Here is a 68,846-nt window from a genome sequence, read left to right as displayed (position 1 = left end):
ATCTGTGTTTGCTCAGGAAGCACCAAGAACCCACCCACCTAAAAATAATACCGTGACTAACCCGGCTGCCCCTATCGCGAGGCCATCTCTCAGCCCCTCGGATATTTTTCTAGCAGCAAAGGAGGGGCCGGAGCGGGGCTGCGGTATTATCTGGTTTCCTTGTCAGACCTCTGGGAGAAGCAGGCGTGGATTTGGGTTGTGGGCAGGAAAGCAAGACAGCGCTGGCACCAAGACCCAGGCAGGGGCCCCATCCTGCGGCGATGCTGCAGAGCCCTTGGAGGAGCCCAGCACGGGAAACGACATCCTACCTCCGGTCATTCTGGCTGAGAAAACCTTCGTTCATCTTCTCCACCACGTTGGCCAGCATCGAGCTGGCATCATTAGCAAAGTCCAGGTCCCGGATCTCAGACACGGGCACAGAGACAATGGCGAAAGCTTCTTTGTCTTCTTTGGTGGGGCACGTGCCCAGCTGGGGAGCAATGGGAAAGCATCATCTCACAGACAGGGCAATGCCAAGTGTGTCCCCACCATCTGCCACCAACCCGGGTGAAGTCAATGACCCACTTCATCCTGACTCGAACAGGTTGCCCAGGGAAGCTGTGGCTGCCCCATCCCTGGAGGTGTTCAAGGCCAGGTTGGATGGGACTTGGAGCCCCTGATCCAGTGGGAGGTGTCCCTGCCCATGACAGGGGGTGGAACTGGATGATCTTTAAGGTCCCTTCCAACCCAAATTATTCTATGATTCTATGACTGGAAGGACTAGGATAGGCTCTAGGTTACTGGGATGGGCTCTGGGCTGGTGTCCAGCCACCTCCTTGGACCACCAGGGTATTTCAGCCCCTGGGTACTGGGTGGAAAGAGCATCCCAAGACCTATTGGGGCACAAGGAATAAATCCACGTACAGAAGAAGGGAGCAGTGCCATACCATGAGGCGAATGGGCCTCTCCTCATCGATGTCAATGGGCACGTTGGTGCTCTGGATCCAGGTGTTGGTGCAGAGGTGGCGCAGCCTCACATAGGAGTTCCTGCAAACGGCACAATGTCCTGGTGAGAGAGCTTCACAAGGAAACATCAGCACCGACCACTGGCAGAAGCTGCCCAGGGACGTGGTGCAGTCCCCATCCCTGGAGGTGTTTAAAAGACAGGCAGATGAAGTGCTTAGGGATATGGTTTAGTGGTGGACAGGTATGGTTGGGCTTGATGATCTCAAAGGTCCTTTCCAACCTAGTGATTCTTCCAGCATCCAGCAAAACCCCTGTAAGAACAGACTTGCCAAAATTTCACTCCACGCAATTAAGCTTCCCTTCTTTATTTCAGTCTCTCCGTGGCAGCACGTCCTTACGTACCGTGGGACGAAGGAGTCCGTCTTCTGCAGTGTGGTAGGGTCCAGCTCGAAGAGGGAGGCGATGTCATTGCCGTGGGGCACAGCCACGAGCCGGTATTTGATCTTCTCGCCCGTGTTCCTGCGACTGGCGCGGCTGCTGCCCCCCTGCGCCAGGGAAAAACGCCTTTGAGCCCAGCGTGCGGTGGTTGCCCCGCCGAGCCCAGCCTCCCCGCGCACGTGGCATCGGAGGAGACACACAGCGGCTATGCTCAGAGCAGAAGCTTTTGCTCGGACACCAGGCTGAGCCTCAGAGCGCGGAGACGCACGAGGGGCTGCAAGAGCACAAGCGCGGTGTGATGCACCTGAGCTACGAGGCCACCCCTTCTCCAAATCTCACCGAACAGCAAAGAGAAGAACCCCCTGAAAGTTCAAATCTCTTTTCTAACAGCACTTCCCCACGGCCTGGGGATCCAACATGCACTGGGACCCCTCCAACAGATTCCAGCAGGGTCCTCTTGCAAGCAGGACATAGGGATGCTACTCTACATGGATGCGGGATGCAGGGATGCTCTGCCGGGCAGCGGGACAGCCTCCGGCCGCAGCCTGGGCGCCAAGTGGGATCCGGCAGCACGGCACGGGCACTGTCCCCGCGGTGGGCTCTGTTTCGGGTTATTTCCCTGCTTTCAGGCAGAATCTAAGAGACGGCGTGATTTCAGGCAGCGGCAGCAGCATTTCTGCTAGCGAGGCTGCACACAGCTCACCGTGGGCGCTGCTTTGGGCTCAGCCACGTCTCCTTTATAACTTGGGTTTTCCTGAAAAGTTAAAGAGGGAGATGAAAGACAGCTATCAGTCCTCCCACTCGGTCCCTCCAAAACCCTGAGTCTGGGGTGTTATCGCTATTCCTGCCTTCCTCGATCACTTCACAGGGAGAGGAATCCTGCCCGGATGGGGCTGGAGGACATGGTCCGTCCCCAGGGCACAGCGCTCTATCCCTGAGGAGCGGGATGGGGTGAGCCCTGGTGAGGAAACCCAAGGCTTTTCGTTACAGCAAGATGAGCTCTTGCTGTAAATCCCTCGAGGCCCCAGGTTGAGGTCTCAGCAATGGAAGCCGCGCAGCAGCAACCCAGGATAGGGAACATCTAGGATCTTCTTTCCTCTGCAGAAGGTGTCACCTGAGCATCTTTTGGTTCAAAGCAGCCATTTCAGAGTCCCAGTATTTGCTATGTTCCATCCTACCAGTGATAGAAGGAGCCCTGGGAACTACCTTTAGTTGTCTTCTCCAGCTAGAGAGCACCTTTGGCACACGGTACACCCAGATCCCCCCGGTACTCCCCTGCTTCCCTGGCAGCACGGTGTAACTCCATCATTCCCTTGGTCCCAGCAGCTCATTTGTGTCATGTAAACCACATTATCTAAGTGCTGCAATCTCTTTGTGCCTCTAGCAGGAGGCCTTGAGCTGGCCTTAAATGGGAGGGAAGAAAAAAGCTTGGCAAATGATGTTTCCAGGCACAGATTTTGCCCACGCTTTCCCTGGGCAGGGACAGCGCTGGATGTTGCTGTGGAGCAGAGGATAAGGATGGGCAAAACCTGATGGGGAAGAGTTAAACGCAGCAGGATGAATTATCTCTGGCTTCCATCGAATCTGGAGGTTGTGTCGGTTCAGCTTCTTGGCCCAGAGCGAGCAAATAGAGGAAAGTCCCGGCCACCCCTTCCTGCCCTCTCCGGGCCAGGAGAAGAAGGAGCTGGGAACAGCACTTTCGGCAAGCGATACCCTGCACTGTGGGGTGGGGGAATCCAGGGGGAAAAGCTGAGCCCTCCAAACAGGTAAGTGATGATGATGCTCACAGAATCAGTGCCAAAGCCTTCTGGGAGCAAGAAGGAGCCGCCAGGACATCTCTGATAGCAAACTGGAGCGGGGCCAGAGGCCATCCTGAGCATCACTGCTCTGCCTAAGAGTAGGTTGGCACTGGGGTGCAGGGGACGGTACCAGCCTCCTGAGGACAGGGTGGGTTTCTGCATCTCCCGGCTCGCCTGCTTACCTCCGCTGCCAGGTAGTTGCCCGTGGCGAGGTGCTTGAAGCGGTACAAGCCATTCCAGTGCCCAGCTCCCCCTCGGCACGGGTCATGGTGAACAACCTGGGAGAAGAAAAAGAGAGATCAGCCAGTGGCGTATGGAGCTGTGAGGAACCGGGATGCCAGTCCTGGCTCTGAGCCCTCGCTGACTGAGAGGACTGGAGTACCTCTCATCCGAGGACAGGCTGAAAGAGTTGGGGTTGTTCAGCCTGGAGAAAAGAAGGTGCCAAGGAGACCTTATAGCGACCTTCCAGTACCTGAAGGGGCTACAAGAAAGCTGGGGAGGGGCTGTTCATAAAGGCTGTGGGGATAGGATGAGCGGGAATGGGTATAAACTGGAGAGGGGCAGAGTTAGACTGTACATTAGGAGGAATTTCTTCCCTATGAGAGTGAGGAGACACTGGCCCAGGTTGCCCAGAGCAGTGGTGGCTGCCCCATCCCTGGAGGTGTTCCAGGCCAGGTTGGATGGGGCTCAGAGCCCCTGATCCAGTGGGAGGTGTCCCTGCCCACGGCAAGGGGTGGAACTGGATGATTTTTAAGGTCCCTTCCAACCCAAACTATTCCATGATTCCATGACTCAGCAGCCACGGTTCCCAGAACTCTCACAGAGCTCGAGTCTCGCACTGGCTTTAAGCAGGGCTGCCAGGCTACCGGAGGTGGAAATGTGTAGGAAAAAAATACTGCTTCTAGCAACCACCCCCGGTAAAAGTGCAGAAAGGTACCCTGAAAGTCCTTGGACACACGCTCCATCCCCTCCTTGCTCACCTCCACTTCCCACAGGGCGTTGGAGCTGGTGGCTGAGGTGGCCGACAGCCTCAGAGTGGTGCGCAGGAAGACGTGCAGCTTGCCTTTGTACTCATCACAGGTGAGAAACTTCTCCTGCTCAGCGTGGAAGAGCCTCACCACATCCCCCTGGACCATGATACAGTGATGAGACCCAGGGATGTGGCTCTCCTCTAAGCCAACGTAGCTCCTTCTGTGACCCCCCCCAACCCTGCAAAGGGGATGAGAATGCCCCTGTACCCGGGCATCATCAGTTCTTCTAGTCCTACCTACCTGAGTTGTGCTGAAACCCACCTCAGGTGCATAAATGCTCCTTCAAACGCAGCGGAGGGCACCTTGGAGGCACCTTGCACTTACTCATGCAACCCCCTTCTCTCTGCTTCCCTTTCCCTGAGCTGTAAGATGGGTGCAAACCCATCACTTTACACCCCTGGAGCAGGCAAAGGCTCTGCTCACCAATATGTTTAAGGCATTAACGCCCCAGGGAGGAGGATGCAGTGGATGCTGGAAGCCAAGGATAAGCGTGGCGCCTGGGGACAAGGGTCTGTAAGATCCTAACAATCAATATCCATCCAGCTGCTTCCTGGAGGACCTCAGCCCTGAACAATAGCTCTGCAGGGAAAGTTCCTTTCCCAGGCAACAGCCTGCCCTGCTGCACAGCTAAACCGCTGAAAATTGTCCTCGCAGCAAGAAGCTGCTGCTGGCACTACGTGTGCCTTGTATTCTCCTTGAGAGACAACTTAATACAATAAGGTGGAAGGTAATTTCATGCCCCTCTAGATACCTGCTGCTAGGAGATACTAAAATATCCAATTCTAGCTTGCTGTTAAGTTCTCCAAGTCATGAATTCTAGAAATTAAGGTCCTCAAGGCAAGATCTCTTTCCTCTGCCCTTGTCACAAAGCCAAATGGCTGCTCACATGTCCTGCCCTGCCCAAGGAACCAGGGCTGGATCTCCAGAGCCCACCACGTCCTGGGCTGCTGGCAGCAGCCAAACCTCCTTCCTTACCCCTTTCAGCACTTCTTCCATGTGGTCACAGAATTGCATGAAAAGATTGATTTTCCAGCTGGTGTTACAATTGACCGAGTTCACCTAAGGAGCGAAAGAGGAAGGTCAAGATCCTTGAGACGAGGGGGGAAAAAAAGGAAGAAAAAGGGGAAAAAAAAGAAACAGGCAAGCACCAAAAGTCAGATGTCATATATGCAGCCCAGCCCCGGCCCTACCTCCTTGCAGCCGGCGTTGTCAGCAAGCTCGTAGTTGCTGGCGTGCAGCGGCTGCCCTGCATTGACAGGGTTCAGGATGACTTTGTCTCCCACAACTACCTGGGGAGCAAAATGGGAAAGAAGGGAGCAAGGATGAGCCAGGCGGGGAGGTGAGCTTTCTGCACAGTTTAACACGTGGGGACTTTTTTTAGCCCTGCGCTCACATTATCCCCGTTGCTCCTCAGCTTCCAGAAGGGCTGGATGAAGAGCCAGGATCCTTCATTGCCCGTGGCATCCAGCGTCACCCGCATGGCATTCTTCTCGAGCAGAGCTGGCAGCCGCTTGTTCACCGTCAGGTACTTGTTGCTTTTCATGTGGAGGAGCTGGAAAGGTGAATGCCAGGGTGAGGTGTGGGGTACAGCCCCCTGAGGTCCTCAGGGCTGGTCGCATCCAGAAGTGAGTCTGCCTGACTCCTATGGGCTGGATCTTCGGATCTACCTCCAAAACCCATCAGGGGAGAGGGAGGGGAAGTGCCCATACCTGTATGACACTGCCGTATTTCACCACGTCGCCATGTACCTTCTTGTTCTCCGTCTCGTTCTGCTTCTGCTCCATCTGAGCTGCATGCTGAACACCAAAAGGAGAAAAACTGAGTGTAACGCACTCTTCTCACACCCTGGAGCAAGTCCCAAAGGGGTCACCTGCACCCTCAGCTATGGGGAGGGTGGGACAGGCTCCAGCATCCCTCTGTCCCATAGCCAATGTGGTCCAGAGCCATAATATGACCCTCAGCATCCAAGACCTCAGCCCAGGACCCTGGTGTGGCCCCGAGCAGCTGTAGAGAGCCCATACGAGCTTTAAATAGAGGACTTAAAAATTAGGACGGGGACAAAACAGCACTGAAATTCCCTTCAGAAGCCCAGAAGGTCTTACGGGGAGCACTAAAAGGATGGGCAACGCACCCATCTCAGCCCCACCGCAGCAGGGCTGTGGGGACAGGGGCTTCCCAGCAGCACCGACTCCGAAAAGTAAAAAGCTCCGTGCTGGCAGTGCCATGCTTGGAGATGGCTGCAGGTCCAAACCTGCTGCAGTGCACGCGGCAGGATGCATCCCTGCTGGCCAAGATGCCCCAAGAATGGATTGCTCAGCACTGCTTGCAGCCCCTCTCTCTGAAACCACAGATATTTTCCACGCAGTGGCTCCGGCAGTCAGGTGAGCGATGCTGACGGACATGGAGCAAAGCAGGAACTTGCTCCCTCAGTCTGGGATCAGTCTGGGAATGGTGAGGGTGCTGACAACCCCGGCGCCAGCCTGGGCAAAGCTGAGGCAGCACCAGCTCAGTGCTTTCCCGCAGCCAGGAAAGAGCGGTGAGAGGTGAAACTGGGAGAGCATCTACCCTTTGCCATCCTGCTTTCCCCTCCTTTCACTTAACAGGTGAAGGAACTGGGAAAACCAGCGGGAATACTGGCTCCACACCCTGCAGGAGGATGGGGACAGGTGGTCCATGAGTGCCCGAGCCGGCAATGCCAGGGAATTGGCTGTGCCTGATCTGCAATGTGGCAGCTCAATCCCTTCACTCTTTTGTATGTTGCCACCACTTTAGCAAACCTTTAGCTCCGTTCCCGAGCAGCCCTGGGTTCCTCCTGGGGGTTGGGAGCCCCACAGTGGTGGCTGCTGCCATCAGGAAAATAAAGGTGCTGCCAAGAAATCCCACATGGATTCAGAGCTGGGAGTTTAATAACAACTCCATGGAGCAACACAGCTCTAGGGAAAGACCCAGCACTGCGGCATGTCCTAAATCTGCATCCAGATCTGAGCACCTCCCTTGCCGAAAGCTAGTGAGGCTCGGAATGGGAATCATCTGCCCACGGGGGCTGATGTTCCCAGCACATCCCTAGGATGTCTGTCCGCAAGCCACAGCAGATGGGGTGTCAGGGATGCACGTGGGGCTGAGAAGCCTCAGAGGGCACAGGAAGGGTGGGGAGACATCAGCAGAGCAGGAGGAAAGTCTCCATGCCATGTCTGCACCCACAATTAGTCAGCTGAGAAACCACCGAGCCTTAAATCCACTTAAAAATTAACAGCACAAGAGCTCAAACTTGCAAAGGTAACAGCGGGCATGGTGGACGGCTGGGCAGGGATTCTCTGCTCGAGAGCCAGGCTGCTTCTGCTTTACGAAATTATCTCCGTGGGTTGGAAGATGTTTTCAGCCTGCGGGAGACACTGATATATCACAGCCTGGAGCCCAGCACCCTGCCAGACATCCAGGGGCTCTGCAGTAGCACGGGCAGTGCTTTGCAAAGAGCTCCCTCCCTGCCCAGGCTCTCCCCCAAAGCACTCGGCTCTGGATGCACGAGAGCGTTTGCCAAAAGGGCAACACCGGCAGCAGCGGAAAGGAGCAAGGAAACGACACAGAATCTCTTTAAGACAAATCTTAACCAAGGTGCAATCAATCAGGCTCAGAAATGAGCCTCTCCGTCCAGTCGTGGCCAGCACAGCTGTCAATGGTACAAGTTACAGCTTAACTGGAGCAGGAAAATAGCGTTTCTATCAGCCAGCGATCACGTACGGCTGGAGAGGGCAGGAGACACCGACCCTGTCCCAGCACCTCCAGATCAAGCCAGGACACCCTGTCCGGACACTGCATCACACCTTGCTCCCCAAAGGCAAAAATGGGGGACCTGTGAGGTTGGGCTTGAAGCCTGATGAGATGATTTAATGAATCTCTCCTGAGCTTCGGTTTTATGAATCATCCTCAGGGCCTCGCCAGCTGTCTGAGGCGATTATGCAATGTTTAACATGGGCTTTTTCCAAACCTCATGGAAGTCAACAGGAGCCTTTCTCTTCCACAGCCCTTTGGAGCAGGTCCTGTGCTCAGAGCACCCCTCCCTGCTCTGCCACAGAACCAGAGAATGGGTTGGGTTCAAAGGGACCTCAAAGCCCATCCAGTGCCACCCCCTGCGATGGGCAGAGACACCTCCCACTGGATCAGGGGCTCCAAGCCCCATCCAACCTGGCCTGGAACCCCTCCAGGGATGGGGCAGCCACCACTGCTCTGGGCAACCTGGGCCGGGGCCTCCCCACCCTCACAGCAAAACATTTCTTCCTAAGATCTCATCTCAATCTCTCCTCTTTCAGCTGAAAACCATTCCCCCTTGTCCTCTCCCTGCACTCCCTGATCCAGAGCCCCTCCCCAGCTTTCCTGGAGCCCCTTTCAGCACTGGAAGCTGCTCTGAGGTCTCCCCAGAGCCTTCTCTTTCTGAATTGAATTTCTGAAGAATTCCAACTCTCTCAACCTGTCCTCATATGGGAGGTGTTCCAGCCCTTGGATCATCCATGGGCTCCTCTGCACAAGGAGCATCAGAAGGGCTGAGACAGTAGAGTCTGGGCACAGTGGTGAGGACGGACAGGCAAGTGGACATCACCTCTCATCCCAAAAGCAGCCTGGCATGCCTCCCTCCCACTCCCTGTCTGCTCTGTCCTCTGGATCCTTCCCTGCAGGTTTTCCTTGGGACACCTCCCTTGCACTGGGAGGACCAAAATCATCTCTGGTTCCTTGACTGCTGCTATGTTCACCCGGCAGTCACGGCATGGACCAAGCCTGGCCAAGCCACACTGCCTAGGGCTCCCTGCTGTGTCAAGGCTGACCATGAGCCAGTGGTGGCCCAGGGGGCCAAGAAGGCCAATGGCATCTTGGCTTGGATCAGACACGGTGTGACCAGCAGGGCCAGGGAGGGGATTCTCCCTCTGTACTCAGCACTGGTGAGGCCCCACCTTGAGTACTGTGTTCAGTTCTGGGCCCCTCACCACAAGAAGGATGTTGAGGCTCTGGAGTGTGTCCAGAGAAGAGCAACGAAGCTGGTGAGGGGCTGGAGAACGTCTGACGAGGAGCGGCTGAGAGAGCCTTGAGAAGAGGAGGCTGAGGGGAGACCTTATTGCTCTCTACAACTGCCTGAAAGGAGGTTGTGCAGAGGAGGGAGCTGGGCTCTTCTCCCCAGTGACAGGGGACAGGACAAGGGGGAATGGTCTGAAGCTCCACCAGGGGAGGTTCAGGTTGGATATCAGAAAAAAATTCTTCACAGAAAGAGTCATTGGGCACTGGAACAGCTGCCCAGGGAGGGGGTCGAGTCGCCTTCCCTGGAGGTGTTTAAGGAACGGGTGGATGAAGTGCTGAGGGACATGGTTTAGGGAGTGTTAGGAATGGTTGGACTCGATGATCCAGTGGGTCCTTTCCAACCTGGTGATTCTATGATTCTATGGCCACACGTGCAGGTATGGCATGAAAGCTCCCTCAGGAGCCAGTGGCAGGATCCAAGGTTCAATTGCCTCTCACATCAGAGGCCACGTAAGAGCATCTCATAAGAAGGAGTGGAGTGCACCCTTAGGGACAGTCCATCTGGGGACTGCAACCCTCAGTCCTGCACAGCCCCTATCTTAACCCACTAATTAGCCATGATTAATTAAGAGCTGATGGCTACAGGAGCCGTTCCTCTAGGAAAGGTGGCTGTGGCTAACGATCTAGGGTGAGAGAAGTGTGGTGGGACGGGAGACAACGGAGCTGGGCAGAGGGATACTGAGCACAGCAAAGCCCAGGGCAGGTCCTGGTCTCCACTCAGGCTGCTTTGAGGGAAGCAAAACATATGCGGATTTGCACAGTTTGGATGTCATCACCCAACCAACCCACGGCGACTGTGCTCTGGGTAGGATGGTCCCTCATGCAAGCTCACCTGCAGTTTCTGCAGCAGCACCACATCTGCAATCTTCTCCTTGTCCTGCTTGGTCTGCTTGGCCTTCCAGTACTGCTTCTGGGCAGAGTAGCGGTTCATGGGACATACTTTGAAGAGGCAGTCTGGGACGAGAGGAAGGAAAGCATGAGGCTGCAGAAACCAGGCAGTCCCCACTGGGGTCAACGTCACCAAGAGGCAGGAACACTGCTCCCATCCCAGCAGCATCGCTGGGAGATGGTCCTCCTAACCCACCACCACTCCCTCGGCTGCTGGGGGGCCAAGGGAGACGTGACTGGGACTGGTGGAGAGTCAGGTGGATTAGTTTCCAATGAGGGTCGATAATGAATCCAGGAGTGAGTCCACTTCTTGGACTCGTGATTAGAAGTGTTCCCATTGGAAGCAGCTGTGCAATTGGGGATGGGAAACTTCAGAGGGAGAAAAAGTCCTGATGAAGCCCAGCTGTATCAAAGAAGGAGAAGATCTTGTCGGGAGGGAGAGAAGCCAGCAGGACACGGGTGCTGTGGGACCAGGACACGAGCAGATGTTGCCACATGTCCCTTGTTACCCTCCCCACTGGACACCCCGGAGCACCCGGACCATCAGGAGATGCTGGATTTGCTGCTGTTCTCCCATCTCTGCTCCCAGGGAGCCTCAATTAGCAGAGCTGGAAGCTATGAGCGACCACATTTCAAATCCTAAAAGAAACATTTGAGGGGCCTGAAAGGCACTGGTTTCCATCCCAGCTCCCTCAAACACTTCCAGCTCTGCAGATTGCCCCCATTTGCCCGTTTTTCCCCAGGCTCTTGCGGCTGGGATGGGTTGGAAGGTGCAGCCGCCCAGGTCCAAGCTTTGGGAACTGAAACACGAGAGCAGATGCCTGGAAAAGAGGAAGCATTTACACCTCCCAAACCCTCATCCAGGGCTGGAAGCTGGATGGGGTGAGGGCAGGAAGGGCTCTGCAGCCCAAAGCACCCTAATTATGCCTGAAATAGCAGCCCAGAAACTTTAGACACAAAAAAAAACCCTGACAAAAGAAAGAAAAATCACTTCCATCTCTGGCCCGAGTCCCGAGTCGCTGGCAAGCACGTATTTATTTACCTGGGAGCGATGAACAAACAGGCACGGAGCACAGTTCTCACCAGCTTTGGCTTCTGGGTAAAGGCCAAGTTTCATATTTCTTTTTACAGGTTTATTTGCTAATGGCACATCCTGTGCCAAGAAGGCCGTGACGCCGGGCTTTTAACCGGGACCTGAGCAGAGCTCCTGCAATGCCTCCGAGCAGGGTTTGCAGACAAACTCGGGGCCACCTGCAGCACCTTAACTCGTTTTCATTAAATTGCTAATTAAGCTGCAAAAGAATCCGGTAGAAAGAAGCAACTGGGAGGGAAGTAAAAAAAACCAACCAAACCCAAAATAGCTATTAGGAGAAGGGTACAATTAAAACCTAAGGCTGGAGGAGCTGCCCAACATCCCCATCTCAATGGTGACTCTCCCAAGGAGGGAAACTGAGGCACGCAGTCATAGAATCCTAGAATCACAGAATGATTTGGGTTGGAAGGGACCTCAAAGCCCATCCAGTTCCACCCCCATCCATGGGCAGGGACACCTCCCACTGGATTAGGGGCTCCGAGCCCCATCCAACCTGGCCTTGAACCCCTCCAGGGATGGGGCAGCCACCACTGCTCTGGGCAACGTGGGCCTCCCCACCTTCACAGGACACTATTTCTTCCTAAGATCTCATCTAAGATATTCTAATCACAGAATAGTTTGGGTTGGACGGGACCTTAAAGATCATCCAGTTCCAACTCCCCTGCCAAGCTTGCATTGGAAGCCGGAGATTTTGGCACCCAGGTCTCAGCACCGACCATTCTTTTTTGCTAGACGGATGGTTTGTGGAAAAGAAAGAAGCCGAGAAAGCCTTCCACATCAGAACCGCCTGGTAAGAGCAACCCAACAGGGCGATGCTCGGCTGAGCAGCTACATCCCAGGCAAAACCTCTTGTAGATGTAGGGAAGCGGTGGCCACCTCGCAGCCATCGCGGCGCCTGCGCACTGCGGGATCGAAGCGCTTTATTTGCTTTTTTCCTGACGTGCCCGAACACAGGGCTGGGAAGAGCCTTGAGGCTGGGGAAAGAAACCACAAAGAAAAGCAAATAATTGAGAGGTGCCAGACGTCTCACGGAGGGCTGAGCACCGGTGCAATGATGACAGCCAAACCGGGCGTCCTCCGTCGCACGGACAGGCTCCCAAGTGGGTTTGGGCACTTCCAAAAAGCAATTTGGACCTGACTCCAGGAGAAGGGTCCTGTCTCACTGCAACGCAGGATAGGGCAGGGTCCGGCCACGGGATACGGGGAAGGCAAAAGCACATGAAAATCCTCTTAAGCCTCTTGCTGCTGCTGCAGGGAAACAGCAACAGCCCGTTGTTTTTACCTCCCTCGCGGTGATAGCTATCAAGAAGGCAGACCGCTACTTTTCCGGCCATTAAAACAAGCGCCTGGATATCCTGATAGGATTTGCATGGAGCAGGGCTGAGTCTAGACCAGACCTTCGCCTGGAAAAGAGATTTTACACCCACCCATGTCCAAGCAGGGAGACAGCGCGGCTGCCGGGACACGGCTTGCACCAGCTGCCCTGCCGCTGCTTCCAGCTCTTCCCATCCTGCCGTTGGTGAAAATCTGAAGATGTCTGGGAGCAGGATGGCTTCCCAGGCTGCACGAATCTGTTGGATGACTTGTTAATCAGCCCCGTGTACAAATGACCAACTGTTCCCACCAAAACACAGGTCACTGCCCGTGGGGGAAGGGCACCCAGACGGGCAAGGGAGGTCCAGATTGGATATTAGGAAAAAATTCTTCACCTTAAGGGTTCTCAGGCACCGGCAGAGGCTGCCCAGGGAGGTGGTGGAGTCCCCATCTCTGGAGGTATTTAAAAGACCTTTAGATGAAGTGCTTAGGGATATGGTTTAGTGGTGGATAGGTATGGTTGGCTTGATGATCTCAAAGGTCTTTTCCAATCTAGTGATTCTATGATTCTACGAAGGGGCACTCCACTGCAGGATGTTAACGCCAACCTCAGAAAGGGGTGGAGGCACAAGACAAGGTGGAAAACCAATATTTTAAGATGGCCTGAAATTACAATAGCTGCGATGAAAGGAACAACTGCCCTAAACCAAATCCCAAATCATAGAATAGTTTGGGTTGGAAGGGACCCTCAAGATCATCTCGTTCCAACACCCCGGCTATGGGCAGGGACACATCCCACTGGATCAACAATCTAATGCAATCACTGCTTTGGGGAAATTTCTCAGTGTCCAGCACAGTTCCATGTACCAGGCACTCAAATCCAGCCGGGATGCTCCTTGGGACACAACTCTTCCTCTACGTTTTGCAGAATCCCAGCATTTTCGAGATCGATGCAGCATAGGATGGGATCCCCGAGGCTGCGTGCAGCCCTTTGCTCCCTGGAGAGCCCAAAGGTCAAGGCCACCTCCGTGGCCAGTCCTAAGGCTTGCAAACCAGGGAAGTGAGAAGCATGATCTGCTTTTGCCAGTGGCTTGTCCTGGCTTCTCCGGACCGTTTCCAAATGCCAGGAGGTGCCCCAGCTTCCACTGACTCATCCCCTTTTCCGAACGGAGCGGGGCTGCCCCTCACCCAAAGGGGAAATAATGAGCATAGCGCCAAGCACTGGAGGAGATGATGGGGCCAAAAACGTGACGGCCAAGGACAGAGCAGGATTTACTGCCTCTCTCCCTAAGCCCTGCCTGCCTCGTAAATGGGTGGCTTAATCCCCTGGCTCTCTCTGAGGTGCAGTGAGGCACAACAGATGTAATTAGTGCTGAGCGCTAACAGGCTTGCTTTGAAATATTTGCCTGTTGCAACTGCCCCCACATTTGTCTCGTCCTGTCGCTGGCTTCTGGTGGATAGACATCCATCTGCCAGCATCCCTAGGGATGAGTTTTGGGTTGGATCCATCTGTGCAGAGCGTGGTTCTCAGCCATCCCTGCTCCTTAGGGCTGGGCTAAGGGGTCCCAAGGACCATCCCATTGCGGAGGAGGTCCCAATAAATGCATAAATGCTCCCAGAGGCAAACGGAGGAGAGTACGTGCTGTGGCCAAGCTACAACAACAAGTCTATGGAGGCTGTCCAAGATCCCTCCAGGTTCCTCTGCAAAGGACAAGCAGGACCTCCAGGGCTGGGAGCCCGAGACTCCGATTCCGAGCAGGAATGCTTCGAGCCAGCATCATCCCCAAGGCAGCTCATGGCAATGACGGAGGAGCCCCAATCTCACCTCGAAATTTCTTGGGTGGGTTGTCCAGGTCACCAGCAGCCGGTTCCACCACGCACCGATCATCCACCAGCCTGCACGGGGACAAAACCACGGTGTCAGCAGCAACGAGGTGACAGCGAGGCCCGAGCAAGCGGAACGTCTTCACCACAAACCACAACGCTGCGAGGGCAGACGCCCCACCGTCACCTGCCCCAAAGCGACAACAGCAAAAGCTGCATCTCCTGTTTCCCACTCATTTGCACTCAATACATATGTTAGCACAACAACACTCAGCTCCTGCAGCAAGCAACTGCTGTCGGGCGCTTGCTCCGAACACGGTGTCCCTCGTTTGCCACCTTGCCACGGCTTCCACAGGTGTTTTTCACCCTAATCCCTTGGGTTGAACAGTAGCGGATACAAACCGGCACCGAAGAAACACGGTGCTTCGTGCCAGCCATGCTCCCAGGGCTCAGTGATCCATGTGGGAGGCTCTGATGGAGCATCCAGCTGGAGCACATCCTGCCTTGCCCAGCTCCCAGCTGAGCCAAATCCATCCCTGGTGCAGGGAGCTGGCTGTCACGTTATTTCACTCTTATTCTAGCAAAAATGGGATGAGTTTAATGTTCATTCAATGGTTCTGGGAGCTCTGGCACGCAGAGGGTGTAGCTGCTCTGGATGGAGGCGGCAGGGGCCCCCCGAAACCAGTTATTAATTATTATCTGATCAGAGGTGCTGGCTCTGCCCATCACATGCAAAAAGGCTTTGCATCTCCTCCCTGCCCACCTCCTCGTTTTCCCAGCTTCACAGATTTGGGTGCTGAGGACTGATTTGGGGATGGATGGGACGTTACTTATCAAAATGACCAAGAACGGAGAAGTATAAACGAGCTCAACCCCCAAAAAGCCAAGGGAAGAGCATCGCCCCAGGGGCTCACGGCGCCGCAACCATCGGAGCACGGAGCTTGTCTGCCCCGCGAGGCTTTCAAGGGAGCTCAGTGCTCCAGCGAGACAGGCTGTACCCGCTCGCCCGCTTTCTCCCAACCCCTGGGAAGTGATGCAGCAAGAGAAACTACGCGCCTGCCCTGGGCGAGGAAATGAGAAGCGTGTCCCCACCTGCGGAGGCTGAATTCAGGCAACCGGTGAGCATGTGAGTGGATCGGGAATGCACCCATGGCATCGTCACGGGAGCACCCATCGCCGGGACAGCTCTGTCTCTGGGACAGGAGGGAAGAAGCAGCCTGGAGAAATGAGCTGCGTGCTCGTGGCGTGGCAGCAAAGGGCCCAGAGGAGCCCGTGCCACCCCCTCCACTCCCCAAGGGACTCTCGATCCCCTCAACAAACCCAACAGCCAACACATTGCCGGAGATGAACATGCCTCGTTGTAAACGGTTGGGAAGAGAGACAGAGATTCCGTTTGCAGAGCCAGCCCAGCCGCTCTCTGGAGGAGGGGAAAATTCCTTTCAATAGCTCGGCAGAGAGGAATTTGGCCTCCACGTTGATGGATTGGGACCCCAGGGAACACAGCGCTGCTGCGTCCTTGGCAGCAGAGGTGCGAGCTGGCAGGATGCTCTCAACACCCGGCTTTGCTCCTGCCCCTGCCTCCAGCTCCCCGCTCTCCTTAGGGCTCCCCAGTGTTGGGGGACATTAACCTTAGGTTTCAAATAAAGATAGAAAAGCAATTTCTTTAACACTTTGTTTTGGTTTGGTTTGGTTTTGGTGGAGACGTAGAAGATTGTAAAACAACCCACGAGGCTTCAGAAAACACACAGTGAGCTCTTTGCCACCCAGGGCTGCCCTGGCCTTTGCAAACACCTCTGGTCGGCAGTTCAGGGGATTTGGGGTCTCCACCAGCAGCTGCCCAAACACAAAGCCTTCTCCATAGGTCATGACAGCAGGGAAGGAGTTGAGTATGTTCCCAAACTCCTGAGGGGCACAGAGCGTCACCGGGGGCAGCGAAAGGGGGGTAGAAGGAGGCAAAAATGAGAGCGGAGCAGAAGCAGCTGCCAACAGGAGCTACATACATCTCACCCTGCAGATCAGCCCAGCCTCGATGCCACGTGTAAGCAGTTTTGGTTTCTATTACTCTCCTTTTGATGGCGGATAAGGAGGAATAAACACTTCCGATGCATCGGGGAGTAAAGACCACCAAAGGCTGAGCCCTGGTTCAGCTCACGGAGCAAAGCACCAACCCTCGTGCTTCCCCCCAGTGCCTACAGAAGCTTCATCTGCGCACTTGAGAAAATAAAACCCCTCCATCACCTTGGCTCAGGGGCTCTGGGGAAGCATCTGACTTGCATGGCCCATTTTCAGTGCCAAAGTAAACAGCACCTCTGTCTGCAGCGTTCGCCTGCCTTCCCCATGCCCGCTGTTATGGCTCCACCAGGCAGATTAGAGACAGTGACTTGCCAGGCTGGAAGTCTTAATTAGTTAATGATCTCAAGGCAGTTTCAGCATCTTTAATCCTAGGATTACCCGCTCTGCAGGAATGCAAAGTGTTATTTTTATTAACCTGATACTCCAGACTAACATTCTTCAGTTATAAATTGGTTAAAATAAAAGGATGCTGACAGGATGGGCACAAATCACTCGGTTGACTGCTGGGACCGGGATGCATTTCCACTAATACCTGGCATTACCAAGGTGGGATGGGGCAAAGCGGAGCTCCCTCTGTTATTAGAGAAGCAGCGACGCACGCACCGAGCTGCAGGGAGGATGTGAAGCACACAGAGAGCGGCTTTCATTCCTCAGGTGTTAATGAGAAAAGAGGCATCCAAGCACCTGGAGGAAGATCCTGGGTGAAGCAGCAGGCTGATGAAAACTTCACGCTTTGTCTTTTCCAATTACCCCCAGGGAGCACGAGGAGCCAGATCCTGCGCATCCTGCATCCACGAGCCTGCTGCCCAGCAAACACAGCAAGCATCTGGTTAGTTTTAAGCCATGCAAGATATTGCAGTGGTTCCAGTGGGGCTTTCTGCATGCTTGATGAGGAAAAAAAAAAAGCAGAGCACAAAGTGATTCCTTGGCCCGGGGCCAACACGCTTGGCCTCGCACAAGGCAGAGGCTTTGCCGGAGGTCAGGGGAAAAGCAGCTCATCCAGAGCTGCAATCCACAGCGGTCGGACACCCCGAGCCTCCGTGGGGATGGTGGCCAGCTGGGGCTGACGTGGAGGCACCGGTCCTGCAACACGAACCTGAGCTGGAGAAGAGGAGAGAGCCTTCTCTCACCGCAGTGCACAAAGTGCCAAGGGGAGCTCCAGCGTGCCCGTGGTCCAGGGGGGCGCAGAGAAGGAGTTCTCTGGGAGAAAGAGAGTCTCAACCCAGCCAGGAGCACCCCACCGCAAAGCCCACCAACCCCTGGGGGTGAGGAAGAGGAGGAGAGCTCATTGTTGGGCATGGGGCTAGGTCAGCCCCTCGGGCTCGGGGTGCAGGATGGCACCGAGGCCATGGGGAGCAATAAAAACAACGTGAACGAATGCAGGGCAGCCAAAAAAAAATGCAGCTTTTCCCTGCTGTCTCAGTGCCGGGAGGAGGAAGGTGCTTTTGGCCTCGTGTGCTTCTCCTCCCCACAGAGACAAGTTCATCCTGACCCAACAGAGCTGGAGTTACCGTTTAACCAGCTGCATTTCCCTGAACTGCTCCACCCTGCAAATCCACCTGCAATCACAATTACAGCTATCAGAGGTATTATTTCACCCTAAACAGCCAACCAACTGCCGTTCAGGCAGGTTTCCCACCTGCCCTTCCCATCTGCAAGCCCTCAGCATCTGTTCCCAAGCTCTTAGCATGTCCTGGAGGCCTCAGAGATGGTAGGGATGGGGCAGCACATCCACCCAGCAAAGTGCCTACATCGCATCTCTACTTCTCTCCGGCACCGGGCATTTGGTGCTGGCTGAGCAGGGACACAAGATAAGATGGGGACACTCAGGATAGGAACATCTCCCAGCGCTCACGGCATCACCCCATCCATTTATCTAGAACCAAGTCAAGGTCTCCTTTCCCTACTTGGCCACTGGTTTGCTTTGCCTGGATGAGCCCTATAGAGTTCCCCACGTCAGCGACTCTTCCTTCTCTTCCAGATCTGGTCCTAAAAGTCCTCGGTCCCCAAGCACAGACCTCTCAGGAGTTCCCAGCAATAGAACCTAAGCAGCAAAGCAGCTGCACACGCAGCCAACACACAAGCTCCCCGCGGTGAGGTGCCATGCCCTGGCAAAGCCACTGCTCAGCTCCAACCCACATCCCTGACTCACACAGCTGCTTTTATCCCAAACCGTTTCAAGCTGACATTTCCTCGGACACCTTTAATTTGCAGCAGCAAAGCCACCGCAGCGAAGTCAGGCAGCCCTGCAGAGCCCTTCTGCATCTCCTGGCTGGGAGCATTATTGAGCCAAGAGGGAAGACCAAGCCATCCTTGGGTCCCTGCATCTCACAAACTTCTCCTGAGCACCTTCCCAGGTCCCCAAATCCACTTTTGGCATCTCCAATACATCCAACCCATCTCCCCCAAAGGACGGTGTTGCTCCCAGGGCACCAAGCAGCAGAGCCCAGGGGTGCAACCAGCAGCGTGGCTGCCTTCAGTCGCGTTCCCTTAACACCTCAGGGTGCTGCTGCTCGCCAGCAGCCAGGTCTCACCTTGCCTTCGCATAGGACTGAAGTAACCTTCCTTCTTTTTTTGGCCATCTTTAGCATTTTAGCTAGTTTGGGTATTTTGGCTCAGTGTTCTCCCACCTAGCCCAGTGCTCGAGCACACAGCCATACTCCCCACCCTTTGTCGGGATGTTTTTCCTCCTGAAAAGCAAACACCCACTGCAAAGAGGGCGTGCAGAGGAAGGGTTTGTGTCCAGGGGCCTTTAACAGGGCGATTTGGGGGGCGCTGGGAGCAGAGAAGCCTCAGCCAGGGGCTGCAGGGCTCTCCCCACCTCTGTCACCAGGTCCCTCCATCAGCAAGTTCCTTGTACTGAAGGAGTAAAGCACTCCAAAAAATAAAGCAAAATAAAATAAAACTTATCTTTCTCAGGTGTTCAAGGCCAGGTTGGATGGAGCTTGGATCACCCTGATCCAGTGGGGGGTGTCCCTGCCCATGGCAGAGGGGTTGGAACTGGATAAGCTCTAAGGTCCCTTCTGACCCAAACTATGATTCTATGATAAAATAAAGAGTTAACAAGGGGCCTGATTCTGCTTCCTTGCTGCTTTCAAGGTATCCCACTGAGCGTTGGACACCTGTACGACGAGGGAAGTCTGGTGCTGTGCGAGTGACTGGTCTCTCCCCAGATACACCCTCCCCGTACATCGGGAGCTCAAGGGAAAGATGCTGCTTTCGTGGTGGAGCCGCTGAGAGCCTGGCAAGCTCCTAAAACGACGGCACCCAGTCCCTGCAAAGGTGAAGGCGGTGAGAGCAGCCAGGTCTCTGCAGCCCAGGGCTTCACGGTGTCACCAGAGCCACAGGACTCCCTCCTGGGCCACCAGCGCCAAAGCCCTGGGGTTAACGGATTTACGGCAATGAAGGAGCTGCAGCAGAGCCAGGGAGATGGAAGCATCTCCAGCACGCATATCACCTCCTTCCCCATCCTCTTATCAGACTCCTTTCCTCAGCCTCTCCGGGCATTTTACAACCACAGCTATGGAAGAGTTTGGTACAAGCGGCTCCGATCTCTGCTGTGCCTCTCAGCAGTGGTGCATCCCGAGCAGAGCCACATAGAGCCCTTTCCGGCACCACCAGGTTGGGATTTAGCTTTCATTGACACCTACATTAATCAGGACACCCTGGAGTCCCCAGCAGTGCCCTCGGAAGGAGCTCACTGCCTTGCCGCGATGCTGGGGATGTCACAGCACCAGCACATTGGGATCCATCCCTTCATGCGACACTGAGATCAGCACCTGGAGACACTCCATATCATCCCGTATAGACAATCCCACTGCGAACCTTCAGCAATCCCACAGCTAAAACCAACCTCTTCCGCAAGGACGGATGGAGGAAGCACTTCTGGCAGGGTGCTGGCAGAGTCATTTGCCATGCAAATGAGCTAAATAAGGTCCCAAGCTGTGGCAGGAGGGCTGCGGAGAAGCAGTCTCAGTGAGTCACCCGTCCCCTTATCGCGAGAGAGATTTAAGGTGTGGTTGGGTCTCCCAGGTTGTGGGGCACAAGAGGAAACAATATCAGAGGGTGGGAACCAACCCAGACAAAGCAGAGCCTTGGGAAAGTGGGGTCTGGAAGAAGAGGCTCTCCAAGCAAGCCCTGCTTTTCAGCTGCTCACGTCTAGAGAAGCCCCCTGCAAAAAAAAAGGGGGACCAGCAGTCAAGAGCTGCAAAGGGATCTGAGCTCCAAATAGTCTAAACATCTCTTAATCCAGCTCCTGGTGAGCCATTGGCATGTGCCGTGTGGGTTAATAACCAGTGGTGGGGCAGAGCAGAGCCTCCTCTGGACACAGTTTCACAACCAGGCTGGAGGGACACTCAGTGCTGACCCTGCAGCCCCTCGGGTCAACTCTGGCACTGGAAGAAAAGCCCAGCTAGAAAGAGACCTCTCCAAAAAGGACCTTGGGGACATCCTTCCATCTGCTCAGGGAGGGCTGGGCATGGCCAGGGTGCATCCTGCACACGCAGGACCTTCTGCCCAACACCACGGAGCTGCACGCACAAGGATTTTGTGCCCAGCAGCCCGTTCCTGCGCAGCATCCCACAGCCAGGTGGAAGAAGGCTTTGGTGGGCATTTTCCCAGAGGCTGCAATGTGCCCAGCGGTGGGTGCGTGAACACGTGTAGGCGAAGGTATGTATGTCTCTGGTTATACATAGGCATGTGGGAGCAAGTGCATTCATCGCAGATTATAGAGCCGGGCAGCTCCTGCCCCAGGAATCCCATCCAAGTCAGCATTCCTGGCTGAGCTCAGCCTCTCCTACACGCAGCATGGGGCAGGCGCGCTGGCACAGACCCACGTCCACCCGCCTGGGGCTGCGGGCAACATTTGGGTCCCTGCTTTGGGGTGAGGAAGAAACCCCCTCATGCCCTGAGGCATCCAGCGGCCCCTCCGGAGCCCTCTCTGTGCAGCTCCCCGGTTGGATGAAGAAGGGCATCTCTGAGAGTCTTGCTCTGGCTTTGCCTGGATGCTGATTTACCCGCACCGTTGGCTTGTGGGGACAAAGGCAGGTCCCCAAGCTCTCTGCTTTTCTCATATCAAGCTGTGAGATCCCCTCGCCCGCACGCCCAGGCGGCTGCAAGGACTCGGTTGAGCCTGGACCTGGCAGTGCCCTGGTCCCCCCAAGCCCTGAGCAGCACTTGGTGACCCTGCAGTGATTCCTGCTGACCACCACACATGGAGGACCTCAAGGTGGGGGACAACGAGAGCCATTGGTGCCTGTCCCAAGGGACCACAGCCTCCAGCCACATCAGACAGGGCTGGGAGCACTTCATCATCATCCCAGGAGGGATCTCAGCTACCCAAGCCACGGTGCTCAGCCACAGACACAGCCCCTTCCTGACTCCACCAAGATCTCTTGCTGCTTAAGCCCGTTTCCTTTCCCCCAGTCCCTAATGAGGGGAGTGGAAAGAGTTTCTGGCCGTGGCTGGCAGAGGGGTGGGCTGCAGGGTCCCTCTAGGGTCACATCCTGCCCCGGGCAGGGACCAGTGACTTAGTATTTAGCTTTCATTCACATCTATATCAGTCAGGACACCCCGGAGTCCCCAGCAGTGACCTAGGAAGGAGTTTGCTGCCTTGCCATGATGCTGGCATGGAGATATCACAGCACCGGCACATTGGGGTCCATCCCTTCATGACCAGAGCTGGAGGAAAGCCTGGAGACACACAGCCTTCTCTCGCCAGCACCTGCACTCATCCCTGCCGCAGCACCCAGAGCTTTCCAGTCCCTTTTTCCACCAGGCTCAGGCTCAGCATCACTTTCCCGTCCCATCCCAACCTGTCCCGTCCCATCCCATCCCAACCCATCCCATCCCACTGCGATTGCCAGCTGCCCCCAGGACTCAGCAGACCCAGGAACATCTCACTCACCCCAAAGTGCTGATGAAACCATTGACGGAGCCCTCGGCGTAAAGGGAAACGATGTCCCCGATGTGCAGGAAACTTGACATCTCATTCATGGTTGCCCTCGACTCAGCGCAGCTCCGCTTCTTCCTGAAGTCACCTTCCCGTGCCGAAATCCACCATGGGGCGAGCTGAGCTTGGGAAAAAACCCTGTTCCAGGAGGGGTTCTTATCCCAACCCTGCTCTCCCTGGCTCCCTGCAAGCAGCAAAGGGGAGCAAGACGGCAGCGAGAGCCCCACGCACAACTTTTACATGTGCTGTGCAAGAGGGGAGCCAGGGGTGTGCAGCAAGGAGGAGGAGAAGGAAAGAGGAGGTGGGGATGAAGCTCAAGGAGAGGTTTGCATGAGATCTGTCCGGCTGTCCGTGTCTCTGTCTCTGCACAGCTCTCTACCTGCAGCCAATAGAGAGCGATCAGGAAGTCTTGCTCGAAAAAGCACGCAAATAGTTTTGGCCTGGGAGGAGAAGAAGAAGGAGCCGCCTGGGGAGGAGAGAGGAGGGGGAGGGATGCCAAAAATGAAGCCCCACCCTCCTCTTCCCGCCCCCAGCTTTGGGGTGTAGGGGGGTGCGAACCCCACTGTCCTTGAGTGGTGGTCTTGGTGTCCTCCCCTATAGACAACTGGTCTCCTGGGGGGCTCAGCCCCTGCACCCCAGCACTGAGCCCCCCACCCCAGCAGGGGCTCTCCTGGCTTGGAACAGCCCTGGGGGCTTTCTTGGGAGCAGGGTGTTGATGGGGGGCACGGGGTGTCAGTGGGGGGCATGGGGTGTCAATAGGGGTCAATGGGGGGCATGGGGTGTCAATAAGGGTTGATGGGGGGCACGGGGTGTCAGTGGGGGGCATGGGGTGTCAATAGGGGTCAATGGTGGGCATGGGGTGTCAACAGATGTTGATGGGGGACATGGGGGGGGGTCAGTGGGGACTATGCAGTGACAATGGGGGTCAACAGGTGCCATGGGTGTCAATAGGGGTTGATGGGGGGCATGGGGTGTCAGTGGGGATGGATGGGCGGCCAGGGGGTGTCAGTGGGGGTCATGCAGTGCCAATGGGGGTCATGGGGTGTCATTAGGGGTAGAAGGGGTCATGCAGTGTCAATGGGGGTTATGCAGTGTCAGTGGGGGTCTATGGGGGTCATGCAGGGTTGATGGGGGTCACAGGGTGTCACTGGGGGTCGATGGGGTCATGGGGTGTCACTGGGGGGCATGGGTGTCAATGGGGGTAATGCAGTGTTGATATGAGTCCATGGGGGGCCCATGGGATGTCAGTGGGGGTCACAGGGTGTTTTGCACCAACAGAGAAGAACAGGGCATGCAAGGACCCAGCAGCTGGGGGCTGCCCAGCCACCCTCAGCCTCAGCAAAAGCAAGCGTCCAACGCAGTTGGGATGCACCCGCTGCCCCAGTCCCCTACACCTTCCCGCACGTGGCAGAGGGAAACTGAGGCTGCCAGCTCCTGCAACCGGTCCCCGTGCCACCGAGCCCCTTTCCTGCCACCCCAGGACCCCACAGCCCTGATCCTGCTCTCACCAGTTGATTCACCCCCCCTCCTCACTTGGCAGCAGGACCAAATACCAGGAGCCACAACCTCCATCCCTGTCCCCCAGTCCTACACCCAAGCCCTTCGGCCAGCGCGTCCCAGCCCGGGGCTGGCACGGGAATGCTGCACCACCTGGAGCAGGGAAAGCCCCAGGTGAGGACAAGGTGGCTCTCGCAGGATTTTTCAGCCCCAGGTGAGCACTTGCAGCTCCCTGAAGCCCAGCTGCCTCCTGCCAGTGCATCACTCCCAGTCCACCGCTTCGCCTCTCACCACCTCTATCCTTGCACCATCACCCAAACTCTCCCCTAGTCCCACGCACAAGCTTTCCCGCTGCACCTCCAAACCGGGGTGATGCTCCAGCCACCATCCCGTCCAACCAGGGGTCACCCACCACCAGCAGAAGCTGCCGGTGGGAAGGAGTCCCCCCACCCGCTGAAGCCCACTCAGTCCATAAGGAACCTTTCCACCATCAACCCAACCCTGCAGGGCTGGGCAATATAACACTGGTGGGAAAGGACCGTATCCTCAGAGCATCTTCTGGACAGCACAACTGCTCTAGTTCCTCACTTTAATTAAAACTTGCCTGCTGTAAAAACAATATCGGAAGGGGAATTAAAAAAAAAAAGAAAAGCATGATGCTTTTCTCATTTATTTCCCTCCTGTCCTCTTTTCTCGCAAACAAACACACAGGTTTCAGGAATAAACCTTGCCCTAAATAGTGATTTTTTTTTCCACTAGGAAATGGACAGGTCCCCTGGCAGAACAAAGGGAAAAAAAATTAGTGCAATTCCTCCGGGGGGAGATGTGAATTCAGGTCCATCAGGATTAGCTGCGTTTTCAGCACAGGACAAATTTAGAAGCCTTTATCTCAGGGCAACAGAAGGGGGAAAGAGAAGATCATAAGGAAAAAAAAAACAACTTGCTGGTGTTAAAAGCAAATGAAGGTTTCACAACAGGAGCTCAAAGAAAGCCCCCAAGGAATCAAAGACCAAAACATCATGGATGGATCAGGTGCTTTGATCAGAGGCACAAGCAGCATCTCAACTGAGGGCCACCACGGTGTGCACATGCTGGTGCCCTCACCAGTCCCACCAGCTGGACACGGCTGGGATGGGCACCACATCTCCCAGTCTGGCCCAAACCAGGTTCCCCATACGCCCGTCCTCCCTCGACACGAGGGATGCACTAAATAAACCCATTGCATGAAACAAACAGGGGGCTGGCCTGGTTTCTCCCACCCAGGAGAACGAGGAGCAGCGAGATGAAGACTCTCGAAGTCTGCTTCCCATCCCAGGGCAGGAGGCAGCTCCTTCCCCAGGGTGGAGTGGTGGACACCACATCCAGCCTGTGCTCGGGGATGAACATCTCAGTTCAGGGGTGCACCTCTGCCTCCCTGTACCCTGGTGAAGGTGTTGACCCTACGTCTCCAGATCCTCCCTGGATGGAGCTGGGATGGATGAAACCCTCCTTATCCCCCAACCCTGGGAGGGCAGTTCTAGTTCCCTGTGGCTGGGACACGACAGCTCTGTCCCAGTGGTGGGCACAAAGAGGGACCCTCAGCATCCTTCACCCAAGGTTTGCCACCCTAGGTGGTTTCTAAGAGAATAAAAGTGCATTTCTCCATCGCTCTCAGCTGCACTCAACGCAGCTATGACCACGCTGAACCCCCATTACGCCACCCACTCTTCATGTCCTGACTCTGAACGGGGCCTCCACGCTGCTCCCAACCCACAGAGATGTTTATTGACTGGTTTAGACCCCAAAATACCGTGGGGAGCTGCAAACAGGCTGCAGGTGAGCGAGCAACCCTTGGCCATGAGGATGCTCACAGGTCCATGGAGCAGGATGGCCACCTCGCTGTGCCAGCGCTCACTTCCCAAAGCCCCAATAAGATAGAGAGGAGTTAAAAATAAGAGCGTTTCCTTCCTTACCCCCTACTTTAAGCCACGTGATAAGTAAAAACGGGGAGTTTCTGCCTCCTGGAGATGAAGCGGCTGCAGAGAGGCAGCTGGTGAGTCAGTCCAGCAGCAGTCATCCCATCCCTAAGGCACAGCCTCAGTCTCTGGCAGGGATGGAGCCACATTCCTTTCACATGTTGAAATTGCTCCTTTGCGGGCAACTGCTCAAAGTCTAGGGCCACCTCCCTTCCCAGGCCCCCAGCCTTGTCCACAGGGTGCTCCTCCGGTAAAAGCTCCCCTCTACCTGCATACCCTTTCCATGATGGCCCTTGGCAACAAGCTCTTCCCGATGCAGGATGTCCAAACCATGCTGCGACCCTCCAACAGGTCAGCGAGGATCAGAGCTGGACAGGAGCCCAACTGGAGCTAAAATCTGTCCAGATGCTTCGGAAGCAAATCTATCAGTGATGGAGAGGATGGTGAGCAGGGACGCTGGCTGGGGCGGCAGCACCCCAACACCCTGCCAGGTCCCCGTCTGCGTCTTGCATTGGTCTCCTCCGGCTTTCCAAATCAAGGCTGGGAACTCAAGGGTGAAGCCACTTGGAAGAAGAAAGGCAAAAAATAACTATAGCCTCCTTTGTTCAAGGAGGAGGAGGAAGGGAGACACTTGGTCCCTTGTGTGCGAGCAGAGAAGAGAGCAGGAAGGCTTCTGCCAAGGGACACGAATAAAAGGGGGATTCTTTGGCCAGGAGGCAGCTTTGCCCCCTCATCTCGCTGGCTCTGGGCATGCCCTGACCCCGTTGCTGCCCACAGATGCGATGCAAAGGCTCTCCAGGCTCTCCATGGCGCTTTTCATGCTGCTGTGCCATCCTCCCAGCCCAGCCAGAGGCTGAGCTGGACCAGGATCAACCCCAGGCTACAGCTATCAAAAAAAGGGGTTGTTTCAACCTTTTCTCTCCTTCCGGGTGAGGTTCAGAGCCCAGAGTAACTACCACTGGGAAAAAAACCAACCCCATCACTCATTTGGTGTGCAAGATGCTGTGTGCATCCCCAGTGACGCAAATCTGCTTTGCTTGAGCCACCAACCCGAACCTTCTCAAAGGCAACTCAAGGTCTGCCAGGGCAGGGCTGAAACCCCCTCGGGCAATTTCATTAAGTGGCAGAAGCGAGGGCTGGTTCCCTCCTGCCTGTCCCATCTGTGCCTTCGCTCACGCCTGGCCGTCTCCAACTGTGGCTGTGCCAATGGTCTCACGGGAGCAGCCCCGGTCCCCCAAAATAGCTCTCAGACTGGATGACTTTGGCCCACATCCTCAAAGGTATGAAGACTCCGGGTTATCTTGGAGAACCTGAGCCTCCACCCCTGAGCGGGTAGCAGGAGACGGCCTGAGAAGAAGACACCGGTGCACACGTGGCTTAGACTTACCCTCCCCGTGCACGGGAGGATGCCCACACGTTGGTCTTACCCTGGCGAGAAGGCGAGCAGGATGCCACAGGAAAATAGGGCAAAAATAGAGCAATTCCTCAAGTCCCACACTTGCTCCTCACCCACTCTCCTGCTCCGATATCCAAGGCCACAGGTGGGTGCATCCTGCCTTGAGGATGGGCAGGGTGAGCAGCAGGAGCTGAGAAGACGGGAAGGACCCTCCTGCTGCCACCCACCCACCCTTCCTCCCCAAGAAAGGTTAAGTGATGCTCGCGTTGAAGACACTTTGTACTTGGATTTAAAAATACAGCTGATGTCCCAGCGGCTCAGCTCCGTGCGAGCTGCAGGTATATTTCCACACTTGAGCCAATAACCTTTCCCGAGGGAAATTTAAGCTTTTTATGATTAAAGAGGGAAAAAATAATAGTGGGGAATTAAATATAGTACAGAAGGAGAGAACAATTAGCGGTTGCCGTTAGCGACACCGGGCCAAGTTCGGGACAAACGCCACCGTTGTCTGGAGAGCAGCAGGGCTGGGGACAGCCGGGTGACACGGACACGCGCCAGGTGCCTCGGCAAGGAGGGTCCTTGGCAGATGGTCCTCGGGAGCCGGGACCCACCGTGACCCAGAGCCGCAGAGCAGCCTGCCAGGTCTGGTCACACCTCATGGGCATAAGGGTGGTTTTTTCTACCTTCACATTATCAAAACCAAATGGAAGTGTTTGCACAGGCTTGTAGCTTCCCTAATAAGCAAACAGAGGTTAATTGTGGGGTGGAGCAGGAGCTGGGGCTGCCAGCTTTACCCTCCCTGTGGGCCAGGATGAGAAGGGGTGAAGGAAGAGCCCCTTTGCCCATTTCCTATCCCTTCCGGAGCGTTGCCCAAGAGATTTGGCATCGCACAACCCTCCCTGGCTCTGCCGGCCACCCCGTTCCTTGCTCATCGCCTGCGTGCAGCTACTCCTCCACAGTTGCTCAACTGTTTTGCTCCAAATCAGCTGATTTGTGCCCACTAGAGTCATGCCCATGTGCGAGCATCACTAGCAGCTTTGCTGGCTAATCTCCAAGGGCACGCACTGATCTACATCCCCGGGCAAAGCCTCCTGTTATGTCCCTGAGCACTCCTCGCTCCTGCCCACCACGGCAGTGACCCGCACCGGATTGCCTCGCGGAGTCCCCACTGAGGGGCAGATATTCAAGAGCAGCACGCACCCCCAGAGCAAACCTGAGCACTGCTGGAATCAGATCACGCCGGCGTGTCTCGGTCCCCGAAGAAACCCAGAGGGATCCGCTGCAAACCACGCTCCAGCACAGAGAAGCCAGCAGCACAGCCTCGTCTTTCAATAGCTCTTGTGGAGATGGATTACCACGCCAAGCAGAATTTCCTCTGCCTCCAAGTGGACCACACAGGCCCTCTTGCCTGGCTTGCGGTCAACACGCAGCGATGAAGGAACAACACCTCTTATCAGGGAGCAGACGGGAAATGCACTCCAGCTACAGCCTGGGACGGGCACCGTGCCCACCTCTGGGTGCTGCTGGCAGCAGGATGGGCTCCAGAGCCATCCCGCTGCCTCCGAGCTGGGGATGCTCTGCAGGGCTGGTGTTAAACAAGGTGTAATCCTGCACCCAGTCCAGCTCCTCTTGGGGTGGTTCTGCTCCGAAGGGCACAGAGACACATGGAAATGTTGTGGAGAGAAGGGGCAGGGCACGGAGGAGCTGGCTTGTCATCAGAGAAGAGAATCATAGAATGAGTTGGGTTGGAAGGGACCTTAAAGATCATCCAGTTCCAACTGCTGCCATGGGCAGGGACACCTCCCACTGGATCAGGGGCTCCAAACCCCATCCAACCTGGCCTTGAACCCCTCCAGGGATGGGGCAGCCACCACTGCTCTGGGCACCCAGGGCCTCCCCACCCTCATCATAAAGAATTTCTTCCTGATGTCTAATATCTATCTTTCCCCCTTCAATTTAAAGCCATTCCCCCTCATCCAATCATTCCATGCCCTTGTAAAAAGTCCCTCCCCAGCTTTCCTGGAGCCCCTTTCAGCACTGGAAGCTGCTCCAAGGTCTCTCAAGAGCTTTCTCTTCTCCAGGCTGAACAACCCCAACTCTCTCAGCCTGTCCTCCAGCCCTCGGATCTTCTTCATAGCCCTCCTCTGGGCTCATTCCAACAACTCCATCTCCTTCTTATGTTGGAGATCATAGACCTATCCTACTCCAGCCTTCATTTCTCCCTGCAGAATTTCATATAAAATGGCTGATCTGAAGGTTCTTCCCTCCTCCCCGGCTTTGTGAGACAAGTTAGTGCCAAGCAGCCTAATTACAGTCTTCGCTGAGATAATCACATGCTTTCCTGCTGAATGACAGGCTGGGTTACCGTGTGGCTCAGGGCCAGGAGCAGCTGCCTCTCCGTCTGGGCCAGGCCACCACCTCCATCACACCGGTCACGTCCCCAAGGGATGGGGGGACAAGCAGATGCCGCTCCCCTCGGGCGAAGGCGTGCTGAGAACAGGAGCGTGCAGGCAGCCCTGGCTGCAGGAGCTCAGCCGCCACAGCCAGCACTTGCTGGTGGTTTTATGGGCTCCCTTCTTGCGACAAGGAAAGGAAACGCGCTGTCAGCGCAGCCGGGCTGCTGCATCAAAGGAGATGCTCAGGGGGAAGCTGGGTGATCATAGAATGGTAGAATCAGCAGGTTGGAAGAGACCTCGTGGATCATTGAGTCCAACCTTTCCTATCTGCCACTAAACCATGTCCCTGAGCCTCCAGGGATGGTGACTCCATCCCCTCCCTGGGAGCCTCTGACAGTGCCCCATGACCTCTTCTGTGAAAAAATTTGTCCTGGTGTCCAGCCTGACCCTCCCCTGGCGCAGCTTGAGGCCATTCCCCCTTGTCCTGTCCTCTGTCACTGGGGAGAAACACCATCACTCTCCTCTCTCCAACCTCCTTCCAGGCTGTGCGGTGCCCCCATCCCTGCGCTACGAGTGAGGAGTGAACTGGGCACCCGGCACAGCCCGCTGGCACCTCAAACTGGGAACCGGCTACGCTGCAGGAAACTGGGAATCTCCGTGCATGCAGCACAGCAAGGGCTGGCTCTGCAAGTGGGGTCTCTGTGCTGCTGGTGGGCTCAGAGCACCCCCAGCGCGGCAGGGACATGGGGGGACACATGTTCAATACAGTGAGGTCCCACACAGGGTTCAGCATCCTTCAACGTGGAGGAGCTCAATAGGAGCTGGAGATGTGCGCTCACAGCCTGGAGAGCCAACAGTGTCCTGGGCTGCATCCAGAGCCGTGGGACCAGCACGGAGGGAGGGGATTCTGCCCCTCTGCTCCGCTCTGGTGAGACCCCACCTGGAGCCCTGTGTCCAGCTCGGGAGTCCTCAGCACAGGGAGGACGTGGAGCTGTTGGAGCGAGTCCAGAGGAGGTGATTTGAGGGCTGGAGAACCTCCTGGACAGGCTGAGAGAGTTGGGGTTGTTCAGCCTGGAGAAGAGAAGGCTGTGAGGAGAACTTAGAGCAGCTTCCAGTGATGAAAGGGGCTCCAGGAAAGCTGGGGAGGGGCTCTGGGTCAGGGATTGCAAGGAGAGGACAAGGGGGAACAGTTTTGAGCTGAAACAGGGGAGATTGAGATGATATCTTGGGCAGAAACGTTTTCCTGTGAAGGTGGAGAGGCCCTGGCCCAGGTTGCCCAGAGCAGTGGTGGCTGCCCCATCCCTGGAGGGGTTCCAGGCCAGGTTGGATGGGGCTTGGAGCCCCTGATCCAGTGGGAGGTGTCCCTGCCCATGGCAGGGGGGCGGCACTGGATGGGCTTTGGGGTCCCTTCCAACCCAATCCATGATACAGGCAGTGTGCATGGAGGTGAGCGTGGAGAGCGGGGCTGTGTACACCCCCAGCTAAACTCAGCCCAGCACAGCAGCAAACCCTCAGCAGGAGCACAGGATGTGACCTGCTCCAAGGCAGAGCGTACAGGGACAACCCCAAAGGCAGCCAGCACACAATTCACCAGCCCAGGCTGCAAACCATATTTTTCCTTTCATCCCAGGAGAGCTCTGCGTTCCTTCTGCCTTCACACAAGCTCCACAGAGGGCAGGGGAACAGCTCTCCAGGCTCACATCCCTCTTGCACACACCCCAATACAGCAAATCCCAAATGCACCAGCTTCAAGCCCCCCTCCAAACGTGAGTACTCACAGCACAGGACCCACAGTGCTCAGGCACCCCAGACCTGCATCAATCCAGGAGGAAAGTCCCACCCCAACCCCACAGGAAATGTCCACCTGCTTTCCTCCCCCTCCTTTTAAAGGCTCCCCCACCCACCACTGCAATTAAAGGGGTAGGAGCCTGTCCCTCCCCACAGACAACTGGGTGTTGCTTGGCCATAAAATTGGGCTTTCAGCTTCTTCTCACTGCAAAGAGAGAAAGGAAAGGTGGGGTGTGCAGTACCAAATGCATTTCCACCCTGAGAGCGATGGATGTCCCACCTGAGGGACCGCACAAACCCATCCCACCACGCCAAGGGGGTGAAGAGGGGCTGGATGTGAACCCCAGCAGCAATCAGCTTTGTGGGGAATAAACCCCTGCAGAGAATCCAAAAGCTGCTGGGGAGGAAACAGCACCGGGGGGATTGATAATAACCAGCTTGAGATCTGGCCACATCCAGTTCCGAGAAGAACATTTGTTGGGTGTGATCGAGGGAGCGCCAGGCTCGGCGAGGGCAGAGGAAAGTTGGCTGCTCTGCCTGTTTCTAGCCCGGCACGGCTGTAGGCATCGGTCCAGCCCCAGCTCCCACAGCAGGATATGTGCAGAAACAGCACTGGAGGACCCGGACATCCTCACATCCCGGAGATTGGTGCTCACCTCCTTGAGATGAGTCACGTTGCTTTGCCAGGGTGGTTCGTTAGGCAGCTTCCACCAAAGACGGTGGAATGCATTGAACAAAGACCAAAAATCGCTGTTTGTTGTAGAGGGAAGAGTTAGTCACGCTTGTGCTTCACGCTGCTGAGTCACCCAGCGGCCACGGAGCCTGGGATAAGGGACTGGAGAGGGTGGGAGCCACTGTTCGCTGCCTTCACGTATGAATCAATGCCGTAAACCAGGACAATCACAAGCTGAGAAGGGAGAGGAATCATTGGGCAGAGTTTATAGCTGTTAAAGAAAAAGGAACCATAGAGCTATTTTATTTGCAGGACCAGAGCTGGCTTTAAAAATTATAGGTAACATTATATGTCGCATTTTATATACCACCAACGGACCCCAAAGTGCTTTTATACGCTGCGGCAGAGGCAGATCCTTCCTGCCTGATTCAGAACAGCAGCTGGGCCACCAATTCTGAAGGCATCAGCATCTTGGCTGTGGAAAAGCAGCCGTAACCGGGCAGCTGATGGCTTGAAAACGCACACGAGCTGTCCCAGGAGCAGCACTAGTCCAGTACTGCTAATGAACAGCCCGCAGGATGCAGTCGCTTCTTTGGGCTTTTAAACTGGGACACAAAGCATCTTCATGCTGGTAAAGTCAAGTTTTTCTTTATCATCCTTGCCACTTTACCGTCTAGCATTTCATTTTAACACCAAAGGCTCGAGTCTCCAATGACTAACGTTTCCTTTGATCAAAATCGTGGCTTTGAGGAGCAAAATGCCCCTGGGAGGGGGGCTGGGAGGGAGGTATGGGATGCACACAGCCGCTCCACAGCACCCGGCCCCGTGCAGGACACACTTGCTGGAAACACTGTGTTGGATTTCTCCAGTGAGGTCTGACCATCGGTTGTCGTTCCTCATGCCAGCTAGAACCATCTCTAAGCTCTACCAGCAGCATTCCAGGATTTCTCCAGGTCTCTGCTGCTTCATCCCATTGCACAAACCCGAGGAATCCTTCTGGGAGGGTAATGGGTGGGTGAAAAGAGAAAATACAATCACGGAATCATTAAGGTTGAAAAAGGCTTCTAAGCTCCTCCAGTCCAACCATCAGCCCAACACCGCCGTGCCTGCATAGACTCATTAAGGTTAGAAAAGACAATAGATGCCTCCATAGCCTCCATCTGCGAAGGGATTCAAATCATTCCTGAACCTAAGGCAGGAATTACATCTGCTTGTAAAAGCAGCCCTTGTGGTGGAGGCAGGAGAACCGCTCAGCCCATGACTTCCCTACCCCCACTGTCTCGGCTGCTTGCCTCCAGAGCTTGAATCACTTCTCTCATTCGAGGCAGAAGTTGGAGGATTTCCTTGAAAATAGAGTCTTTGTTTGGCAAATATTTCTCCCGTCTGGTGCGGGGCTGTGAGCGCTCTTTGTGGATGAAATGAGATGCTCTTTCTCAGCCAGCACGATACCAGCAGCAGCAGAAGAAGAAGAAGACGACTTTGGGGCCATCCGGAATGGCCAAGGAAGGGTCAATGCCTGTGTGGATGCTCTGCACAGAGGAAGGGCTCTCTATGTGTTTGACGACAGGTTGGGTTTGAAAAAATACCAGGCTACATCCTTAGCGGTTTTGAATTTGGGGCACAGCTTGTCGAGCTGTTCCGTGCTTTTAGAGCACCTGAAATAATGGGATCGTAAGCTGGAGGCGATCTCCTAGAACCTCCCAGTCGCCATCGTAATACAAATGGGTTGTAATAAAAAATAAATTAGTGTGAGTCCACAGAAGCCGGCAGAGCTCTCTCCCTCTCACAGGATCCAGATGAATATTTCATTTAACATATTCTATTCTGTTGGCTCATATCATTGTAATATCTGAGCGTCTCGCGTTTGTAATGCAGCTTTACAGCAGCTTTGTGAGACCTGGAAATCTCAGACTGGAAATTATTTCAGGCACTGGCCATCTATTTCACTCCGTGTTGGAACAGCAGAAGGAGTCCACGGCCACGGCTTTGTGGTGCTGCTGCAAGCGCAGAATAAGCAGAGCAAGCCCATGTATCTCAGGTTTCATGAAAGCACAAGACAATGCAGGAATCATAGACTCATAGCATGTTCTGAGTTGAAAGGGACCCACAAGGATCATCAAATCCAACTCCTGTCCCTGCTCAGGACACCCCAACACTCACACCGGGTGTCTGAGGGAGTTGGCCAAATGCTTCTGGAATATTGTCAGGCTTGGTGCTGTGACTGCTTCCCTGGGAGCTGTTCCAGTGCTCCACCACCCTCTGGGTGAAGGATCTTTTCTTAATGTTCATCCTAAGCCTCTCCTGGCATCTTCCTGCCATGCGTTCGGGTTCTGTCATTGGTCAGCAGAGAGAAGAGATCAGCACCGGCTCCTCCTCCCTTGATCCAGACCACGATGAGGTCTCCCCTCAGTTTCCTCCAGGCTAAACAGACCAAGTGACTTCAACAATTCCTCATACACCTTGACCTCTCAACCCTTCACCAACTTCATGTCCTCCTCTGGACACTCTCCAGTGGCTTCAGATCCTCTTTATCCTCTGGTGCCCAAAACTACCTCCAGTGCTCAAGGTGAGGCTGCACCAGTGTGGAGCAGAGTGGGACAATCCCCTCCCTTGCCCAGCTGGTGATGTCGTGCTGGATTGGATTGAGTTTCCCAGTGTCAAGGCAGTCCCACCAGCCCATCCATCTCCACAGCTGGAAGACGGCAGCACACAGAGTACTTCATAGCTGGACCATCTTCCATCCGCACATAGGAAGACAGCGAGGTTGGCAGAGGCTTTTCTATCTCACAGGGTTTGCGAGGAGCCTCACTCGCCCTAGCACCACACCAGTGTTTGTAAACAACGTGCTTAAAATACATCAAGCAGGATGTGGGAGCATCACGTGAACGTGCAGCTTCTTGTCGAGGCAACGGACCTGCCTCTGCCCTCCAAAAGTAGAGCGGTATAACTCACCAAGCTCATTTCCACCAGCCTGCCCTGAACATCGCCAAGGACAGCTCAGCGTAGGCATCTCCACTTTCCACCTACGCGGTTGGAACAGCAGAGAGACAAGGACCACGCTGACCAGGGATGCTCGGATGCTGTGGGAATGACTTGCTGCCTCTGCCAGAGCCAATTTAGCAGGCGACACCGGCTGCTTCCCAAAGAGGTGCACAAAACCCTGAAACACGCAGCTATGAAATGACTCAGCCAAGGCAAACCCTTCCTCCTAACACCTCCTAGCCTTGTGCTGGTGCTTGACACATGACCTGGCAGATGGAGATTGCTAATAATACATTCGCGTAGCGCTTTTCTTCGGGAAATCTCAGACGGTTTTACACAGAAGTCTATTTGGAGCTCAAGGCTTCTAAGGATGTGTCAAGGACAGAGGGTTTTGGTACCCAGGAAGGCAACATGAGAAGGGTTTATTGCCAGGAAAGATCTGCTAAACCAGTCTAACAAGAAAGTAATGATGGCTGTGGTTAATTTGCCATTGTTAGGGTCCAGAGTAAACACCCCAGAGATGATCAGGTAGTTCATCTCTTTCACAGCCCTGGTATCAAGTTATCCAGCAGAGTTTAGATGCTGCAGTCCCACCTTGTGATGTGCCCCAGGGACCACGAGGAGCACGAGGTGGCTGTGAGAGCATCTCATGCCATGCCAGGCCAGGAGCTCTGTTTGCTCGCAGGAAGACCGAGTTCTGGCACTGCAGCCAAAGCAGGTGCCAGGCCCTCAGGCAAATCCGGGAAGGGAACCAGCACTGGGAGCTGCTCAGAAATAGCCCCGAGCCGTGCAGAGCAATGCCTGGAGAGAGCTGGAGTACACTGCAGGCTTTGTCTCGGTCAGGTCGGCTGGGTGTGTGTTTCCTGGCATACAATTCCCAGATTAGCAGGAGCTGGGCTGCCAGCAGCAACTCAGTCCTGGCTGTGAATGAGCCGCTTGGGGCTGGGAACCGCTGCTGGGGTCAGTGGTTCAAGAACCCGGTGAGCATCTTGGGGCGGAGGAAGGGCGTGGGATGAGGTGAGGATGCAGGGATGAAGCGAGGATGCAGGGATGTGCCACCTCCTCCTGGGCACCCAAGGGAGAATGGAGGGGCAGGGAGCGCTTCTCCATCCCACAGAAAAGGACTCCCTCAACCCCTCTCCGATACCTCTAGAAGAGGTTGGCTTTAGTTTAGACCGTTGGCCAAACTGATTTCACTACCGCTTTGCTGTGGGAGGGGAACAGAGGCGGAGACTTGTCTCTTCTTACCCTAAAATAAATAACTAAAAGCCTTAAAAGCCACAGAGAATAACTAACGTGGCGAGAACATGGAAAAGCTGGAGGGTGGAAGGGTTGGGAAAGGGAAAAAAGTAATTCAAGGCAGAACTATTTAATAAAGGAAAGTGAATAATCAGAGGGAGGATTGAGAACAACTTAATCACAGCCTGGCTGGTACTGGGGTGGGGAGCAGAGACGAAGCATCGATCTCTGATCCAGGAGGGCTGCTGACGTGGGGTGGTCCATCAGGGGCTGCTTCTCGCCTCTCCCAGGAGCTGGATCTCAGGGAGGGAGGAGAAGGATGCACCTCAGAAGTGGCCAACGCAGCCTTGCTGTGTACTCCCACCACCCGAAGGGGCTCCCAGTGCTGCCTGGTGCCTCCAAACCGGCTCTTCCCTTCCATTACCTGTGGCTGTTGGGCAGTGGGGGACCCTGCGCCCCTCCAGCATCGCTTGCTATGAAAGCTGGACCCATGCTTGATTCGCATGAAGCAGGGCTGCTCCAACACCCCATTGGCCTCCAGCCCCATTTACCACCTCAGAGAAGCACAACACCAACAATTCCCCTCCAACTGCAGCTCTGGGAGCCGCGCCAGGCATGCCCTTGCCTTCATCTGCCCGTGAAAACCCGGCTTGTGGATCAGTGTCTGTTTGCAGACACCCTCTGAGACACCAAAGAGAACTTTTGGGATCAGACCCACAGCGTGGAGCTCGTGGTTGGATGGATTCAGAGGGAGGAGCATCCCTGTTCAGCTCCGGGTGCTTTCCTAAACGCTGGGAGTCCACTCCTGCCCACACATTGCAGTGTGCGGTGGCTGCAGAGAGAGCCGAGCACCAAGGGGAATAAATATCCAAGCAAACAACCTGGTAAAACTCCTGGCCCGCATGGCGCGAGACAAAGAAACCGCCTCCGCGCTCCGTTTTCCATTCTGGAGTTTCCCACCCCCTCTGTCGCAGCTACTGAAGACAAGATAACACATCTGGTCTTTGCACAAGGGGGAAGATGGGATGCTGTGAAGCGACCCCCCATGCCCACACGCCTGGCAGGCACCGAGGGTGGGTGGTGAGAGCAGGAACCCCCCCAGCATCCCCTTCCCACCTCCCAGACGTGCTTTTCCTGCGCACACAGCGAAGGAAGTCGCTTTTTCCTCTCTCCTGGGCTGTGCCTGCCTTCGGGAGGAGCGTGCTGGTGGTGTTCAGCTGCCCTCGGCTCACACCAAGGAGGAGGGATAACAGCTTGTGGGTCTGCCTCCACAGAGCCAAGCTCGGCAGCTCCCCACGCTTCCTCCACGTGGGGGTGGAGGGTTTCCATAACCAGTTCTCGGGTACCACCCGGAGTGCCTCTCAGCCCAGATTTCAAGAGGCATTTGGGAATATGGCCCTGATCCACAAGGTGCTTTGAAGGGGAGGAGCTGGTATGCAATCCCTTGTATGAATGGGGAAACTGAGGCAGGGAGTGCAGAGCCAGTCTTCTCTAAACGGGCTCATTTAATACAAACATGCTGGGTTTGGGGTTTTTTCAGAAGCCACCAGCTTGTCTAAAATGGATTTATATATCTGATTCTCTACAATGTTAAGCCTTTTGGCCCCAGGACCTTCCCCGTGATCCCGCAGTGGCTTAGTGGAGGAGACAGAAACACGGCTGTAGCCACAGAGCCCCGTGGTGGCGCATGGCACCAGGAAGGATGTCCCATGTCATTGCATCCATGGCATTTTGAGTTGACTGACCTCAACTTTTCTCGCTCCATGTGCTCTCAGCTGTGCGCATTTTCTCCCAAGTGGTTTCTCCTGCTCTGCTTTCAGAAAACCTCAGTCAGAGAAAGAAATACATCAGAGAGACGGCCACCCCGAGACTGGAATACCTTCTGAGCTTGTCCTCACAGCCGGGAACCGACCCCAGATGCTTGGCCACATCATCACAGAACTTCAGGACCTCGTAAGGAGGTCATCGCAGCGCCCCTGCCTGCAGAGATGCCACACTTGAGGACTCCCTGTGCTGAAATGCCGAGCAGCTGGGAGTCTTCTCAGCATGCTCACAGGAGCTCTGTGCTTCAGGACTCCCACCCTCATGTGACGGGTTTGCTTTCTTATCTGCTTAAGAAAAATCCCTGGGAGACCACGGAGCGCCTCCCTGAAGGAAGGGATGGGAGCCCTGTTTGAAACCGTAGAATCAAAGAGGTTGTATCACTGAGGTTGGAAAAGCTCTCTAAGCTCATCCAGTCCCACTGTCAGCCCAACCCCTCTGTGTCCACTAAACCACATCTAAAAGTGCCACGGCCACGTTGTTTTTGAACCCCTCCAGTGATGGAGACTCCACCACTGCCCTGGGCAGCCTCTGCCAGGGCTTCACCACTCTGTCAGTAAAGGAATTGTTCCTAATATCCAATCTAAACCTCCCCTGGGGCAACCTGAGGCCATTTCCTCTCATCCCGTCCCTTGTTACCTGGGAGGAGCCCAGCACCCACCTCACAACAACCTCCTTTCCAGGAGCTGCAGAGAGCGATGAGGTCTCCCCTCAGCCTCCTCTTCTCCAGGATAAACAGCCCCAGGGCCCTCAGCTGCTCCTCATAAGATTTGTGTTTCAGACCCTTCTTCAGCTCCAATCTTGGTGGGCAAAAAAATCCAGTTGGAGTGAACGGTCTGGACAGAACAATTCTGTGCTGGGGACAAAGGCAAAAAGGTCTGGGAGTCCCTTCCCTCTTTCTGGAAGCTCATCTGATGGCATCCAACCTTCGCACAGATTTATCAGCCCTCCAAAAAAAACCACACGCGGTCGCACAACCTCCCTCTCTTCCCATATTTATAGAACAGATTATCAGAAGGTGTGTTTATAAATTATTTTGTCCTAAACAGATTATATCTTGACAGCTCTTCCAATGTCTGAAAAACACAAGCTGGCTTATGCCGGCTTCGCTGGACACGGCAAACAGACGGTTTGATTAACGTCCAGCATGCTCCAATAGCTATTATAGGAACACAGCCTGGATCTGTTAGGGTTTTTTTTTTAATCAATTTGATAAATCTGGTGCATGGGAGAAGTGTTTTGTCTGGAGCCTCATATTCTCTCTTCAGCCAGAGCCCAGAGACAGCACAGCCGGGATAAACTCACCGTGGAGATACCCGTGGGCTTGGGTGTCTCCAAGTGGCTGTGCCTGGTGGGGAGATGGGGCATCGCAGCTCCAACCTGAGCCCTTGGCATTGCCACCATCCCATCCTCCCACCCTGCCCGACGGGGAAAGGCGTTGCCTCCCCCAGCAGCCCCTCGGAGGAAACTCTGTGGATAAGAGCTGATGAGCAACAGGGATTTTGCTGTTCCTTTTGGCAGTTACAAATGCTCTCTGTACTGCAGCAGAAAATGATAGAATAGTTTGGGTTGGAAGGGACCTTAAAGATCACCCAGTTCCAACCCCTGCCATGGGCAGGGACACCTCCCACTGGATCAGGGTGATCAAAGCCCCATCCAACCTGGCCTTGAACACCTCCAGGGATGGGGCAGCCACAGCTTCCATGGGCAACCTGTTCCAGTGTCTCACCACTCTCATAGTGAAGGAATTCTTCCTTACGTCCAGTTTAAATCTTCCCCTCTCCAGTTTATACCCATTCCCCTTCATCCTATCCCCACAGCCTTTATGAACAGCCCCTCTCCAGCTTTCCTGTAGCCCCTTCAGGTACTGGAAGGTCACTATAAGGTCTCCTCAGAGCCTTCTCTTCTCCAGGCTCAACAACCCCAACTCTCTCAGCCTGTCCTCTCATCCTCCAGCCCTCGGATCATCCTTGTAGCCTCCTCTGGACCAGTTCCAACAGTTCGATCTCCTTCTTATGTTGAGAATTCCAGAACTGGCCACAGTACTCCAGATGAGCATCCCTGGAGAGCTGTCTAACCCTGCTGAGCTGGGTGCTGCAGAGCCAGTAGAGCTGGACCAGCTCCCTCCTGCCTCTGCTCCATCTCCAGAGCAGCAAAGGGAGCAGAGAACAACTTTCTCTTAGTCACATCCTCCGGACAGTTATGCAACGTCGTAGTGAGCCGGACTGAGCCGTGGGCGGCGTGCGCACGCTGCCAGCACTGCGGATGGACCACGCGACCCATAGCCACCCACTCTCCAGCACCTTCAGGGCAGGCGATGGAGACCTGGTTTTGGCAAGGATTTTGCAGGAGCTGAACCTTCCTGTGCTGCGTGGGGTGACCAAACCCGTAGGTTGATCACAGAATCATAGAATCATAGGATAGTTTGGGTTGGAAGGGACCTTGAAGATCATCCAGTTCCAACCCTCATCCTCCTGTCCCCGCTGTCCCCTGGCTCCCTGGAGCCAGGCATGGGGCAGGGAGCCAGGGTGGCCCCACGCACCCCCCTAGGGTGACTGTGTCACCCAGCTGGGTAAACCCGTCTTGGCTAAGCTCGGCTGGAAGTCGGAGAGTGCCATCTGGTGCTCTGAGGAAATCTCTCTCTCCAGTAGATCCCTGCAGCTCTGCGAAGGGCTGAGGGGTAATCCAGGAGGGAATTCTTCTCCCATCCTTAGCAGGAGACAGTGGAGGAGCTCACCTCTTGACCAGGACCACATCAGAGGGGTTTGCAAGCAGGAGGGGGAGAAGCAGTGTTGCGAGTCTATCAGCAACCGCATTCCGAAGAGGCTCCTTTTTGCTTTCCAGCTCCATCAACCTTCCCGGGGAACGAGGCTGCGGCAGGGAAAAAGAAAAAGCTGTTGTCAGTGTTGACAAATTGTAATACATTGCTAGGTGCAGCAGCTGATCTCGAAAACACCCTCTGCCTCTTTGCCTCCCCTCGCCATCCCTGCCCATATATCATCCTGAGAGCTCAGAGTGCTTCATGCAGTTGGGTAGATTTTCCCCGGCACAGATGGGAAACTGAGGCAGGCAGGGAAAAGGTTGGCCCAGGGTCACACAGGGAGCGAGAAACAAAACCCAGCAGCCATCAGATCCGTAGGTTCCCAAGCCCTTTAAGTGATGTGGCCAGGCAGGTGGAGGATCAGCATGGTTATGCCACGTAGAAAGGAAATCTACTTAAAAAAACCCCCAGAGACTACGGTTAAAACGCTGACCTGGAGTCCCTCCTCGCTGTCTGGAACAAACTATTGACTGTATCTCAAAAAGCTGATTTAATGCGCTGCACCATCCAGCAGAGAGGGGGCCTTAATTTGTCTCCTATCTACATGCTGCACCATTCACACCCCACACCCACGCTCCGGCAGAACGGCTTTATTAAACCACCAACCCCTCCGCCACCCCAGCAACTTCCTGCAGCTTTAGCAGCTCCTGCATCTTATTTCAGTGCCTCTCCGAGCCCTGACGGAGCAGCTGGAGCCTCTGCTCTACGGCAGGTTTGGTTTTGCTGCTGCAAACGTGCTCTGTTTCTGTTGCCTGGTTGGATTCTCCCATCCTGCTTCATATTTGGCTTCCGCTGGGGTTGATCCCGCTGTCCTGCAGATACCCGGGGAAATGACCAGCAGCCCTGACCTGATCCCCATCTCTTGTTCTGCTTTGGATCAACATGTTAAGGAAGTCCAGGAGCTCTTGCAACGGGGTTCTCAGGGGTGGCAGCGCAAACCACTGGCTGCTCAGGACCTGACAAGGCTGACACGGTCAAGCGGGCTTCTCCCTCTTCCTCTAGGACATAGAATGATAGAATCGTTTGGGTTGGAAGGGATCTTACTGATCATCCAGCTCCAACCCCTCTGCCATGGGCAGGGACATCCCACTGGCTCAGGCTGCCCAAAGCCCATCCAACCTGGCCTTGAACACCTCCAGGGATGGGGCAGCCACAGCTTCCCTGGGCAACCTGGGCCAGTGTCTCATCGCTCTCATGGTGAAGAAACTCTTCCTTATGTCCAGTCTAAATCTGTCTCTCTCCGGTTTGTACCCATTGCCCCTCGTCCTGTCCCCACAGCCTTTGTGAACAGCCCCTCTCCAGCTTTCCTGTAGTCCCTTCAGGTACTGGAATGTCACTATAAGGTCTCCTCTGAGCCTTCCTTTCTCAGAACAACCCCAACTCTCTCAGCCTGTCCTCATATGGAAGGTGCTCCAGCCCTCTGATCATCTTTGTAGCCTTCTCTAGACCCGTTCCAACAGTTCCATCTCCTTCTTACATTGAGGATTCCAGAACTGGACACAACACTCCAGCTGAGGTCTCACAAGAGAGGAATAGAGGGGCAGAATCTCCTCCCTCCCTGCTGGCCACGCTGCTTTTGAGGCAGTCCATCTGCATCTATGAGGACATGATGCCTTTTGGCCCCACGTCACCCCTACGCCAACACTTCTATCTTCAGAGCTTGGTCAACCGAAGCTTCAGGCATAGCCGACCCCTCGCTGACCACCCCACTGCCTGCACGCCATCAGGCTGGGCTGTATAGGAAGGGGTGTCCATCATCCCACTGGATTCTCCTGCTTCTGCTGCTTCCCGAGGAGCTGGCGAGGCTGACTGCCTCCAGCATCACCAGCAGCGACTCTGTTCTCTTCCCCTTGGCATCCTCCCAGGGCTCCCAGCATGGGTGCTACTGGCCCGCCAGTTCCCCCGAGCCCAGCTCGTGCCTCCCTTATGCCTCGCGGGAGCCTAAAGACATTCCTGAGGAGCTGGAGAAGGAAGGGATGGCCGGGAGCCTGGGAGAAACGCTTTCCTGTGAGGGCCCAGGTTGCCCAGAGCAGTGGTGCTGCCCCATCCCTGGAGGGGTTCAAGGCCAGGTTGGATGGGGTTTGGAGCCCCTGATCCAGTGGGAGGTGTCCCTGCCCATGGCAGGGGGTGGGACTGGATGGGCTTTGAGATCCCATCCAATCCAACCCATTCCATGATTCTTGGAGCTTCCCCACCTCTGCCGTGGTTTGACCTAACCCTGAATTTTTGCACCAGCGAAGGAGGGTGGGAGGAAGGGACAAAGCTCATGGAAACATGCAGGAAGACCTCCACGAGCGCAGTGCCACAGCCAAGGAGAGGAAGACAAAAAACGACTTCTTCATCAGGCAGCAGAAAGGCGAACAGCTTTTAAAAGCAGCGTCTGCTCGCTGCGATGCGATACATTCACAACGATAAGCAAACTTAAGGACCCATTTCTCCCTCAGCCACTCGCTTCTGGAGGGTATTTTCCTCCAACCACTATCTCAGGCAGGGCTTGATTTCCCCCACGACATTCCTGCGCTCAACAAAGCCGTGCTGTAGCCGCAGCACCAGCGGCAGAACTCTCACTGATGTCACATCCCTTATGGACGCGCTCTGCTAGCAGCTCAGCTTTGCTCCTACGTTGGGAGTTCCTTCTGGCTGGCTCTCGCGGCGTCTGCTCATCCTTGGCTCAGCCCCGCAAGCTGCCGCCTGCAAAAAGGGTGGTTTTCTCCCCTCAATAAAACCTCGTTGAAACCTGCCATGTCATCGTGAGTGGTTGAAATGGATTCTCCCACCCTCCAGCTGCACCCACGGGTTCCTTTTCCTCATCCATGGCACAGGGAACGGCTCCTGCAGCTCACAGCTCTGCTCCTTGCCAAAAGGGATTGTTTTCACATCACCCCCTCGCTCTTTGCTGGCACAAAAGGAGGGCTGGGGGTGCACAGCTGAGCCCGGTCCCCTTCTTTTCCAGCAGCGGCACAGATTCAGACTGCACCAGCCAAGTGGCACAACCACATCCTGAAATGCCACATGAATCCTGAAATGCCACATGAATCCCGAAACCAGAGGCTCTTTCTCTGTGGCTGCCGCGCGTCTCTTATTTCCACCAGCAAATATATCTCTTTATTTACACCTTCAAAAGGGGCTGCAGGGAACATTTCACATCAGCATCAGCGATCGTGAAGGCAGTGCAGCGGAGCCGGTTGGGAGTTCCTTCGCTATTGCCTCAACATCTTAAAACCAAACATCGAAAAAAGGTTGTCTCTGCACCAGTGGAGCCCCACGCAGGATTTAGACCTCTCATCAAATGATCTCCTAAATACTTCCTTGCCACCATCAGTTCTTGAGAGTGGTTTAGGGTGGAGGGCATCTTAAAGCTCAGTCAGTTCCACCTCCTGCCATGGTCAGGGACACCTCCCACTGGATCAGGGGCTCCGAGCCCCATCCAACCTGGCCTGGAACACCTCCAGGGATGGGGCAGCCACAGCTTCCCTGGGCACCCTGGGCCAGAGCCTCAGTGCTCTTGCAGGAAAACGTTTCTCCCATGGCAGGAGGGTTGGACCTAGATGAACTTTCAGGTCTCTTCCAACCCAAACTATTCTATGATTCCATTTCAATCTCCCCTCTTTCAGCTCAAAACTGTTCCCCCTCCTCTTCTCCCTGCTCTCCCTGATCCAGAGCCCCTCTCCAGCTTTCCTGGAGCCCCTTTTAGCATTGGAAGCTGCTCTAAGGTCTCCCCTCAGCCTTCTCTTCTCCAGGCTGAACAACCCCAACTCTCTCAGCCTGTCCTCATACAGGAGGTGCTCCAACCCTCGGATCATCTCCACGTCCTCCCTTTCGCTGAGAACTCTAGAACTGAGTGCATTGCTCCTGGTGAGACCTCACAAGAGCGAAGTAGAAGGGCAGAACCCTCTTGCACAGGACATGTCATCCCAGGGCACGAACAGAGCTCCTACCATTGGACAGACAGGTAATTTAATAATTAGCAGTCAGGCATTTCTACCAACCCCAAACTTCTGTTTAGCTGGCATTTCTCAGCACTAACAGGGAAGTTCCTGGCAGCCTCCCAGGGAGTCAGGCAGGAAAAGCAGCTTGAGAAGTTTTCTCAGCCGAAGGACTACCTCCAGCAAAGAAGCTATCTTGCTTTCCAGTGTGAATCACACCCTTCCCTCCAGTCACTGTGATTTTTTCCTAATCTCAGTGGATTTCAAATTCCCAAAATCACTTGGTGTGGACGACCTCTGCCACCAATGACATTTTTTCTGGTGGATCAATGCAGAAGTTTCCTAATAGAAACCAGAAACATTCTAATAGAGACTGGATCAGCCATGGGGTGGCCAGCAGGAGAAGGGAAGGGATCGACCCCTGGACCCGGTGCTGATGAGACTGCACCTCGAATCCTGGGTTCAGTTTAGGGACCCTCACTCCAAGAAGGACATTGAGGGGCTGGAGTGTGTCTGGAGAGGGGAATGGAGCTGGGAAGGGTCTAGAGAACAGGGATTCTGGGAGCAGCTGAGGGACCTGGGACTGTTTATCCTGGAGAAGAGGAGGCTGAGGGGAGACCTCATCGCTCTCTGCAGCTCCCAGAAAGGAGGTTGTTGTGAGGTGGGTGCTGGGCTCTTCTCCCAAGTAAAAAGGGATGGGATGAGAGGAAATGGCCTCAAGTTGCACCAGGGGAGGTTTAGATTGGATAGTAGGAAAAATTCCTTCACCAAAAAGGTTCATGGCCACTGGCAGAGGCTGTGCAGGGCAGTGGTTGAGTCCCAGTCCCTGGAGGTTTTTACAGGACAGGCAGACGAGGTGCTCAGGGATGGTTTAGTAGCGGACAGGTTGGTTGAACTTGATGATCTATAAGGTCTTTTCCATCCAAACCCTTCTCCGATTCTCCCCTTGCTGGCTGGGCTCAGCAGAGCATCCCCAACCACTCTCCCAGCCAAACCCCCAGCCCGGGATGCTCTCTCCCCACTGCCCCAGCCCGGGATGCTCTCCCCCAGCCCGGGATGCTCTCTCCCCTCTCCCCCAGCCCGGGATGCTCTCCCCCAGCCCGGGATGCTCTCTCTCCTCTCCCCCAGCCCGGGATGCTCTCCCCCAGCCCGGGATGCTCTCTCCCCTCTCCCCCAGCCCGGGATGCTCTCCCCCAGCCCGGGATGCTCTCTCCCCTCTCCCCCAGCCCGGGATGCTCTCTCTCCTCTCCCCCAGCCCGGGATGCTCTCTCCCCTCTCCCCCAGCCCGGGATGCTCTCTCCCCTCTCTCCCAGCCCGGGATGCTCTCTCCCCTCTCCCCCAGCCCGGGATGCTCTCTCTCTTCTCCCCCAGCCCGGGATGCTCTCTCCCCTCTCCCCCAGCCCGGGATGCTCTCTCCCCTCTCCCCCAGCCCGGGATGCTCTCTCCCCTCTCCCCCAGCCCGGGATGCTCTCTCCCCTCTCCCCCAGCCCGGGATGCTCTCTCTCTTCTCCCCCAACCCGGGATGCTCTCCCCCAACCCGGGATGCTCTCTCCCAGCCCGGGATGCTCTCTCCCCTCTCCCCCAGCCCGGGACGCTCTCTCCCCTCTCCCGCAGCCGCGTTCCCACGCTCCGGGCAAGGAGCCTCTAGAGGGAGCTGAGCCCTGCCCGGCCCCGCGGCTGCATCTATGGTCTGGGGTTGGGTTTCTGTATTTTTTTTTTTCCCTTCCCTCCTCTCCTCTCTTCTTCTTTTCCCTCCTCCTCCCCGGCCCCGCTCGCTTCCTTCCCCCGCGCAAAGCAGGAAAGGCGGCAGCGGGGATGGAGCGGCTCCCAGCCGGGATGCTTTAACTTCCCAGGACGCTTTAACTTCCCGGGACATCCCGACCCCTCCTGCTGGCCGGTGAGTAGCGGGGAGACCCCTTCATCTCCTCTCCAGCCCCATTTCCCACCCTGGGAAGGGTTATTTTTATCCACTGTGAGCTGAGGGAGGGATGCACCGGGAGTCTCGGGATGCCAACGGGGTCCGGGGGTTCCGGGGGCTCCTGGCAAGGCGGGAGGGGTGGGAAGAGCTGCGGGATCTCATCCCACACTGCCCAGTGACCCCCAGGAGGAGTTATCTTTATCCACAGGGGCCGGCCGGTGGGTCTTTATCCACTGTGAGCCGGGGGAAGGGATGCACTGGGAATCCTGGGATGCCAGCAGGGTCTGGGGGTTCCCAGCAAGGTGGGAGGGGGGAGGGCAGAGCTGCGGGGTCTCATCCCACAGCACCCAGTGACCCCCAGGATGGGTTATCTTTATCCACTATGAACTGGGGAAGGGATGCACTGGGAATCCTGGGATGCCAGTGGGGTCCCAGGAAGGTAGGAGGGCTGGGAGAGCTGTGGGGTCTCATCCTGCACCACCCAGGGAGGAGGGTTAAAGTACACAGGGTTACCTCCACAAGCAGCGCTCTGGTGCGTGCAATAGCTTGGCCAGGGCTGAAAACTCACCCTTTGAGCTGATCATCTCCCCAAAGCGGGAATATCACCTCTGTTAGGAATATTTCCTCCAGCTGGGTGGGTTTTTTTCTGCCTGTCCTGCAAGGCTGTGTTGGTGACTGCCCCACTCGGCACTCGGTGTAGGGCTCCGAGAGGTTCAGGGTGGGCAGGATTGTGCTGGTTGGTGGTGGGAAGGGTTGTGCCACGCTGAGGATCGGGGTGGCATCATCCTGGGACCTCAAACACAGCTTCGCGGGCTCCCCTGCACAGCTTCCCACCCAGCAGCGGTGAGGACCACCAGGACACGGATGCGCAGGGCTGTGGGGGAACCGAGATGCTCTGGATGCTGGGTGGGGAGACACCAAAGCGGGCAAACACACCAGTTTGCTCTTCTAGGCCAGATTGGGAGGAGCAGGGCTGATTCCGTGGTGTCGGGGCCGGGATGGCAGCAGGGCACAGGATCCTGCGGGATCTCTGTCCTGGAGAGAATCCGCATGCCACATGGTGGAATCGCTTCCATGCATGGGCCCAGGGCCAGAACTGTGAAATGCTCATCCCAGGGGATGCTCCATGGGTTTCCTGGAACAGGATCTTCACAGAGGTGACTTCAGAACCCCAGAGCTGGGCTCGTTCATAAGGATCGTGGCTGCTCCTGCAGTCCTCTCCTCCCCTGCAGATTGCAGTTCTGCCTCCCTCTCCGCACCAGTCCCACCATCTTCCCTGCACCCAGGCATTTTCCTTTGAGGAAAAGTTGGGAGAAGGGGTGAGCCTGTTATGAGGGCACACAGGAAACGTGCGAGGCTTTAAGGAAATGAGATAAGGGTGAAATGAGAAACAGTTGAGGCAAAGGTCTCTTTTTTTTTTAATTAGAGAGGCCTGGCGAGTTCCAGGAAGAGTGGTTCGTTGCAAGGCATGTGCTCCTGTATAAAGACAAGATTCCTGTGCTGTCTTGGAGGTTTTGCTAAATCCATCCTAGGTGCTGCCTGCTGGTTTTAACCCTTTGCAGCCTCCAACAAGAACGAAAAGGCAGGGTGGAGCTGCATCGTTTAGCAGCTGCTGAGAATTAGACGCTGCTTCCAGTAACCTGCAGCTTCCCCAAATTCTTTCTCGAGCTCTGCTTGAAGTCTTGGAGAACTTACATTTTCTGCAGCCTTTGGCTGGCCTTAAGTAGACGGGTGTCATATCCTCTTTCACGCACTCCCTGCTCTCTCCCAGGGTGACATTCTCGTAACACAAAGGGAGGGTGGGGAGCCACCGAACAGAGAGAAGGAGTGGTTGCCCCATCCCTGGAGGTGTTCCAGGCCAGGTTGGATGGGGCTTGGAGCCCCTGATCCAGTGGGAGGTGTTCCTGCCCATGGCAGGGGATGGAACTGGATGGGCTTTGAGGTCCTTTCCAACCCAAACCATCCCATGATTCTGTGACAGCAAAGGGGCAGTGGGCTGGGAAGCAGGAGAAATGTGAGCAGCAGCACTCTTGATGCTGGAGAGGATGGGCTGAGGCACTTGGAGCTGCAGCAGAGGCTGGCAGGGAGCTATCTGGGGCGTTCACTCGGTTTGCTAGAGTGGGATTTTAGAATCCTCCCCGGGGAGCAAACTGGGGACTGACTGCATGCTGACACCGATGGTGGCTGCCGGTCCCAAATGTATGTGTGTGCGAAAGGGCTGCGGTGTCCTGTTTTGCAAGAGAAAAAAGCCCTTCAAGAAACTATATTGAGAAGGAAACTGAAAACGAAAGTTCCTCGTAAATGACGGCCACAGTCGCAGCCTTGCCGCTTCCTACGGGTTTGCCAGACGGCGAACGTTAAAAATCACATGAGTCAGCTGCTTCGCGGGCGCTGGATTCCCGTCCTCACCATCCTTCCTACTGAGCAGTCAGGTCTGCATCAGAAATTCCCTGTTCCTCGTCTGGGTCAGAGGCAGCGGAGTGATGTGAAACGCGGCTGGTTGCACCTATAGCCAAACTGTAAAAGCTCCAGAGGCAGCTGAACTCTTTGGCCAGCTGCATCCGCATCCTCCGCAGCGCTCAATGCACCCTCGGGTTGTAGCAGCGCAGCGAACACTAGAAATTCATACTGCAGTGCTTACCCCTGACCTCCCGAGAGCTGCTCTGAGTGCTCTGGCTTCCCCTTGAGAGGCACCAATGCCTTCCTATGCCGGGGGGGCTGCAGCTGTAGCCTTGCTCAGCACCCGAGGAGGCGCTCGGGATGGCAGAGCAGGAGCGTTTCCTCTGTGGAAGAGAGTATGAGGCCACGTGCATCCGCTCCGAGCACTCCCGGAGCTGGTTCCATGCATCCAAGAGTAGAGAAGAGCCTAGAAAGGAGCAGCTCTGGAGCGTGGGGCTCTGCTGATCTCCTCCCAGCTTCACCCTCAGTCCTCATCGCATTTTCAGCTCTTCCTTGCATGGGGATGTTTGAGGTTGGGGAGGAAAAGGGAAATCCTGTCCTCGGAGGCGCATAGGAAAAAAAACAGCATCTCCATCCGTGTGTCACTAGGGCTCCCAGAGTGCTGCTATGCGAATACACCGTGGCTTTCTAAGCCACGCTGGGAAGCATTGCATTTCCAGCCCTCTTCCCCACCTCAACTGCAGGCTGTACTTCACATTAAAACTTCTACTTTCTATTTATTTTTCCCTCTGAATAATCTTCAGTGTGGAGCTATAAGCTCGGGCCACGTGTTCCACTTCTAACCTTGAGACGGGTGGGTTTTTTAGCCATACCTTTTGCTGGTTTAAATTTTCGCCCACGATACAATTGAGATTTCTAGGTGTCAGTGTGTCTTTATGAATTGAGAGCCGGGGCAAATCAGCAAACCCACTAGTTTAGCCCTGTAGAGCTCTGGCCTGGGAACATGTACTGGCATGCCAGCGGCAGGCTGGGAGCTGCAGCCGTCTCTCTTTAACCCTGACGGTAACTGCGTGGCCTCACTTCCTTCTCTGCAAAAACCAGGCAGTGAGGTCACTGTGACAAGCAGGAGGACGAAGGAGCCGAGGGCTGCGATGAGCCCTAAACCACTGGTCTGAGCTTAGGGGCAGTATGAGCTGTGTATTTGGTTCTTATTTAATTGCCTTATTCTGAGAGGAGCTCAGGATAAGAAACGTAAAGAACAGAGGGAATTGGAGCCTGTGGATACAGGAAAACAGAGCTCATCTTCTTTTAGAAGTTGTGGAAAAGAAGTCAAAGGTGCTTGCCCGGAGCGACGGCAGCTCGGTGGAGTCGCAGGTTGGTTTGCTCTTGTTGCTTTTTGGTCAGGGGAGCCGTGGAGCCCCCCCAGCTCGTCTCCCAGGCGCCTTCTCTGAGTGCAGTCGTAGAGCTCTTTGTGCTGTGATTTTTGCTTTCATGCCAGCGTGAAGCCACTGCAGATGCTGCTGTTTGGGCCGAGGAAGAGCTGGTGCAGCCCGTGGCACTTGCTGAGGGGGTCAGAGCGTAGCTGGCAGAGCATCGCAAGGCAAAAGTGATGGGGAGGTTATGAAATGGGGTTGGAGTTGGCTGACTTTCCTGGCATGTAACAAGCTACCGAAAGAGTCAGCGAGAGAAGAGAAGCCAAGGGACTTCCTCCTCCAAAGTTCTTCCTGTGGCCAGGAAGAATCAGGGAGCGAGAGTGCCGGGAAGGGAGGAGCCAGGTCACTGGCAGAGATAAAACCGGGCAGCGTTGCTCCTCTGAGCACTTGGCTCTGCCACGGGGGCTTCCTAAGGCTGGGAGGGCTGAGGGAGCAAGGGGCTGCGAGGCTCCAGTATTCCTGCTGGTTGCTCCTAACCTGCTTCCCTTACTGTCTCTCCTTGCTCCAGGTAAAGCCGATACTCCCAAGCATCTCTCTGCCATGGCCTCAGGGAACGACGGGGACCCACCGAGGGCCCACGGACGCCGGGGAAGGAATGGACGCAGGCTGTCACAGGAGCTCAATGCAGGTAAAAAGCTTGCTATGATATTCAGAGGAAGGAGCATTTTCAAGACATTCAAGGTTTTCCTGCGTTTTTTGCGAAAGATGGTTTTTTTTGCATCCCTCCGGGGCCTTTTGCAAGACTGGGATAACAACTGGGCTCCATAAAGCTATGCTGAATTGAACTGGGAGAGCACACGCTCGGTGCTTTCGGGAGATGCTTGGCGTTGGATTAATGTGGTGGGCAGTGATCACCTTGAAAAGCACGGAGAAAATAGCGTGCAGGGAGCTGCTGGGTTGGCGTACGCTGGTGTGCACGCTGCGGCAGGCGTAACCGGGTGCCAGAGGGCACAGAGGATGGGACGTGGGGCGGATCGCTCCGGCTGGCTGCGAGATGTACAGCTGGTGCCTTTTGTCATTTACTTTCCCTTCCCTAAGCACAAGAGAGCGAAAAGCGCTCGCTGTTTAAAATACACCTTGCTGGGCAGCACGTGGGCTCAAGGCACTTGGTTTCAGTCTGGCTGTGGGATGCAATCCGTTTTCCGGTGTGTCTCGGTGCAGCAGAGATGAAAAGTTACAGCTCGCCAGCATTCAGAAGCAGTTCAGTCCGTTTCTCGTCTGCGCGGAGCCCAGCAGAGTGTGTAATTGCCGTTCGCACTAATGGGTGAAACTGGGAGCGGGGCCGAAAGGAACCCAGGAAAAACCTTAGCTCCCGTTTCATCCCAAAATAATAAAATGCCGCTGCACAGAAAGCTGTTAAACACGGGTGACTTCTTAACCTGTTCTGCAGGTGGACTTGTAAATAAGGCTGAGTCACTGCAGCTCTGTCAATAGTGGAGATTAGGAGCTATACTGAACTGTTTATGTATTGGAGCTCAGATCCAGCTCAGAGCTGTTTTATTGGCCTGATAATCTATTTATAGTCTGGTATTGCCTGGACTCCTCTCCATCTCAGAGTACCATTTGTGTTAGATCCTGCTCAAATACCCTGGAAGAAAAAATACCCTCTCCTTCCTTTACCAAAAGGCTCCAGAATATGAAAATAAATAAATGAGAGCAGTTGTTTACGTAGGCGGATTTCCTGTTGAGGCCAATGAGATGCTGATGTGAAAACCAGTGAGAGGATCAGGCCCTGAGCTCTAACCACACTGCTTTACTGTCACGCTTCCTGTCCGCCTGCAAACACGTACTGGCATCCCTCTGCTTCCCGAAACTCAGGGGGATCCGTCTGGAATGCGGAGGTGGGATCTCTGCACTCCTCTGAGGTAGAAGCAGAAGTGTGCAGCTTCCACCAACACACACGGTGGGATTATGGGGCGGAAGAAGGCTTTTGTCAACAGGTATTAAGCCTGTTTTCATTTAGGGCTCGCTTGCTCCGTTCGTTTATCTTTGGTTGCGGTAGGGAGTGAAGAGATTTACCTGCTGCTCAACGATGGGCTTGAGCATTGTTCTGAGCCCTTGGACCAGCGTAGGGCATGGGCAAGATGCTGCTGCTTCTGTCTGGGCTTGGATCTGTCTTCAGTTGGCACCTGTGGTGGTGTTCAGGTTGTAGACGAAGGCAGGAGCTTCGCGCTTCTCTGGTGAAGAGGAGGAGAAGCTTAGCTCAGGAAGAGTTATGTGCAATGGGGCAAACAGAAGGAGGGGTGAGAGGCCCAGCAGCGCTGAGCTGAGCTCAGGAAACACATCTACATCTGAAAATTAACCTTGTCCTCCTTGTGTTCTCAGCTGTGACACAGGGATGGCAGTGGCTCCCTGCTCAAGGAGCTACCAGAATGGTTTGGATGCCTTGAGGCTCAGATCTGTGGGACATGCCATGGCCATGGCTGTCCTCACCCTTGCAGGTAACCATGCAGCTCAGTTCCCCTCCGCTGCGCACAGAATAGTTCACACGGTTTACGTGGTCACACTTAACTCCTGCACGGACCACGTTAGGTGGAATCCAAAGCCCTTTGTTGAGAAAAGCGATGTATCGCTACAGCCGCTACTCGGGTCATGGGGAGAGCTTTGCTGCAGGTCTCTGCAAGGGCGTCCAAGGTGTCAAGGTCGTGTGTGGAAAGCCCAACCAACCTGACGCACAGTTTGCAGTGTCAGCTTGGCAACTTCTCTCTTCCTCAGTTTACTTGGGCTTTGTCACCTGTCTGTGTGTGTTTAATACTCACGTAACATACCTAGAGAGGCACGAGGTTTGGTCTTCGGTTGTTTGTCTTAGCTCTGGACTTGACGTTGCATGCGAAGCAAGTCGTGAACTGATAAATAGCTCCTTAGGGACATTAGTCATGCATCTGTGAGCATCTCCGTGTCTTCAGCTCCAAGACCACCTGCAAAATGAGTAGGAAAAATGGGACCTGCCTGTTTAAGACTGAGTTCTCATACATTCTGTAGAGCAATTGAGATCATTTAAGCACGCTTTTCTCTTGTCTGGTGCCCATGCAGTTCCTGTCTCCAGCTCAGACACAGAGTAGAGGATTTCCCTGTTGAACAGCATCTCCCACCAATGTGTCATTTCTGGTTTTAAAAGGAAAAAAACCCCAGTTTCCCTCTTGATGGCTGCGCTGGGCAGCAAAACACCAGGACAAAACCTTGCTGCAGCCCCAGCCTGTGACTCTGGGTGTGTTGGTGGAACATCATTGAACATAAAAATTAAAGCAGATCTTTTGAGTCCAGTCCAGAATCTGCACCAGAGAATCTCCCTTATTGACAGATTTATTTCTATCTTAAAAAATAAAAGCCAAAGGTGTTTGCCTATTAGCTCTGCAGGGAGGCTCCTTGATAATATTGGTCCTCTTTTTAGTGGGAAGATATTTGTTCTAAAGAGCAGAATAAAAATGAAGGGCTTTGTGCTGCACGGATGCCTCTGGGGAAGGCAGTTTTCCATTTACCTATCGAGACGCTCTGCTCTTGGGTCCAAGCGGTGCAGGATTGTGCCAGCGTGGTGCAGTGTCAGGCTGGTCAGCTTTTGATCCGAGATGACATTGTTATTGTCATGCGATAGTTTCACAAGAGGATGCCTTGCCTGGTGGAAGCTACTCCACATCCATGGGTTTGGCATGCAGGAAAGCTGGGGAGGGGCTCTTGACCAGAGACTGCAGGGATAGGATGAGGGGGAACGGTTTTCAGCTGAAAGAGGGGAGATTGAGATGAGATCTTAGGGAGAAATGTTTTGCTGTGAGGGTGGGGAGGTCCAGAGCAGTGGTGGCTGCCCCATCCCTGGAGGGGTTCCAGGCCAGGTTGGATGGGGTTTGGAGCCCCTGATCCAGTGGGAGGTGTCCCTGCCCATGGCAGTGGAACTGGATGGGCTTTGAGGTCCCTTCCAACCCAAACCATTCCATGATTCTGTGAGTAACATGGCTACTGCTCATCCCACTCTTGAGTTGCAACTACTGTGAGATGCACTCAAGCTTCCCCTCAAGGCAAAAATGTCCAGAGTCCATTCTTGGTTCCCTGGAGTGGTCTTCTCCCTTTGGAGCCAGTTGCTGTTTCCAGGCTGGATATCTCCTCCTGTACCAACAGATACATCTCTTCCTGCAGTTACTGCCTGGCTCCTGACCTGGAAAAGGATGCTGCCAGGTTGCATCTGTCATTATTACAGTCTGTAGCAGGGCTATTTCATTTAGTTGTAACAAGGTCTGATGGATAACTTTGGTGAGACCTGCCAGCTTTTACCATAGCTCAGATGCTTCCCGGGAGGTAGGAACGGTGAGAAACAAAGGATCTTGCACAGAATGCAGATGTTTGGGACCGGCCGGAGCCTGGTCCATGTTGTCTACGGTGTGGATCCAGGCTGCTGTGGTAGGTCCGCTCTAGATGCTGAGCGTGCACTGGAGACCGAGGATGACAGGGTTGCTGATGGTTGGACTGGATGATGTTAGAGGTCTTTTCCAACCTTAATAGTTCTCTGATTCATGCAGCAGAAGCAGAGCAACATCCTCGCTTGCAGTGTGGGTTTCACAGCAGCTTGTGACCCTCTAACACAGCCCTGATGGTCCCACGCGCAGCCCAAAGATCCCAGAAGAGCTCCAGGCTGCTCTCCACCGCCGGTACTGGGAATCCACAAGGCAAATCTTGATCCAGATCCTCTTCCTTTGAATGGGAGAGACCCAGCGATGGTCCCAGTGGGTGCTGTGGGTTAGCACCTGGGGGAAAAAGATGCATGTTGTCCTGTCTTTGTGTTACTAAAAACAGCACCTGGGGTGATTAAAACCAGGGATTTTTTTTGGTGCACTTATTTCCTCTTTTGTTTTCCCGCCGTGTTTGCTCTGCGTCTCACTGAAACTGTGAGTCAGTTGGTTTCGTTTTCTGGCTCTCGGTGCTCGCTGGCTCCGTGGGCTCCTCCATAAGGTGGGATTTGTTTACCACCAAATAAACGCATTCCTGCAAAACAAAAAAACAGTCCTCTGAAAACACAGCAACCGGGGCTTGTCATTTCCCTTCACCTTTATTTACCCAACATGAACTCAGTGTAACCCGAGTCTCTGCATGACAGGTCCTCCTCCTCCCCTGCACCCCATCCGGGGCTGGGTCCATCTCCCCTGAGCCCTACACGGGCCATGTAGATGTGTCCATCCATAAAAACTCCATGCCACGTGGCTTGGCATGTTTTGGAGACATGGAGATAGGTTTTATGGGGCAGTGTTGCCAGGACAGCTGTGTCCTCCAGGTCAGATCTGCACATCACAGCTCCAGGACGTTGCTCGGACAGGACCATCTCTACATTGGAAATGCAATTTCCAGTGGGTAGAGGAAGCACAGGGTCAGTCAAGCCGGGAGATATATTGGGATGCTGGGAAAGGGTTTTAGCTGGGATGGCTGCAGTGAGCTGCTCTGCTGCTAGACAGAGTTGATGGTACGGCGGTGCTGATCTGCTGTGTGCCACCAGCATGGCTTGCAGGATGATTTCCTAAAGCCACAGGGCTGCAGGGTCCTGCGCTCCTGACAATCCCCCGCAAGCGGCTCATTTAGCCAAGATCTGCACTTTGTTTGATGTCTGAGAATCTCCACCCTGAACAGTGATACCCTCTCAGAGAAGCACGGCTCCACTCCGTCCACACCATTTCTATCCCCTGCAAATTTTGCATCTTAGAAAAGAAACTGGGAAGATCCGTGCTACCGGGACCATAGAACCAACTCCCCCTGAGCCCTACGGAGTGACTTAACCGGGCTGCTGCCTGTTGGGGAACCAGTGCTCGAGCCCAGATTGCCTCTCAACTCAGCCGAAACTGAGCTCTAATCAAAGACATCCCGTGACCGACTGGGTACTTTCCCCAGGAGCAATGTGACACTGGTGATAAGGTATTGGTTACCATGGTACCTACGGGACCGAAACGCCTTGCTGGGGGCTCCCTGCTCTGGAAGGGGCAGGTCCTGGTTGCATCCGGACCCTTGCTCTTCCCTGAGCAGCGTGGAGGTAGGGGATGTGCGTGCAAGAGCTTGAGGCAGTTGCAGACAGGCGCATGCTTGTTGCTGCCAGTTGTTTCTGACTCTCTTCCTGCTCACGCAGAGCTGGGTTGGTTTTCGCGCGCGCTGGCGGGCTGGATGACGTTACCGTGCAGGCGTATTCCCTCGCTGAACCCTGAATACTCGGTGTGCCGAGCTCTGCTTGTTTACAAGAAGCCGTGGAAGCCAAACCCAGCCTCGGCTGACTCCACAACAGCCCTGGGTCCCCCCTCCGTGCCCGGCTGCAGCCTCGTGCTCACCACGCGATGGGCTTAACGCTTGCCAAGTGAGCGAGGGGATTGTCCCACTCTGCTCCACACTGGTGCAGCCCCACCTTGAGCACTGGGGGCAGTTTTAGGTGCCACAGGACAAAAAGGATCTGTAGCTACTGGAGAGCGTCCAGAGGAGACCACAAAGTTGGTGAAGGGTTTAGAGGGGAACGGCTGAAGTCACTGGGTCTGTTCAGCCTGGAGGAGACTCGGGGGAAGACCTCATTGTGGTCTACAGCTTCCTCACCAGGGGATGAGGAACAAGCGCTGAGCTCTCTGGCGACCAATGATAGGTCCCAAGGGAATGGCAGGGAGCTATGCCAGGGGAGGGTTAGGTTGGACATTAGGAAAAGGTTCTTCACACAGTGGGTGGTGGAGCACCGGAACAGCTCCTCGGAGAAACAGTCATGGCACTAAGCTGGACAATTTTCCAGAAGCATTGAGCCAATGCCCTCAGACACATAGTATGAATGTTGGGGTTGTCCTATGCAGGAACAGGAGTTGGACTCAACGACCCTTGTGGGACCCTTCCAAATCAGGACGTTCTATGATTCCGTGAGTTGTTAGCAAAGCGAGGGGTTTGGGTGTCTGCCCTTGCACGGTGGCAATGGGTGTGCTGGAGCAGGCGTTTCGTTCACACTTATGACCTGGCTGTTTATCTGCTTTCAAGCACAGGATGGGGAGTCACCTCTCTGGGCTACATGTCATTCAAAAGCTCTTTTCCATTCAGTTCCCACCAGCAGTTCAGGCAGAAGTTGCAAACTCTCCCCTGGCATTGCTGGTGCCGGGTGGATGCGAGACCAGTGATGTGTGGTTGAATCACCAAGGGGTTCTGCTAAGCTTTTACTCACCGCATCACTGCTGATGTCATGCAAGGGCGTGATCGTTGGTGGCACTGAGACACAAGATACTTTGCTGAGGTTTGGCAGGCAGTGCTAGACGGAGCTTTGCCTACGGTTTGGGTTTGGATCCAAGATTCCTGAACTTGCCCGTGCTGAGCAATGCCCTTATCAAGAGGCAAGAGAGAGCTGCCAAGTGCGAGCCCTACAACATCTGGTTTGTGTTTTGACAGCCCTGTAGCTGTTGCTGGCCAAAAATAGATTCTATGCCCCTGAGAACAAAGACTGCCTTCAAAATTAGTTTCCTGAGAACTAATTGATGTTGGATTCTTTTTGTTTTACTGCAAAGGGCCAGTGTTAATAAAAAGAGGACAAATTTAGGGAATGGTCTCTTTCCAACTTGGGAAAGGGAAAAGAGGAGTTTCTCCCTTGACTTTTCTTCCTCTTGTCTCTCTTAGAAGATCAGGTGGCAGAAGAGACAGAGGAGGTGTTTCGGAGCTATGCCTTTTACCGCTACCAACAGGAGAGAGAAGAGAGAGGGGACGAAGTGCCCATGGACCCAGAGATCGTGGAGATCCAGCAGGAGCTGGGCAGGTAAAACGCTGAGATTTTACCATACGCACATCCCTTCACCCCATCCTGAGCCAGGCTCCATCCCAGCCTCACCCCTCGATCCTGCTTACCTTGCTGGGGAGGCAGACCCATCCATAATGCTGTCTTCCCTCTGGGCAGCACCGGGAGCCAAGTGGGAAGGCGCCTGGCCATCATCGGGGATGACATTAACAAGCGATATGATGCGGAGTTTCGCTGCATGCTGAAATCTTTGCAGCCTACCAAAGACAACGCCTATGAGTACTTCACCAGAATAGCCTCCAGGTAAGGCCATGGGCTCTCACGGTGTGGGATGGATGCCTTCTCCTGGAGAACACCAGAGAAAGGTCAGACAGGGTACCATGCAGTCAGATAAACCCTTGTCCCCACCCAGAGCAGCTGCTTCCCCAGCTCTGCCCCAGCACACACTGTCCATTCAGAGGTGCATTGAGGTCCCAACAAGCTCACCGTGATGGTTCCTGTGTCTTCTGCCTGTCTGCTCTTGCTCCTGCACGCTGTCTGGACAGTCTTCACTTAACAATCCCATCACAGTCCTTGCACAGGCTGTCTGGGGTCAGAAGGTTTGGTGGATGCGCCTGGGAAGCACGGCCCATGCAGCAGTAGGGAAGCAAACGTCCCAGGTCCCATACAACCCCCCCTGGACCTGCTGCTGCTCCCACTGGCGCTTGCTCATAGCTGGGAAATCCTGATGAGTTGGGCGTTCGGAGACAAAAAGCAAACGCAGCTGCAGGCTGTGGGGTTGGGCAGGTACTCGCTGCCCATGGTGTGCTCTACGTGGAACAGGATTGGATTAACTCAGGATGGGGGATGCTCCATGGGCTTTCAGAGCCTGTGATCATCTCGGGGAGGAGATGAATGCCCAGCTCTCCCACTCAAAGAACAGCAACGGGGTGAAGAGCAAAGGCAAACATCTGGAGAACATACTGCCCTGAGTGTCTGACCTACAGGCTTGGACCGAGGTGGCCAACAAGGGGTTCAGTCCTCACCCCTTTCTGCCTGTAGAGAAACCAAGACACTATGCACGTTAAATGGTTTGCCCAGGATCATGCAGAAGACCTCTGTCAGAGCCAGGTCTCGGCATTTGCAGGTCCCGTCACTCCTCTGTGTGCGCCTGGCTCGAGCACAGCCCCGTCCCCACGCACCCTCTGCTCGGTGTTTGTTGTCTAACTGCCTCTCTTCTGTCCTTTTCCTGCTCCCCTGTCCTTGGGAAGCCACGCTGTGCTGTTTTCACCACTTTGCCAGCCTGAGGCGGTTAACGCGCCGCAAACAGGTAAATTAACCTCTGTCTCTCTCTTTGTGATACCTGTTTGTTATTCCCTCCTGGGCTCTAACTCCCCTCCGTGACCTGCAGGGTGGCAGCTCCAAGCCAAAGCCCTGCGAGAAGTTCCCTTCAGCTGTGCAGACAGGGCAGGGCACCAGTCTACTCTTTTCATTGTTCTTTTTCCCTTTTATTCCTTCTTCCTTGCCTTACTGGAAAACCAGGGAAAACACCTTGAAATACTCGTCTAGATAAATCAGTGCCAAACCTGCCCGCAGTGATGCAGTTTGTGCCCACAGCGATGATGCAGTTTGTGCCTACAGCAACCAAAACCTGGATCAGGAGCAGTAGGCATTGAGTAGGCACATTTTGGAGCCCCTCCAGCCCTTGTATCAGTCTAAGGAAAGATCAGGTTATGGTCCTGAAGGGGTTTTTTTCTGCAGGAATGGGGAAAATCCTGTTCTAACATGCTTTGTCCCTGGATATAATTCAATTTCCTTACCTCCAGCTATGACTGCAAGGGACCAGTGGGTCGCAGTCGTTGCTCCTGGCTGCGTGCGGAGCTGCTACTGAGCTTGCTGCAGCCTACAGCCCGTGAGCTTGAACCACCACCAGTTCCAGCTTACCTTGTTTAATATCCTTGCCCATGAAAACATAGGTAGCTCAGGACCTGCTCCACAGGCAGCCGATGCCGTGCATTCAGGTGGAGACCTGAGCGAAAAGCAGGAAGGCGGCAGGTCAGCAACAGCCATCGCAAAGCTTCCCCTCCAGCAATTCAGAGACTGTGGCTGTGTAGACAGCATCTGGAAACTCCTTTTCCCTAGGACATCCCTAACCCACCTGGCTGAGACAGCTGTTGTGACCAAGACCGTGTTTGAAAGCCAAATGACTACATGACTACAACATAACTACATGGTCCGTGCAGCTGGGATGCACTTGGAGGACCAGCACAGCATCCGCAGTCTTGAGCCGGCACTGCTCAAGAGCCCATGGCCTGGGCAACACAAGGATGCAGAAAATAAGGAATTGTGAGCCATGGCAGTGATTTAACCAGACCATCGGCTTCGTTTCAGCTTGTTCGACAGCGGTATTAACTGGGGCCGGGTGATTGCGCTGCTGGGCTTCGGCTACCACATGGCCATTCACGTCTACCAGCAAGGCATACCAGGTTTTCTCCGCCGCATCGCAAGCTTCGTCGCCGAGTTCATGCTCCGGAACCGCATCGCCCAGTGGATCGCCCAGCAGGGAGGATGGGTGAGCCAGCAGGAGCACGGGGATGTCCTCAGGGGGGATTCGGGGCTGAGGGGAGGTGGAAGTTGCAGCCTGGAGACCGTGGCGCTGCTGAGGTTGGTGGGGTCACCTGGGCACGGTGCAGAGCAGCGCCGGGGCGCAGGCAGATCTAACACGCTCTGGTTCTTCTCTGTTTCCCGTTAGGTGGCTGCGCTCAATCTGGAAAATGTTTACTTGAAGTACATGCTGGCGGTGGCCGTCCTGGTCATGGTGGGACATTTAGTGGTACGACGCTTCTTCAGACCCTGACTGACGTGGGGGGCAGAGGCTGGGAGGGTCCGGCCAAGCTCTCTCTCAAATCTTTGCTCTGTGTTGACGTCTCCCAAGAGAGGGGGGATTCAAGGAACCTCTGAGAGAGAGAGCAGCTTGGACCTGTGACCCTCCCACCACGGGGCGCAGGGTCTCTGCCATCCATGCATACACCACCAGGAGCTATGGATAGAAGCAGTCAGGGGGAGGTTGAACTTTGTTGTCTGTTTTATGCCTCGCTTAGCTGCTAAGGACAGAGCATCGCTGCCACGCTCCCAGCACGCAGCAGTGAGGCAGAGCAGGCTCTTCTGGTGTCAAAGAGTCTGAAAGGAACAAATGTGTTGTGATAATGGCAGCATTTGTATGTGTGCAAGCGCACGGGTCTCATCCACTCCTTGGGGCAGGTGTAGAGCTCTTCGTTTGCTAATGGCTCTAGCCCAGACCGTGCCTGCATTTGAGGAGGGATTGCAGCCCTGGTTGCTACAATTGTCATCTGTAAGTTGGTGGAGGGGTCAGCCAGCATTAGCCAAGCCCATACGGGGCTTGTTTTCACCTCCCTTCTGCTCCTGAACCCAAGTATTTGAGCCTTCTCTTTCCTTTTAACAAGCATCCCTGCCCCTTTCTATAGAAACACGCTGCCTGCCTGCCCTCGGCTACCCCAGGGTGCCATCTGGCAGTGCTGGCAGGCAGGTTTTCCCTGTCTCAGCCTGAGCTTGGAGACGTGCAGCTCTCGCCGTGGCTGATGCTGGTGCTGGGATGCAGCCTCACAGCCCTCAAAGCCCGTGTGCCGGCAGACTTAGGAAGCACCAGCAGGTTTCCAAACACTAAAAGAGCTGTGGGATGACAAATGGTCAGACTAATTCGGTAGACTTGGCTGCTGGGAAATGAGCAGCCCAAGTGACACCAGTTGGTCTCCTTTGCCCTCGATGGGAGGCACTGGAGTTGCATCCCATCCCTACATCAGGTCTCAGCCTTCTGCGCTCCGCTGGGCAGGATGGTGCAGGCGTGACCCAGTTAAGCCCAGGGCTGTAGTTGTCTGAGCTGCCCGGAGCACACTCCCTCTTCTGGCACAGTATCTTTGGGAAGTGACTTGACTCTGTTCCATTCATGACTAATTCTCTAGTGTGATTTTTTTAGGGGAGGGAAGCAGGCTCAGCTCTGCCATCCCAAACCTTTCTGCAAAATAGAGGGAGCGTCTCAGCATGGACCATGTGGTTTATCTCCGTTCTTTTTACTCAAGATAAGTCCGTAAGGCTTTAAACTGTGACCGGCCCTGTCTGAGCCAACTCACCCTGTTGCAGCATCACCCGTCTCCTAGAGCAGGTCAGCCAGCTCGGCGAGGGAGCCAGAGGGGCCTCAGAGGTAGGAAAAAGAGCAGTGGTTTGGGCTCCTCTCCTATGGCAGACAGAGCCCTTCTCTGGCTCAGCAGGAGTTGCAGTATTGTAACCCTAAACAGAGCCCCATTGCAACGTGGCTGCAGCAAGGGACTCGCCTGGTATCGCTACCGCAAACGGGCTGGGTGACCCCAAAGTGCTCTGACATCCCTGTGGCACGGGGATCGCCAAACCAGGACAGCCCTGCCTGCTGTCACCACCTGCAGTGACCACCACGAGAGCCCAAGGAGGGCAGAGAGATCGAGAGCAGCCCATGCGGAACGAGAGCATTCCTGACATCTGTCTGATCTGTTCTTGAAAGCCTCCAGTATTGCCTCCCCATATCACTGCTTCCTATTTTAATCTTCATGTTCAGGTTTTTTCCCCTCGATGCCCGTCCCTTGCTGCGGTTTAAGCTTGTTGCTGCTCATCCTGAACATCCTTTCTCCTTGCAGCTGCAGAAGCATAGCAGGACCAGCCATCATTTTATAACACAGCTTCCCTCACGTTCCTGCTTCTTATTAATATAAGAATAGCAAACTTTTCAGCTTATTTCCTTATTTGGGTCTTTCTGTGCTTATCATTTTGACCCTGACTGTTCCTGCAGTGTCCCTTTTCCCTGGTGGGGTGCCCAGCTACGCTTACTAGAAATGCATTAAAATATTTGCTCTAATATTCCTCTCCTATATATCTCAGTTTTGGTTGCTGTATTGGTTTTACCTGTGCTGAGCAGCGCAGGTCTCCAGGGGATTGTCCACGCTCAGGTTTTACAGCTGTGCTGGCTTCTCCTTGAGCAGCCCAACGCCCACCTAGATCATTCGTCCACCTATTTCTTTGTGTTTATCCACACACAATTTACCACCGTGCCGCCTGTCCCCCTGTCTTGAGCAGATCTTGAGAGCTGAAGGGTCTTCTCTGGTGTCAACCACTCTAACCAACTTAGTATCATCTACAGTTTGTCATCCCCACCCCTTACCTTCTTTTCTGGGTGAAAACACCACCAGATGGAGCCTTTTTGCCATGATGAAAATGAACTGCTAATTGTTATTTTCTCATCATAGCCATGTCACTGTCCTCTAGGTTGGTTGTCTGGTTTGGTTGGGTCTCCAGCAGGACTTTTTCTAGAGGACCTTGGAAAGAAAACAGTACATCAACTTATATTCACTACTTCACCGACACACTCCAAGAACTCTAACAGTCTAGAACTTCTGCTTATACAAAAGCTTGTAATTTATTCTCATCTTCCAGATAAGGTGTTTCACCTCGCAAACCTCATTCAGGTGTAAGGCTAGGAGATGTTAAGTAAAGAATAACTTTTAGCTTTATAGTAGATGACCAAGCCTTAGTAAAATCTGTGATGCCAGGGCAGAGAAGGGAACTTCTAAAATAGCTGCTGTAGCAAAGGAAAAAAAATCCATTTTATCCATTTACTCAGGGGAGGATTGTCTCAGGATTGCAGCATGTTGTCTCCCTTTTCCGTGACCTCTCCTAGCCTTCCTGACACTGGTGACCAAGTGGGAAAAAGCTTCATCTGGGACTGTGAATGGGTCTGTAGTGCTGTGTCCTGTCACTGGATGGCAACAGCACCGCAGGCACAGCCACCTGCGGGCTGAGCTCCGAGGGCAGAATGGGGCTGAGCTCCCAGGAAAGGGGGGGGGGAAAAAAAACCCTTTCAGATCTTCTTTCTCCAGGTGACCTCAGTGTCCATCAGCTGTGGTTTGCACCCCCGGAGCTGAGGGTGTGCGCTGTGCTCTGACTCACAGCAAAGGGAAGGCGTCACTGGTTTGTACTGGGAGGGAGGGGGAGGAATGCTTCAGGGGGGGCAGGAACAGGCTACAGCAGGGTGGAATTGGCTGGGGTCACAGCAAACCAAGACGAGAAGGCTTGGCAGCTGGTGCTGTTTGTAGGGTCCGTCTCTTAAGAGAGCCGCAGCGGGTATCTACCTCGAAGCCCCACTCGGCAGAGTTTGGGCAGGGGGGGGGCCTTGGACACGGTACCACAGGCACCTCAACCATGTGCAGAAGATTTTTGGGAGCTAGGGGTTTGTTTTTAATTAAAAAAAAAAAAAAAAAGTACATGTCTATTGAAGCAAAAGCTGTAAATAAAAGAATGTTCTCAGAAGAACCCCAAACTTCCCTTGCAGGGCTGAATCAGCCACTTTATTCTGCAGAGATAAAGCCTTGATCAACTACAATATTTTAACCCTCAACCTGGTCACGTTGTGCCTTGTACGAAGCCCATTTGATGCACTGAATGTCACCTCCTTAGTTACTGTGGTGCTACTGGGGCAGGATTGGCCTCAAGGCTTTGGCTCCTTTCCCTGCCCAGCAAGAGGAACTGGGGTGGGAAGCCCTAAACGGGAAAATAAAGGCAGAGGAGGAGGAGAAGGCTCTGCCACGCTGTTTACAAGAAGGGGGTTGCTCGTTGAATCATTTGGGTTGGAAGGAAAGTCTCACCCCAACTCAATGCAAGGCTACACCTGAGCACTGCAGGGTTTGGTGGAGGGTTGCTGGGCAAGCACGCTGTTTTTCTGGCAAGGGAGAGCCAAGCTGGGGTTGTGTCCAAGGAAGAACTGTCTGTTTGTGATGCCTACAGCTCAGCTGCACCCACTGGTACCAGCGCCTGCTTGGTCTGCTCACTCCTAGACTGTAGGGAGAGGAATCTAAGAAAGGCTTGTGCGGTTTTCCTTTCTCCACCAAGCCCCAGGAGCAACAGATGGGATGGTTTTGGCATCCCAGTGCTCGGGGAAGGCTGAAATGCTCCCCAGAAGTAGCAAAGAGGTGTGCAGGCTGTCCAGGCATGGTGCTGGTCCCGAGTGCTGCAGGAGCTGTAGGTGGATGCAAGTCAAGGCAGCTGAGCTCAGCCCTTGAGTTCTGCACTCCGAGTCCTTGTGCTGCTCTGTGCTGGCTCCTTATATATCAAGGGGTGCAGGAGAGAAAGGGGGGTGCATTTTGGTGAGGATTTCTTTGTGCCAGAGGCTACCCAAGGAAAGGAGTCAAGGGAGCACAGCACAGCCAGAAAACTCTTCGTTCGAGCAGAAGCGTGTGTGCTTGGGAGGGTGGGCAGAAGAATTTCATTCAGAAGGTTGTAATGGGTGCAAAGAAAAAGAGGGAGAGTCTGAAGGATGAGTTTCATTTACTGAGCCCTACGTGTGAGTTTTTTTTACTCCCACCCTCTCCCAGCTCTTGCCTACTGGATGGAGGAATCTGCCTGAGCCATTCGTTTCCTTGTCAGAACCACCTCTCTCTTGTAGCTGTCTCTTACGCTATTAGCCAAACCCTGAGCCATCCCTGCCAAACGCCGGGTGCTGCAGGGGCCAACGCTGCCCCACGGACACCAGTCTTGATGGTGAGATTGGTGGTAGCCTTCTGTGAAGCTCTGTGTGATGGGTTTCACACATATACTTGAAACCACACCGTCACTTCATTCTGGTTCTTCCTTACCTTTTTTCCACAGCGTCAAAGCAAAAGAAGCTCCTTTCCCACCTCCCTTTGCCCCTCCAGGAAGCCCCCAGCTGTCTCCTAGCACTGCAGGAAGGGCACGGGGCATATGATGGAGCAGTAGAACATGCTTTGTGTTGACTCAGGAGGGGTGGGACTGGTAAACACCTTTTCTTTCCAGGGGGAGGAGAAGACCACAGGTTGTCCCAGTAGCAGCGGGGAGGTGGGGAATGAGCTCAGCCCTTTCCTGGTGCAGGTCGTCTGTAAACAGCAGGCAAAGGGGCTGTGTGGGACATGGTGGGCTGCTTTTACCTGAAAGAAAAACATTTCCTTCACAAATATCCTGTTTTAAAATGATGTAATATATATATTTGAAAATAAAAATGGTACATGCAGTGTAAACTCCTCCCGGCTGCGTAGAGGGTTTTGTTCTAACACTGAAAGGGGCTCCAGGAAAGCCAGGGAGGGGCTCTGGATCAGGGAGGGGAGGGATAGGATGAGGAGGGATGGTTTTCAGCTGAAAGAGGGGAGATTGAGATGAGATTTTAGGAAGAAATGTTTTGCTGTGAGGGTGGGGAGGCTCTGGCCCAGGTTGCCCAGAGCAGTGGTGGCTGCCCCATCCCTGGAGGGGTTCCAGGCCAGGTTGGATGGGGCTTGGAGCCCCTGATCCAGTGGGAGGTGTCCCTGCCCATGGCAGGGGGTGGAACTGGATGGGCTTTGAGGTCCCTTCCAACCCAACCCATTCTATGGTTCTTCCAGAAGCTGCACCCCTTCGCAGGGTTTTGGGGGCAGCACCTGGTGCACTAGAGGGTCTCCCTGCACAGATTTGCAGGAGCTATTCTCAGTTGCCTCGTTACTTTAGGAATACCAGATCTTAGACTTTTTCTTAGATGGGAACAGAATTCTGCTGTTGAAGCTTGTTTTGCCATCCCTGAAATAGTGCCTTTATATACTGCAATAGTGCCTTAAATACTGCAAGGTTGAAGAAGAGACCGATGTAGTAATCTGCGGTCTGACCTGCCCAGAAGTTAAGGATCTTTGATGTATCCACACCTCCCTAGCAGGAAACTATAAAGATAGGAAATTGCAAAAGAAAAACTCCATTACAGAGAAGCACAACAGGATTCTCCCGTTGTAAAACACTTCAGCACATGAAAGGGAAATGAGTATTCTTATCAGAAAGAAATAACACATACAAGGCCAGGGAGGGGGTCGAGTCGCCTTCCCTTGGAGGTGTTTAAGGAACGGGTGGATGAAGTGCTTAGGGACATGGTTTAAGGGAGTGTTAGGAATGGTTGGACTCGATGATCCAATGGGTCCTTTCCAACCTGGTGATTCTATGATTCTATGGCAAGGAGGTGGTACCACTTTCCTGCACTGGGATAGCAGCGATGCCTTCTGGTGGTTCGCAGCTCCAGCTGACTGCACAGAGAGCTCACATTGCAGAGCTGGGGCTTCTGGAGCTGACCTGGCTAACCTTTCCCAAATACCAGCCCAGATCCCCGGGCTATGCTGCTTTCAGCTGCTCCCTTTTTACATGCCAAGCCAGAGCGTGGGCTTGCACCAAGCTGCCCTCCCTTTCCTGCACTGCTCTCCTTTGCTCAGGGACAGATCTTGCTACTTACCTGCCTTTTCACCCCTCACAGGGCCAATCTGGATGGCAGCTGCTGCCAACTGTTCCTACTGGTGCCACGGAGCTCCATCACTGTCTGTAATGGAGAAAAGAGGCAGGAAATGTTAGAGGGAGAGGATGCTTTAATATCACTGCGTGGGGTGTAGGACTGTGTGCCTTGTTAATGAGTGCATGCCTCGCTAATAAGCTCAAACACACCCCATTTATGCTAATAGCCTTCAAGCATCCCTGCCTGCAGCCACTTCTGCTGATGTCTTCCCACCTCCAGCACTGCTTTGGGCTGGGAGGAAGCTTCTCTTGGAGCCCCAGGTTCTCCAGCACTGCTTTGGGCTGGGAGGACGCTTCCCTTGGAGCCCCAGGTTCTCCAGCACTGCTTTGGGCTGGGAGGAAGCTTCCCTTGGAGCCCCAGGTTCTCCAGCACTGCTTTGGGCTCGGAGGAAGCTTCCCTTGGAGCCCCAGGTTCTCCAGCACTGCCCTGGGCTGGGAGGAAGCTTCTCTTGGAGCCCCAGGTTCTCCAGCACTGCTTTGGGCTGGGAGGACGCTTCCCTTGGAGCCCCAGGTTCTCCAGCACTGCTTTGGGCTGGGAGGAAGCTTCCCTTGGAGCCCCAGGTTCTCCAGCACTGCCCTGGGCTGGGAGGAAGCTTCTCTTGGAGCCCGAGGCTCTCCAGCACTGGTTGTGGTGGGAGGCACGGGAGCTCAGGGTACCTCCCAGTGACTGCAAAAAAGAGATCAGGAGAGATGAACATGGAGCATCCTTCCAGTTTCTCTGTCCCTGCTCTTGCTCAGGATCTGCTTTTCCGGTTGAGAGAACGAGGAGGCGAGGGGGGCAGCGGAAGGATTGATGGTTACTGTAGGACTCCACGGTGGCTTTACGGCAGGGATGGCTTTGCCTTGTCAGCAGGCAGAGCAGCACAGCCAACATCGCTCAGCCAGCTTAGCGATGAATCCAAGTGGCTCCGCAGCTCCCATCCGCTGCTCTGTCCCATCCCACGTCATCCCAAACGAGTCTTGTTTATCCAAGGACAGCTTTGTGCCATTCCCCTTCGTGCACCCTGCGTGCCTGGCTTTGCAATCTCTGCATCTGAATGCCAGTCAGTTAAAATGAGGGAGGAGAGATGGAGGGCAGGATAGTCGGGGACCAGAAGATGCCGGAGGGTCTGAACCCAGGCCATGTCCATTTTCTGCA

General features: G+C 54.6%; 2 protein-coding genes and 1 long non-coding RNA gene across 5 annotated transcripts in view; 1 reads left to right on the top strand and 2 right to left on the bottom strand.

Moving 5' to 3' along the window:
• ITPR3 (inositol 1,4,5-trisphosphate receptor type 3) overlaps positions 1–22,840 on the bottom strand; it is a 46,171-nt gene extending 23,331 nt beyond the window's left edge. The window contains exons 1-13 of the mRNA XM_009569792.2: positions 22,375–22,840; positions 14,398–14,468; positions 10,110–10,231; positions 5,923–6,009; positions 5,607–5,765; positions 5,404–5,502; positions 5,189–5,272; positions 4,163–4,309; positions 3,365–3,460; positions 2,087–2,137; positions 1,348–1,490; positions 927–1,026; positions 309–469 (exon numbers count right to left, since the gene is read on the bottom strand). Coding sequence (XP_009568087.1) covers positions 309–469; positions 927–1,026; positions 1,348–1,490; positions 2,087–2,137; positions 3,365–3,460; positions 4,163–4,309; positions 5,189–5,272; positions 5,404–5,502; positions 5,607–5,765; positions 5,923–6,009; positions 10,110–10,231; positions 14,398–14,468; positions 22,375–22,463 — 1,409 coding nt within the window. The 5' untranslated portion in view covers positions 22,464–22,840. The remainder of the gene's footprint in view (positions 1–308; positions 470–926; positions 1,027–1,347; positions 1,491–2,086; positions 2,138–3,364; positions 3,461–4,162; positions 4,310–5,188; positions 5,273–5,403; positions 5,503–5,606; positions 5,766–5,922; positions 6,010–10,109; positions 10,232–14,397; positions 14,469–22,374) is intronic.
• A 15,744-nt stretch (positions 22,841–38,584) lies between these two features.
• LOC128854446 (uncharacterized) lies at positions 38,585–48,758 on the bottom strand. The gene is made up of 3 exons (XR_008453547.1): positions 47,400–48,758; positions 40,904–41,037; positions 38,585–39,022 (listed from the first exon to the last, which is right to left on the bottom strand). It is a non-coding gene; the product is annotated as an uncharacterized LOC128854446 (long non-coding RNA).
• BAK1 (BCL2 antagonist/killer 1) lies at positions 46,647–66,417 on the top strand. 3 transcript variants are annotated; one of them, XM_054087952.1, is made up of 6 exons: positions 46,647–46,810; positions 51,173–51,292; positions 58,267–58,399; positions 58,538–58,681; positions 60,749–60,929; positions 61,110–66,417. In XM_054087952.1, exons 2-6 carry the CDS (start codon positions 51,205–51,207, stop codon positions 61,212–61,214), a joined length of 651 nt encoding a protein of 216 aa, XP_053943927.1. In that variant the 5' UTR covers positions 46,647–46,810; positions 51,173–51,204; the 3' UTR covers positions 61,215–66,417. The 3 variants fall into 3 exon arrangements, with proteins under 3 accessions (XP_053943927.1, XP_053943924.1, XP_053943926.1); XM_054087949.1 differs by having other exon boundaries at positions 46,648–46,810; positions 58,264–58,399; XM_054087951.1 differs by lacking the exon at positions 46,647–46,810 and adding an exon at positions 50,478–50,605 and having other exon boundaries at positions 58,264–58,399.
• The last annotated feature ends 2,429 nt before the right edge of the window (positions 66,418–68,846 follow it).

The sequence above is a fragment of the Cuculus canorus genome, chromosome 24 (genome assembly GCF_017976375.1).
Source record: "Cuculus canorus isolate bCucCan1 chromosome 24, bCucCan1.pri, whole genome shotgun sequence".
NCBI lineage: Eukaryota > Metazoa > Chordata > Aves > Cuculiformes > Cuculidae > Cuculus > Cuculus canorus.
This window is presented reverse-complemented; position numbering and strand designations above follow the sequence as displayed.

Excerpts from the sequence above, each read along its gene's own strand:
- BAK1 (XM_054087949.1), top strand. The coding sequence starts at position 51,205 with ATGGCCTCAGGGAACGACGGGGACCCACCGAGGGCCCACGGACGCCGG. Across the intron at positions 58,400-58,537 it reads ATCCAGCAGGAGCTGGGCAG|CACCGGGAGCCAAGTGGGAA; the intron begins GTAAAACGCTGA and ends CCCTCTGGGCAG. Across the intron at positions 60,930-61,109 it reads TCGCCCAGCAGGGAGGATGG|GTGGCTGCGCTCAATCTGGA; the intron begins GTGAGCCAGCAG and ends GTTTCCCGTTAG.